At 42.3% G+C, this 72,089-nt stretch overlaps 3 protein-coding genes across 3 annotated transcripts; 2 read left to right on the forward strand and 1 right to left on the reverse strand.

Annotated features, from left to right (window-relative positions):
- The first annotated feature begins 3,208 nt into the window (after positions 1–3,208).
- LOC135530936 (C-type lectin domain family 4 member F-like) lies at positions 3,209–16,792 on the forward strand. The gene is made up of 6 exons (XM_064959102.1): positions 3,209–3,356; positions 3,642–3,983; positions 14,259–14,383; positions 14,621–14,770; positions 16,168–16,277; positions 16,786–16,792. Exons 1-6 carry the CDS (start codon positions 3,209–3,211, stop codon positions 16,790–16,792), a joined length of 882 nt encoding a protein of 293 aa, XP_064815174.1.
- Positions 16,793–22,176: 5,384 nt separating this feature from the next.
- On the forward strand, positions 22,177–37,614 carry LOC135530939 (C-type lectin domain family 4 member E-like). Its single transcript, XM_064959105.1, has 7 exons — positions 22,177–22,239; positions 22,606–22,713; positions 23,306–23,401; positions 32,868–32,990; positions 33,096–33,238; positions 33,369–33,469; positions 37,044–37,614. Exons 2-7 carry the CDS (start codon positions 22,611–22,613, stop codon positions 37,201–37,203), a joined length of 726 nt encoding a protein of 241 aa, XP_064815177.1. The 5' UTR covers positions 22,177–22,239; positions 22,606–22,610; the 3' UTR covers positions 37,204–37,614.
- A 9,553-nt stretch (positions 37,615–47,167) lies between these two features.
- LOC135530940 (C-type lectin domain family 4 member E-like) lies at positions 47,168–57,754 on the reverse strand. Its single transcript, XM_064959107.1, has 6 exons — positions 57,506–57,754; positions 55,514–55,609; positions 52,207–52,329; positions 51,944–52,089; positions 51,716–51,819; positions 47,168–47,723 (listed from the first exon to the last, which is right to left on the reverse strand). The coding sequence occupies exons 1-6, from the start codon at positions 57,606–57,608 to the stop codon at positions 47,564–47,566; spliced, it is 732 nt and encodes a 243-aa protein (XP_064815179.1). The 5' UTR covers positions 57,609–57,754; the 3' UTR covers positions 47,168–47,563.
- Between the last annotated feature and the right edge of the window lie 14,335 nt (positions 57,755–72,089).

The raw sequence follows: 72,089 nt of genomic DNA on the forward strand, positions 1-72,089 counted from the left end.
CTGGTAGGTTGACAGGATTCCATTCCTTTGTTGTGACTGAGATGTGAGAGGCCTGGTAGGTTGACAGGGTTCTATTCCTTTGTTGTGACTGAGATGTGAGAGACCTGGTAGGTTGACAGGATTCCATTCCTTTGTTATGACTGAGATGTGAGAGGCCTGGTAGGTTGACAGGGTTCTATTCCTTTGTTGTGACTGAGATGTGAGAGACCTGGTAGGTTGACAGGATTCCATTCCTTTGTTATGACTGAGATGTGAGAGACCTGGTAGGTTGACATGGTTCCATTCTTATGTTGTGACTGAGATGTGAGGTCTGCTTTGTTGATAGAGTTCCATCATGTTGCATTAATATGGTGAGGCATTTCAGATCTGTGGCAGTTACAAACTATAGGAGATAAGGAAAGGAAGGGGAGGAGATTGAGACTTTTTGTTAATGGCCTTTGTGTATAAATCAAATCAAAATTTATTTGTCACATACACATGGTTAGCAGATGTTAATGCAAGTGTAGCGAAATGCTTGTGCTTCTAGTTCCGACAATGCAGTAATAACCAACAAGTAATCTAACTAACAATTCCTAATCTACTGTCTTATACACAGTGTAAGGGGATAAAGAATATGTACATAAGGATATATGAGTGAGTGATGGTACAGAGCAGCATAGGCAAGATACAGTAGATGGTATCGAAAGTACAGTATATACATGTGAGATGAATATGTAAACAAAGTGGCATAGTTAAAGTGGCTAGTGATACATGTATTACATAAGGATGCAGTCGATGATATAGAGTACAGTATATAGGTATGTATATGAGATGAATAATGTAGGGTAAGTAACATTATATAAGGTAGCATTGTTTAAAGTGGCTAGTGATATATTTACAACATTTCCCATCAATTCCCATTATTAAAGTGGCTGGAGTTGAGTCAGTGTCAGTGTGTAGGCAGCAGCCACTCAATGTTAGTGGTGGCTGTTTAACAGTCTGATGGCCTTGAGATAGAAGCTGTTTTTCAGTCTCTCGGTCCCAGCTTTGATGCACCTGTACTGACCTCGCCTTCTGGATGATAGCGGGGGTGAACAGGCAGTGGCTCGGGTGGTAGATGTCCTTGATGATCTTTATGGCCTTCCTGTAACATCGGGTGGTGTAGGTGTCCTGGAGGGCAGGTAGTTTGCCCCGATGATGCGTTGTGCAGACCTCACTACCCTCTGGAGAGCCTTACGGTTGAGGGCGGAGCAGTTGCCGTACCAGGCGGTGATACAGCCCGCCAGGATGCTCTCGATTGTGCCTCTGTAGAAGTTTGTGAGTGCTTTTGGTGACAAGCCGAATTTCTTCAGCCTCCTGAGGTTGAAGAGGCGCTGCTGCGCCTTCTTCACGATGCTGTCTGTGTGAGTGGACCAATTCAGTTTGTCTGTGATGTGTATGCCGAGGAACTTAAAACTTGCTACTCTCTCCACTACTGTTCCATCGATGTGGATAGGGGGGTGTTCCCTCTGCTGTTTCCTGAAGTCCACAATCATCTCCTTAGTTTTGTTGACGTTGAGTGTGAGTTATTTTCCTGACACCACACTCCGAGGAGCCCTCACCTCCTCCCTGTAGGCCGTCTCGTCGTTGTTGGTAATCAAGCCTACCACTGTTGTGTCGTCCGCAAACTTGATGATTGAGTTGGAGCGTGCGTGGCCACGCAGTCGTGGGTGAACAGGGAGTACAGGAGAGGGCTCAAAACGCACCGTTGTGGGGCCCCAGTGTTGAGGATCAGCGGGGAGGAGATGTTGTTACCTACCCTCACCACCTGGGGGCGGCCCGTCAGGAAGTCTAGTACCCAGTTGCACAGGGCGGGGTCGAGACCCAGGGTCTCGAGCTTGATGACGAGCTTGGAGGGTACTATGGTGTTGAATGCCGAGCTGTAGTCGATGAACAGCATTCTCACATAGGTATTCCTCTTGTCCAGATGGGTTAGGGCAGTGTGCAGTGTGGTTGAGATTGCATCGTCTGTGGACCTATTTGAGCGGTAAGCAAATTGGAGTGGGTCTAGGGAGTCAGGTAGGGTGGAGGTGATATGGTCCTTGACTAGTCTCTCAAAGCACTTCATGATGACGGAAGTGAGTGCTACGGGGTGGTAGTCGTTTAGCTCAGTTACCTTAGCTTTCTTGGGAACAGGAACGATGGTGGCCCTCTTGAAGCATGTGGGAACAGCAGACTGGTATAGGGATTGATTGAATATGTCCGTAAACACACCAGCCAGCTGGTCTGCGCATGCTCTGAGGGCGCGGCTGGGGATGCCGTCTGGGCCTGCAGCCTTGCGAGGGTTAACACGTTTAAATGTTTTACAGGGTATGATTTATACACTATTCCAATATTCTAATAATGCTGGTTATGGTTGAAACCTTTTCTTTGTTATGACTGAGATATGAGAGGCCTGGTAGGTTTATAGAGTTATATTCCTTTGTTATGACTGAGATATGAGAGGCCTGGTAGGTTTATAGAGTTATATTCCTTTGTTATGACTGAGATTTGAGAGGCCTGGTAGGTTTATAGAGTTATATTCCTTTGTTATGACTGAGATATGAGAGGCCTGGTAAGGTGATAGGGTTCAATAATATTACGTTAATATGGTGAGGTCTTTCTGGTCTGTAATGGTTACAAATTATAGGAGATAAGGAAAGGGGACAAGGAAAGGAATGGAGAAGATTGAGACTATTGGGATGTGGCCTTGGTGTTTGGGAACATAGCTGCTGACTGTTCTATTTTATGTTGGAGTCCAGCCACTGTACAGAAACTGTAGCACCTAATTCAGCAGACGTATCTGTAGAGGGATGTGAGGTTGCACAGAGAAATGGAGGTCACATTCTAATACAGACACACGCGCACGCACACAAACACACACACACACACACACACACACACACACACACACACACGCACACAGACACACACACACGCACACAGACACACACACACACACGCTGAGACCCTTCCCAGTTTTTGCAGTGTGTCTGGGGCTGCTGTGTGTTTTAATGGCTGGGATCGTTGGTCCGTCTGTCTACTGTAAGTTGGTGTCCAAATTCATAGCTTATCACCTAGTTGTAAGAAGTGCTGGTGATTAGAACTATTCACCTGTTGTTTTACCTAGTAACTATGTTGCATCCTAGTAACTGGTTGCATCACTGCCTGATACGGCAACCGCTTGATCTCCGACCGCAAGGCACTACAGATGGTAGTGCATACGGCCCAGTACAGCACCGGGGCTAAGCTGCCTGCCATCCAGGACCTCTACACCAGGCGGTGTCAAAGGAAGGCCCTAAAACTTGTCAAAGACCCCGACCATCCAATTCAGAGACTGTTCTCTTTGCTACCGCATGGCAAGCAGTACCGGAGCAGCAAGTCTAGGACCAAAAGGCTTCTCACCAGCTTTTATCGCCAACATATAAGGCTCCTGAACAGGCAATCAAATGGCTGCCCAGACTATTTGCATTGAGTCCTGATACAGACCAGATACAAAAGCCTGACTAAAGCGAGAGACCAGCTACAGACCAGAAACAACACCCTGACTAAAGAGAGAGACCAGCAACCAACCAGTAGTAACACCTTAACTAAAGAGAGAGACCAGCTACATGCCAGTAGTAACACCCTGACAAAATAGAAAGACCAGCTACAGACCAGATACAACACACTGACTAAAGAGAGATTCCAACTACAGACCAGTTACAACACCCTAACTAAAGAGAGAGACCAGCTACAGACCAGTAGTAAGACCCTGACTAAAGAGAGAGACCAGCTACAGACCAGTTACAACAACCTGAATGAAGAGAGAGACCAGCTACAGACCAGTAGTAAGACCCTGACTAAAGAGAGAGACCAGCTACAGACCAGTTACAACAACCTGAATGAAGAGAGAGACCAGCTACAGACCAGTAGTAAGACCCTGACTAAAGAGAGAGACCAGCTACAGACCAGTTACAACAACCTGAATGAAGAGAGAGAACAAGGTGAGAAAGAGGGGAAGGGCTGATGGGAGTGAGATAATTTGATGATGGCACTGATATTTCATTTATAAATATCGTGTTTGAGAAGGCAAAACCCTTTTGATCAGTTACTTGTACAGCTGCCACTGCTATCTTGATTTCCTTGTTTCTCCCATCTGCCCCCCCCCCCCTCTTCTCTGAGCAGACAGGCCTGTAGCCCCACTAAATCCAAACTCCACACAGACATAGTGTGGATATGCTGCTGGAGAGCCAGTATTCATGTGTACAATGTCTCTCATTCACTTTCACTTGTAAATCTAAACTCACCAAAAAATGACATTTGCAAGCTCGAACCTATATACAGTGCCTTCGGAAAGTATTCAGACCCCTTGATTATTTTAAAGACGTTTAACCTCTTGAAGCTAGGGGGCACTATTTTTATGTTTGGAAAAATAACATTCCCAAAGTAAATGTCCTATTTCTCAGGACCAGATGCTAGAATATGCATATATTAGGATAGAAAACACTCCAAAGTTTCCAAAACTGTCAAAATATTGTCTGTGAGTATAACAGAACTGATATTGCAGGCGAAACCCTGTGGAAATTCCAATCAGGAAGTGTCTCTTATTTTGAAACCCTTCTGTTCCTATGCATGCCTATCCTCCATTTAAAGGGATTCCCTTTCTCTGGCTTCCCTACGGTGTAAACAGTCTTTAGACATAGTTTCAGGCTTTTATTTTGAAAAATGAGCGTGAAAGATCACATTGCGTAAGTGGATAGGTGGGGGCTCTCAGAGTGAGTTACTATACTACAGAGTAAAGCCGCCATTGTTCCTCCCGCTGTTATTGAAAAACCTACACAATCGGTTGATATATTATCAAACATATATTTTAAAAACTACCTGAGGAATGATTATAAAAAACGTTTGACATGTTTCTTTGGACATTTTGAAGACTATTTGGAATTTCCGTCTTTGAAAAACATGATTTCACTTTGTCACTGTGGGCTATTTTGTGGGTGAGAGAAAAATAAATTCAATCCATTTTCAATTCAGGCTGTAAGTATAAATACTTTCTCTGTCCTCACCTCCTTCTCAAAACACATTGGAGAATACAAGCCTTGAATACACCTTTACATACTGGGTCATAGTAGTTGGTAGGTCACACCATTCGGACACCACAGACGTTTTCATGGGAAGACCGATTTTCAGGATGTCTCCTGGTCTGACAAACAATGCTTTAGCTCTGCCACCTTCCACCACAGATGAGGAAGGGGCAGATGTGGTGGATTGAGACGCAGCCAATGCAAAAAGTGATGCATTTTGATGTTTTTTTATTATGTTACATAGATAGAAACACTGGTTCATAAATAGACTCTCAGGCCTAATGGACAGCCTAATGGTCGAGGAGTGGAGAACTGTGTGTTGTCAACTCACACATCATCAGGCCAAGCAACATGGCATGACTATCCGTGTTCATTTAACAGCTACTGGATCTGTGAGAAATAGTTTCTCTCTCTCTCTCTCTCTCTATCTCTCTCTGTCTCTCGTCGGAGTGCATGCTGGGAGTGAGTCGTCAAGCAGGAGTGATTGTGAGAGCGAATGGAATTTTTATATATATATATATATATATATATATATATTGATTAGTTTAGTTGTTTTAAGGGTATCTTGTTTAATTATCACTAAGCACGTATAGGGGTGGTGGGATCTTTGAGGTTGGTTTTTCGCGAGGGCACAACCAGCGGGTGGGGCTGGTTGTAATGGCCACTCGCAGAAGTGTAGAGTTTGAAAAACTTAGTCGGAGGCATGGAGTAAAGATTCCTGCTGCGGCCGGGTGTTCAGTGGAAGAATGTAGCTTGGCTGTGGGTGCTATCATTGGGTATGATAGCATCAAATCAGCCTCAAGGATGAATAGCGCTGTAGTGATATTCTTAGATTCAATTGAAAAGGTGAATAAGATAGTTGAGAGGGGTGTTGGGTTGCGGGAGACACAGATGCCGGTATTTCCGCTTATGAATCCGGCGAAGAAAGTTTTACTTTCTAACGTGCCACCATTTGTTAGAGATTAAATGTTGGAGCGAGAGTTCTCGCCATGGTCAAATTGTATCTACAATAAAGAAGGTTCTTTTTGGATGCAAATATCCGTTGTTGAAACATGTCGTGTCTCATAGGAGACAAGTGCATATGATTTTAAAAAGGACGGAGATGAACTGAATTTAGCGTTCAGTTTTAAGATTGATGGATTTGATTATGTCTTCTATGCATCTACTGAATCAATGACATGCTTTGGCTGTGGAAGAGAGGGCATTTGGTGCGTAGTTGTCCCGAGAATGAGCGCGCTGAGCCTGGTAATAGCTCTAGTGCTGGTGCAACTAACGCACCACCGCGAAGGGATGAACATGCGAAAGGTGCAGGGGAAGGGAGAAGGTGGGCAGATGTGGTTGGAAAAGTAGGAGAGGAAGGCATTGTGGATACGGGGGCAATTGTGGTAGATCAGAACAAAGAGGGAGGGAAACAGTAGGTGAGATTGCGACTGCAGTCGCTGAGGTGGTGCTGGAAAATGAAATTGGAGGTCAAGAGGAGATTGAAATAACGGAAAAGGAAGCGGATGTTTTCAAAATACCGAGGAGTAAAAGGAAGAATTTAGGGGGTGGTGAAGGGTCTAATTCTAAGAGACAGGTAGAGATGGATAAATCAGTTGAAGATGAACAAGTTGTAGAGATGGTGGAGTATTCTTCTGGGGAGGATAGCGAGAGTGAGTCATCTGAAGCGTCACAACAATATAGCGAGATAAATGGGGTGGAAGGGAGGTATGGGATTGAGAAGATACGTCAATTTCTGAAGTTGACAAAAGGGAAGAAATATATGCAGGATTATAATGTAACTGATTTTTTCCCTGGACGTGAATTGTTTATTGAATCAGCAAAGTTTCTGATGTCAAAAATTACAGGGGGAGGTTTGAAAAGCCCTGAAATTGCTAGACTCAAGAAAGTGGTCACGAGAGTGATAAGTGATGTAAATTCTAAAGAAACTGAAAGAGTTCAGTTGCAGTTTTAACTCTGTAAAGAGATGTGGTGGCTGTATCTTCCTCTGTATATTTTTTTCATCCATGAGCAGTTTTAAGATTTCTTCTTTAAACATAAATGGGGCAAGAGATGGTAAAAAAAGAGCCATGGCGTATGAGTTAATTAGGGGAAAGGGAAGTGACATACATTTTCTACAAGAAATGCATAGTAATATGTAAAATGAAGTTATGTGGCAACAGGAGTGGGGGGGACAGTGGTGTGTAGTCATAAAAACTCAAAAAGTGGGGGTGTGGCTATCTTGTTCTCAAAAGGGGTTTTGATTTGTCACATGAGGTTGAAGAGGTAGTTGAGGGGAGGTTGTTAAAAGTTAGAGCCAGGTATGAAAACATCACTATGTGCCTGATAAATGTATATGCCCCAGTGGTGACAGTTGAGAGGGGATGTTTTTAGAGACATTATCAAATACCATTGAGAAATGTAACAAAGAAGATTATTTATTTATTGCTGGGGATTTTAACTGCACAGTTAGCGATTTAGATAGAAATCACCAAGAACCTCATATAGCCTCAAAGACTTTTTTAAAACGCCTCATTGTAACAAATAAACTGTGTGATATTTGGCGGAGTCAACATGGAGGAACAAGGCAGTACACCTGGGCGCATGTGAGAGAGAACATCATCTCTATGGCCAGGTTAGATAGGTTTTATTGTTTTGAGCATCAATCTCAGGTCTGTAAATCGAGTGTGATAACCCCAGTGGGATTTTAATATAACTTTATTGAGTGATGCTCACTTCAGGAATTGTTTCAGTTTTTTCTGGGAGAGGTGGAGGTCTCAAAAGGCCAGTTTTGTATCCCTTCAACAGTGGTGGGACATAGGGAAAATCCAGATTCAACAATTCTGTAATCAATACACGATGAACGTCACCAGAGATATCACCAGATCAATGAAAGCCCTAGAGTTTGAAATAGTGGAACTCATGACGTTGGTTGAGACCACAGGAGATCGAGGCCATACTCAGGCCCTCAAGAGGAAAAAAGCTGCATTGGCAGACCTGCTGGGTATCAGAGCACAGGGGGCATTGGTGAGAAGTAAGTTTCAGGGAATATCTGAAATGGATGCCTCATCCAAATTTTTCTTTCGTTTAGAGAAAAAGAATGGACAAAGAAAAATTAATCATTGTCTCAAATCAGCTGTTGGACAAGAGCTCTCTAGCCCTAGTGAAATTAGAAAGAGGGCAGTAGAGTTCTATGCTGAGCTCTACAAGTGTGAGTACAAAGAGGATAAAACAGTGACACAGCAGTTCTTTGATGGGCTCCCAAAGGTGGCTGCAGAAGCTCAGGTTTAGCTTGAGCAACCATTGTCTTTGCAGGATTTATACACTGCATTAAAAGGCATGGAAAATGGAAGGGCGCCAGGCATTGATGGGCTTCCCATTGACTTTTTAAAGTCTTTGGGCTATGTTGGGAGAGGATTGGTTAGAAGTAGTTAATGATAGTTTAACCGGAGGGTTACTACCAATAAGCTTCAGAAGGGCTGTCCTCACCCTACTGCCCAAAAAGGGTGACCCGAGGGAGGTGAAGAACTGGAGGCCGGTGGCTTTATTGTGCACTGATTATAAGATATTGTCAAAGGCTTTGTCCAACAGGCTGAGGAAGGTGATGGGGCAAATCATACATACGGACCAGTCCTACTGTGTTCCTGGCAGGCAGATAGGGGATAACATTTCTCTGATTCGTGATTTTTTGGACGTCTCTAGGGCTATTGGGTTGGATGCTGGTCTAATTTCAATTGATCAGGAAAAGGCATTTGACCGAGTTGAACATCAATATTTATGGCACACGTTTGAGGCGTTTGGGTTCAGCTCTGGTTTTATTGCCATGATAAAGGTGATATATGGTGACATTGAAAGTGTATTGAAAGTTAACGGTGGTTTGAGTGCTCCTTTTAAAGTGTGTAGAGGTATTAGGCAGGGATGTTCTTTGTCAGGAATGTTATATGCCATTGCTATAGAGCCACTACTAAATAGCATTAGAAGTCGCATTGCAGGGGTGTGCCTTTCAGAGGATATTCCTCCTATTCGTCTCTCAGCCTATGCTGATGATGTAGTTGTGTTAGTGAAAAATCAAGCGGAGGTGGATAGTTTGAGTCTAATGGTTGATCGTTTTAGGGGAATATCCTCTGCAAAGGTAAATTGGGAAAAGAGTTGTGCTTTACAGATTGGAGAATGGTCTGGAGGGATCATGGATTTGCCAGGGGGGCTAGAATGGTGTAAGGGAGGTTTTAAGTATCTTGGAGTGTACCTAGGAGATGAGGGGACTATGGAAAAAAATTGGAGTGGGGTGGTTGAAATGGTGGAAGGGAGGATGAGGAGATGGCATTGGTTACTATCTCGTATGTCATATAGCGGGCTCACTATTATAGTTAACAATGGGATTGCCTCTGCACTGTGGCATCGGTTGTCAGTTTTAGAACCACCATCTGGCCTTCTGGCTAAGATACAGGCAATTATTGTGGATTTCTTTTGGGATACATATCACTGGGTTCCACAAAGTGTTTTGTATTTGTCAAAAGAGGAGGGGGGACAAGGTCTGGTACATCTGGCTAGTAGGGCTGCTGCTTTCCGGTTTCAGTTTATTCAAAGGTTGTTTATGGAACGGAGAATGTGGTGTGGAGAGGGTGGCAGGTTTTGTATTACAGCGGGTTGGAGGATTAGGTTTAAAGAAGGCTTTATTTCTGGTTGATAGATTTCTAGAGAGGGAGTACCTCCGTTCTACAGAGGCCTTCTCAGAGTGTGGAGCATAATGAAGGTGTCCAGACGAACTTCAGCGGAGTCAGTGCATTGGCTGTTGGAGGAACCTCTGGTGTATGGGGCAAGACTAGATTGTACAACTGCAGCTGTTCCACATTTCTCCAAGATTCTGGTGAAGGGGAAAATCATCACCTTAAAAGAGTTAATGGCCATGGCTGGGCCCGCCTTAATATCCGTGTTCATTTAACAGCTACTGGATCTGTGATGGATGTCCTTTTTGTAATATAAGAGAAACCATTTTTCACTGTTTTTTGGAGTGTGAGAGGATTAAACCTCTATTGGAAATGTTGGAATCTTTGTTTAAAGCTGTAGGGGAGTTTTTCAATAACACTGTTTTTATTTTGGGGTTTCAATATAGTAAACAACAGAAAAGAAAATGTCAAATGTTAAATTTTATTTTGGGACAAGCTAAGATGTCAATTTTTCTGAGTAGGAAACATAAGATAGAAACGGGATATGGGCAGGATGTAAGATGTGTTTTTAAAGGATTAGTGAAAGCAAGAATAAAAGTAGATTTTGAGTTCTTTTCAGCTGTAAAAGATCTCCTATTATTTGAGGTGAAGTGGGCCTACGAAGGAGCGCTTTGTTTTGTAGAGGAGGGGAAATTAGTTTTTGCTGATGAAATAAGTTGAATGTATATGTTATGTATTTATTTTTGTTTAGGAATTACATTTGTTGTTTCATTTCTAAAAAGGCAGTGTGTCATTATTTATGTTAACACTTGAGTAAAAAATAAAGGTTTTAAAAAATCTCTCCCTCTCCCTCTCCCTCTCCCTCTCCCTCTCCCTCTCTCCCTCTCTCCCTCTCTCCCTCTCTCCCTCTCTCCCTCTCTGGGTGATGTTGCCACCTAGTGGTTAAAGTGAGAGATTAACTCACCATAGAGGTATTACAGACATGCCCATGGGCTTTTCTCAACTCATCCTTCCTTGACTCCTCCTTGCATCCTCATGGTCTCTTCGCTTCCTTCTAAAAATGCATTGTATAATATTGGCCAATTTGAAGGAATGTGGACTTTTTCCTCTATTAGGGAGGGAGAAGATGGGAGTAGAAGAGAGGAGACAGGAGAAAAGGAGACAGGAGACTGGAGATGGGAGGAGAGGAGACGGGAGAAGAGGAGACGGGAGAAGAGGAGACGGGAGAAGAGGAGACGGGGAAGAGGAGACGGGGAAGAAGAGACGGGAGAAGAGGAGACGGGAGAAGAGGAGACGTGAGGAGACAGGAGATGCGAGAAGAGGAGACCGGAGAAGAGGAGACGGGAGAAGAGGAGACGGGTGAAGAGGAGACGGGAGAAGAGGAGACGGGAGAAGAGGAGACGGGAGAAGAGGAGACTGGAGGAGACAGGAGATGGGAGAAGAGGAGATGGGAGAAGAGGAGACTGGAGAAGACAGGAGATGGGAGAAGAGTAGATGGGAGAAGAGGAGACCGGAGAAGAGGAGACGGGAGAAGAGGAGACGGGTGAAGAGGAGACGGGAGAAGAGGAGACGGGAGGAGACAGGAGATGGGAGAAGAGGAGATGGGAGAAGAGGAGATGGGAGAAGAGGAGATGGGAGAAGAGGAGACGGGAGAAGAGGAGATGGGAGAAGAGGAGACGGGAGAAGAGGAGACGGGAGAAGAGGAGACGGGAGAAGAGGAGACGGGAGAAGAGGAGACGGGAGGAGACAGGAGACGGGAGGAGACAGGAGACGGGAGAAGAGGAGACGGGAGGAGACAGGAGACGGGAGAAGAGGAGACGGGAGGAGACAGGAGACGGGAGAAGAGGAGACGGGAGAAGAGGAGATGGGAGGAGACAGGAGATGGGAGAAGAGGAGACGGGAGAAGAGGAGATGGGAGAAGAGGAGACGGGAGAAGAGGAGATGGGAGAAGAGGAGACGGGAGAAGAGGAGATGGGAGAAGAGGAGACGGGAGAAGAGGAGACGGGAGAAGAGGAGACGGGAGGAGACAGGAGACGGGAGAAGAGGAGACGGCAGAAGAGGAGATGGGAGGAGATGAGAAAGGAGCCTTAGTGTCAGAGAGAGACAGAGGAGGAATATAAAATAAAATTAAGAGAATATCAGAAGAGAGAAAAAACAAGACACATGATTGTTCTGTTTAGATTTAGAGGAGAGTATGTAGACAAACTGTACTCTGGAAAATGATTCTTCATTCTTTTTTAGCAACATGTCATGTGATTTATCATAGGCTTATGCTTGGTAAAAAAAAGAAAAGGTGGGAGCAGTTATTAACCTATGCTTATTTATCACTTCAATAAGAATAACAAAGTCACAGATTAATAAATAAAGGAACAAAGTCCTTCAACAAGGTCTTCCAGCTTACTGATTGAACGTGATTAGATAGTTAAAATTGTGTCACCTGCAGTTGGACACAGAAAGGGCAAAACAGAATTGAGAGGACATATGCATGCAGCACACACACACACGCACGCGCACGCGCACACGTAACGTTCCCCTTTTAAAGATGTAGACATGGATTTCCCCCACCACCTCTGAATACCTCTTCACACTGATGTCACAGACAGACTACATAGACAGAAAGAAAGCACCTTACATGGCCATCGATGACCGGTGACAGAGTACAAGCCATAATGTGACTTCCTTATGAATGACAGCCCAAAGTGATAGGCTGAAAGGCTGCACTCGTCACCACTTGTTGTCATGCAACTACCCTGTTATATCGCTGTTTAGATTATCCTGTCAGGTCTACCAACTTCCTGCTTAAAGGTGATTGGATACTTAAAACCTTCTATCAACTGCAGTGGATATCAGAGAGGTACCTGGTGGAGACGCATATCAGACCAACTACCAACTACTTGTCAGAGAAGTTTGAAATATAGTAGATATTACCTTTAGGAGTCATTTGGAAAGGTAACTATACAGTTAGTTAAGATGGATGACTACGTCAATGAAGAGGTTATTGAAGAAAAACAAGTTACTTTGCAAAACAAGAACAGAGCAAAGAAAAGAACAAAGACTGAAACACATTGCTCAGGTAAAAACTAGGGAAGCTCTCTATCTCACACATAACGTACACAGACAAAGACTTGACACATGAACAAAAGCACAAGAAAAATGCTAACTGATAGCAACTTATAGTATTAACTGTGTTTTGAGGCTTTACATGCAGTTTTTTTACAATATTGTTTAGAAACAAGTAATTTAAAAGGTTATATGTTGGGTTATGATGGGGAATGACTGTTGGGTTATGATGGGGAATGACTGTTGGGTTATGATGGGGAATGACTGTTGGGTTATGATGGGGAATGACTGTTGGGTTATGATGGGAAATGACTGTTGGGTTATGATGGGGAATGACTGTTGGGTTATGATGGGGAATGACTGTTGGGTTATGATGGGGAATGACTGTTGGGTTATGATGGGGAATGACTGTTGGGTTATGATGGGGAATGACTGTTGGGTTATGATGGGGAATGACTGTTGGGTTATGATGGGGAATGACTGTTGAAATAGGATCATGAGGCTTTCATAAGTTACCATTTTTAAGACTGGATTGTTAGACTTTATGTCATAAAACAGCTGTGAGAAACAATCATATTGTGACTGATTATGCAACACCCCTACCCTCTTATACGTGTGTGTGTGTGTGTGTGTGTGTGTGTGTGTGTGTGTGTGTGTGTGTGTGTGTGTGTGTGTGTGTGTGTGTGTGTGTGTGTGTGTGTGTGTGTGTGTGTGTGTGTGTGTGTGTGTGTGTGTGTGTGTGTGTGTGTGTTCTCACATCAGTGTGTATCTCCTCAGGACCTGGGGATTCAGAGAGAAGACTCTACAGGATGGTTGCTGTGAGCTTTGGGATGCTGTGTGTTCTACAAGTCACTCTCAACATCTCCCTGAGACTAGTCTGTGAGTGTATTCTTGTCTAATCATCACACTATATCAGACTTTCACAAGGTCACAACTTCCCTAAGTTCATCCTCTGTTAAACATGTTTAAGGAACTTGCAATCCACAACCAAGATATTGATATCTTTTTCAGCAGGCTATAAAGACCAGTGTTTCTCAATACTGGTCCAGGGGAACCAAAGGGGGCACATTTTTATTTTTGTCATAGCAGCACACAGCTGATTCAAGCTATCAACTCATCATCATGTTTTGAGGATTTGAATTAGGTGTGTAATGCTAAGGTCAAAAAACAAAAATGTGCACCGCTTCTCGAATGCGACCCCCAGCTGTTCCATGTGTATTTCAGGGCTAGCACCTGATTCCAATTGTCAAGTAGTCATAAAGCCTTTGAATAGGTGAAATTACCTAGTTTAGAGCTACAACAACATGTTGATATGCCTGGTGGTCCCCGAGGACTGTGTGTTTTTAATGCCTGTCACTTATAGTAGCCGTAACAAATGATGTTTTCACTAGTAGCTATATGTATCAATCCTTTCCAGATGACATGAGTATCGGAGACTCTAAAAATAAGCATATCTCTCTTCATAAAATGAATATGACTAAAGAGAGAGACCAGCTGCAGATGAGTTACAACGGGTTGACTAAAGAGAGAGACCAGCTGCAGATGAGTTACAACGGGCTGACGAAAGAGAGAGACCAGCTACAGATGAGTTACAAAGGGCTGACTAAAGAGAGAGACGAGTTAGAAAGGGAAAGAGACAACTTTCAGAAGAAGTTTGAAGGCAAGTGAACTGAACTGGAATTCCTTTTGATGTCAATCCTCATCAAAATGGCAAACCTAAAGCCTTGAGAAACTGAAATGGGTTTTCTTCAATCATGTCAACAGTATACAACCTTTAGGTAACACTTTTTGGAAAGCCCCAAGTAATTGTATTTATTTATTTTGTTGTATTTTTCAACAGAGCAAACCTGTTGCTCTAATGGATGGATGAGGTTTGAAGGCAGCTGTTACTACATCTCTACTTTCTACATCTCCACTGTGAAGAACACCTGGGATTATGCCAGACAGGACTGTCTGAGCAGAGGAGCAGACCTGGTTATCATAGAGAGCAAAGATGAACAGGTAAAACAGAGAGATAGAGACTTTTGACTCGTTGTCAAAATGTCCTGTACTGCAGTACATGTTCCATACTCACCTTGCCCTCTAAGGCACAATACAAAAACAACATCACACATCACAATAACCAAAACCTCCCCACTTCTACAACCGTATATCCAACCGATCTTCCCCAGCTATACAGACAGCACCCCCAACACACCATATCTTCTGAAACATCTCCACACTTTGTCCACACTTTTCTCCACACTTTGTATCATTTTATAGAACTCAAATTCCACCCTAAGGGCGCAGAGACCATCCCATTAAATAATAGTAAAGAGTCTGTTATCCCCACCTTTAACCCTGTTCCTCCTTGTTAGGCAAATAGCCAACTTTGCCTGAGCAAACAGTTCAATTCAACAACACACATTTGGCCTTCTCTTTATTTAAATAACTGTACCCCATTATAAACATCCCAACAGTAAAACCCACCCACAACCTCTCACACAGACATTCCAACAGAGATCCCTGCAGTCTCCTGCATAGCAGGCCCAAAAAAGGCTCCATGGCTAGTGTATATAACTTCCCAGGTAGAGGCCATCCTTGTCTAATGCCCCAGCTCACCCAGACTGGCCTACTGAGCCCTCCTCCCACCTTGACCATACATTATGCTCCAGCTTACAACATCCTCACACAGGCCGAAAACATTGACCCAAACCCAAACCCAAACACAGACATCACATTAAACAGATACTCATGGCCCACTCTATCAAAAACCTTCTCTTGATCTCGATAGACCAATTCAAAGTTCACATCAGAACCTCTCGATAAGTCCAACAAGGCCACAGTTTTGTTCATTCTGGAAAAATAATGTATAATTTCTGCTCCTACCTTTTCGCTGACCTCAAGCAGAACTTCCTCCACCTTAATTCCATTCTCAGGAACACAGCTGAACCGATGCCGTAATGACAGCGTCCCCTCCGCGCTCGGCAGTGAAGCCATCGCTCACACCACACCGTTCAAACCCCAGGAAAATAAAACTCTGTCCTATGCCACCCAAACTTTAAGAGAAAAAAAACTGTGGGTAACGCTAAAACAAACAGTGCATTAACCTTCCACCATAGAAAAGAAAAATTCAAAGAAAAGACTAAGGAAATAATCAAGAAAAAGTTGGGACAGAGCCCTCCACACACACAAAATTGCCAGCATGCACTGAGAGAGAGAGAGAGAGAGAGAGAGAGAGAGAGAGAGAGAGAGAGAGAGAGAGAGAGAGAGAGAGAGAGAGAGAGAGAGAGAGAGAGAGAGAGAGAGAGAGAGAGAGAGAGAGAGAGAGAGAGAGAGAGAGAGAGAGAGAGAGAGAGAGAGAGAATATAGTGGTGGAGATATTGTATTAACAATGTTGTTTTCTGTCACAATAATAGGCGTTCATCAATGGGCTTAAATCAGTCAGTCATGTCTGGATTGGTCTGACTGACTCTGTTACTGAGGGGACCTGGAAATGGGTGAACGGCACCCCACTAACCACCCCAAGGTAAGAGACTACTGCTCTATAATAACACTGACCAACCCAAGGTAAGAGATTACTGCTCTTATAACACTGACCACCCCAAGGTAAGAGATTACTGCTCTAATAACACTGACCACCCCAAGGTAAGAGAATACTGCTCTAATAACACTGACCACCCCAAGGTAAGAGAATACTGCTCTAATAACACTGACCACCCCAAGGTAAGAGATTACTGCTCTAGTAACACTGACCACCCCAAGGTAAGAGATTACTGCTCTAATAACACTGTACACACCAAGGTAAGAGAATACTGCTCTATTAACACTGACCACCCCAAGGTAAGAGACTACTGCTCTAATAACACTGATCACGCCAAGGTAAGAGACTACTACTCTAATAACACTGACCACCCCAAGGTAAGAGAATACTGCTCTAATAACACTGATCACGCCAAGGTAAGAGACTCCTGCTCTAATAACACTGATCACAGTGGAAGAAGTAGGACTGATTCTCTGTGTTGTTCATACTCTAGGTTCTGAGAGAGAGGTCAGTCTAACTCTGTGTTGTTCATACTCTGGGTTCTGAGAGAGTGGCCAGTATATTGTTGTTGTTTCTAAAGCAGGTATTGGAGGAGTGGAGAGCCTAATGGTGGTGGCGTGGAGAACTGTGTGGTGGTACCTTACTGGTCATCAGGCCAAGGAGATTGGTGGGACTATCAGTGTTCCAATCGAGAGTACTGGATCTGTGAAAAAGGCCTTTTGTAGGTACTGCTGTTTAAGGAACTCTGAAGACTGATTATATATTTTGGGAAAATAGCACTATGAACGAGACGTTGGAGAGAGAGAGGCACGTACACACGTACACACACACACACACACACACACACACACACACACACACAGAGAAGCATTCACACACAGAAAACAAATGAGGTATTTACACTACCAGTCAAACTTTTGGACACACCTAATCATTCCAGGTTTTTTTTTTCTACATTGTAGAATAATAGTGAAGACATCAAAACTATGAAATAACACATATGGAATCATGTAGCAACCAAATAAGTGTTAAACAAATCGAAATATATTTAATATTTCAGATTTTTCCAAGTAGCCACCTTTCGCCTTGATGACAGCTTTGCACACCCTTGACATTCTCTCAACCAGCTTCATGAGGTAGTCACCTGGAATGCATTTGATAAAAGTGAATTTGTGGAATTTCTTTCCTTCTTAATGCTTTTAGCCAATAGTTTTGTTGTGACAAAGTTGGGGTGGTATGAAGAAGATAGTCTTTTACCAAATAGGGTTAAGTCCATATTATGGCAAGAACAGCTCAAACAAGCAAAGAAAAACGTCAGACCATCATTTCTTTAATACATGAAGGTCAGTCAATCCGGAACATTTCAAGAACTTTGAAAGTTTCTTCAAGTGCAGTCACAAAAACCATCAAGCGCTATGATGAAACTGGCTCTCATGAGGACTGCCACAGGAAAGGAAGACCCAAAGTTACCTCTGCTGCAGTTGAAAAGTTCATTAGAGTTAACTACACCTCAGATTGGAGCCTAAATAAATGCTTCCTAAATAAATGAGTTCAAGTAACAGACACATCCCAACATCAACTGTTCAGAGGAGACTGTGTGAATTAGGCCTTCGTGGTCGAATTTCTGCAAAAAAAACACTACTAAATGACACCAATAATAAGAAGAGACTTGCTTGGGCCAAGAAATACGAGCAATTAATATTAGAATGTGGAAATCTGTCCTTTGGTCTGATGAGTCCAAATTTGAGATTTCTGGTTCCAACCGCAGAGTCTTTGTGAGATGCAGAACAGGTGAACGGATGATCTCTACATGTGTGGTTCCCATCGTGAAGCATGGAGGAGGAGGTGTGATGGTGTGGGGGTGCTTTGTTGGTGACACGGTCAGTGATTTATTTAGAATTCAAGGCACACTTAACCAGCATGGCTACCACAGCATTCTGCAGCGATACACTATCCCATATGGTTTATGCCTAGTGGGACGATAATTTATTTTTATTTTTTAATGTATGTTTTTTAAGGGGTGGATCAGCCTAATTGCGGAAAGATTGTTGCTTCCATCAATGTAATTGTCTGCATCATTTCCAATCCCCCATATATTTTTGGGGTAATTATATATACCACTGCTCAAAAATATAAAGGGAACACTAAAATAACACATCCTAGAACTGAATGAATGAAAAATTCTTATTAAATACTTTTTTCTTTACATAGTTGAATGTGCTGACAACAAAATCACACAAAAATTATCAATGGAAATCAAATTTATCAACCCATGGAGGTCTGGATTTGGAGTCACACTCAAAATCAAAGTGGAAAACCACACTACAGGCTGATCCAACTTTGATGTAATGTCCTTAAAACAAGTCAAAATGAGGCTCAGTAGTGTGTGTGGCCTCCACATGCCAGTATGACCTCCCTACAACATCTGGGCATGCTCCTGATGAGGTGGCGGATGGTCTCCTGAGGGATCTCCTCTCAGACCTGGACTAAAGCATTCGCCAACTCCTGGACAGTCAGTGGTGCAACGTGGCGTTGGTGGATGGAGCGAGACATGATGTCCCAGATGTGCTCAATTGGATTCAGGTCTGGGGAACGGGCGGGCCAGTCCAAAGCATCAATGCCTTCCTCTTGCAGGAACTGCTGACACACTCCAGCCACATGAGGTCTAGCATTGTCTTGCAGTAGGAGGAACCCTGGGCCAACCACACCAGCATATGGTCTCACAAGGGGTCTGAGGATCTCATCTCGGTACCTAATGGCAGTCAGGGGGCTGTGCGGGCCCCCAAAGAAATGCCACCCCACACCATGACTGACCCACTGCCAAACAGGTCATGCTGGAGGATGTTGCAGTTAGCAGAACGTTCTCCACGGCGTCTCCAGACTGTCACGTCCGTCACATGTGCTCAGTGTGAACCAACTTTCATCTGTGAAGAGCACAGGGCGCCAGTGGCGAATTTGCCAATCTTGGTGTTCTCTGGCAAATGCCAAACATCCTGCACGGTGTGGGGCTGTAAGCACAACCCCCACCTGTGGACGTCGGACCCTCATACCACCCTCATGGAGTCTATTTCTGACCGTTTGAGCAGACACATGCACATTTGTGGCCTGCTGGAGGTCATTTTGCAGGGCTCTGGCAGTGCTCCTCCTTGCACAAATGCGGAGGTAGCGGTCCTGCTGCTGGGTTGTTGCCCTCCTACGGCCTCCTCCACGTCTCCTGATGTATTGGCCTGTCTCCTGGTAGTGCCTCCTTGCTCTGGACACTACGCTGACAGACACAGCAAACCTTCTTTCCACATCTCGCATTGATGTGCCATCCTGGATGAGCTGCACTACCTGAGCCACTTGTGTGGGTTGTAGACTCCATCTCATGCTACCACTAGAGTGAAAGCACCGCCAGCATTCAAAAGTGACCAAAACATCAGTCAGAAAGCATAGAAACTGAGAAGTGGTCTGTGGTCCCCACCTGCAGAACCACTCCTTTGTTGGGGTGTCTTGCTAAATGCCTATAATTTCCACCTGTTGTCTATTCCATTTGCACAACAGCATGTGAAATGTATTTTCCATCAGTGTTGCTTCCTCAGTGGACAGTTTGGTTTCACAGAAGTGTGATTGACTTGGAGTTACATTGTGTTGTTTAGGTGTTCCCTTTATTTTTTTGAGCAGTGTATATGTACCTACACATGCCTATATAGATAAACACTTAGGCTTCTATCTTTAGTTTATACATCTTATACACCTTTTACAGACACAATCTATCTTACCATTGTTATATTTTGTTTGTTTTTAGTCCTTCCTCTATTTCTGATGTCCATCCAGTTTGATTTCTATTTGTAACTGTGCTATTTCACAAAATGTCTGAACCTAAACACATTTTGTTTTAGTCTGTATGTCAATTAAGGCTACTCTCAGAACGGTGTTCTCCTTTTTAAGTTCATTCACTTTGGTTTCAATCTTATTGACTGTCCCTTTTAACTTGTGTGTCTCCTTCTCCAATGCCGCAGCTTTTTCATCACTCATCTCGAGGCTTGCCTTCAACTATTTTATATCCTTAATGACTAATTCAAGTATACCCAGTTTGTCATTTATTGATTTGAACGGATCGGTTTCGACCTTTACCATTCCCGGTGGTGAAAATATTAAATCGTCTGTGTCTGTAGAAGAGTCACCTTTCCGTTTTGGAATCGGTTCCCCTGTCTTACTCTTCGTCATGTTTGTTGTTGCTTGTTTTCCTAATATTTGTCGATAAATGTCTCTAGTCTTAAGATTTGTATAGTATTATTATCCAGATTGAAGGTTATCACCCACCAGATTGAGTAGTGCTAATATTTAGTCTAACTTGTAATATTCAATATGACGTTTTTATCTTGAGGTGCTCTACATAACTACGTTCAGTCCGTCATTACATTATTATTATTCTCAGTCCCGCCTTCCTATCATTTGTTTAGGACAATGATCCAACACACCTCCGGGCTGTAAGGGCTATTTGATCAAGAAGGAGAGTCATGGAGTGCTGCATCAGATGACCTGGCCTCCACAGTCACTTGACCTCAACCCAGTTGAGATGGTTTTGGATGAGTTGGACCACAGAGTGAAGGAAAAGCAGTCAACAAGTGCTCAGCCTATGTGGGAACTCATTCAAGTAGGTTGGAAAAGCATTCCAGGTGAATCTGGTTGAGAGAATACCAAGAGTGTGCAAAGCTGTCATCAATGCAATGGTTGGCTGCTTTGAAGAATATAAATATATTTTGATTTGTTTAACACTTTTTTGGTTACTACATGATTCCATATATGTTATTTCATAGTTTTGATATCTTCACTATTATTCTAAAATGTAGAAAATAGTAAAAATAAAGAAAAACCCTTGAATGAGTAGGTGTGTCCAAACTTTGACTGGTACTGTATATCACGTAATAGCTGTTGTCAATGTTAAGATTTATAGTTCATTATATAGCATTGCATGTAGGCTCTACACAAATATCTCTCTCTCTACCTCTAACTCTCCATTGATGGCTGGATCCATGAATGGTTAAGTGATGATCCCACCTAGTGGTTAAAGTGAGAGATGAACTCACCATGAACAACATAGAGGTGAAACTTTGGTATTACACACTTGTCTATGGGTTTTTTCTCAATTCATCCTTCCTTGGTTTATCCTCACATCCTCTCTACTCCTTCTCAAAACACATTGGATAATTACAATCCTCGGGGAGGGACCTTGGACCTTCTCCTCTAATAGGGTTGAGCAGAAGGAGAGAAGAGGAATCAAGGAAAGACTATTGAGATAGAGCCTTGACAGAGAGAGCCTTAGAGGAAGAAGAACACTTTAATTAGTGATGGACAGAGAAAAACAATGTTATGTTGAGATTTAGATGAGTGTGTAGACATACTGTGCTCCATAATGCTTGTATTCTGCTAAATGTATTCATCATTTTTCTAGATTTATTTTCATTATCAATTATTACCATCAATCACTTTTATAATAAGAAGAACAAATGCACCGATGATTAAATAAAGGAACAGTGTCCTCTGAGGTCAACCAGCTTCCTGATTGAATGTGATTGGATTGTTAAAAAGTGTGACCTGCAGTTGGACACAGACAGAAGGCAGCACAGACCTTAGGACACACACACATTCACAAAGACACACATGTCTGTGAAGTTCCCCTTTAAAACCGCTGACAAAGACGCAGACAGAGATATCCTACACACACTTCTGAATATTTCCTCGCTCTGATGTCACACACAGACGGCATAGACAGGAAAGAAGGTCCCTATATGGCCATCGATGGCCAGTCACGGAGGGCAAGCCATAACGGGACTTCCTTATCAACAATGTTACGAACAGGCCTTGCGAAATATGACTTCCTGCTTGAATCTGATTGGATTCTATCAACTGCAGTCGACCACAGACAGACTTCAGAGAGGTACCAGTGGAGACGCATATCAGAGTAACTACTCAACTACTAGTAATCATACAGTAGATATTACCATTAGGAGACAGTTAGAAAGGTAATCATACAGTAGATATTACCATTCGGAGTCAGTTAGAAAGGTAATCATACAGTAGATATTACCATTAGGAGACAGTTAGAAAGGTAATCATACAGTAGATATTACCATTCGGAGTCAGTTAGAAAGGTAATCATACAGTAGATATTACCATTAGGAGTCAGTTAGAAAGGTAATCATACAGTAAGTTAATACTGTAAGTACAAGTAAGTTAGAATCATAGATATTACAATATCAGGTCAGTCAGACTGAATTAGTTCATTCATTGATTGATTGGGGTAATCATTGATATCCGGTATAGTTAGTTAAGATGGCCGACTACGTCAACAAACAGGTGATTGAATTAAAAGAAGTTAATGAAGAAAACCGGAACAGAGCAACGAGGAGCGTGAAGACTGAGACCCATCTCTCAGGTAAGGACGAATAATTAGCAATTTTTCTCCCTCTCATAGATGGTCAGTCCTTGCATACATAGTTCTGTCTATGCATTTTAGAGTGGTTACATTTCTCCAGTCACAGTGTAGTTTGGGTCCTGATAGGGTTAGAAAGTTAAACTAAGCTCATCAGGCATTAATAAGTTACATTCATGAAGAATGAATGGATAAATATTATACATTTCAAAGTCCCCAAAAATTTAGGCAGCAATAAAAGATAGCCCTTTTAAATCATTATTCAGCTATATTGTGCAATTTTGGCAATTTCTTCATTCAATAGCTTCCTGTTTTTCTGATGTGAGGTTACCGCAAGTTTGAGTTAAGTGTTGCTGCCAACCCTAAATCAGAGGAAAACAAATGACGCAATGGAAATGTTTGGTTCTCAGAATTCTGATCATAATCATTAGTGATGTAGGATGATGGTGTTTCTGTGTGTGTTTCTTTGTGTGTGTGTGTGTGTGTGTGTGTGTGTGTGTGTGTGTGTGTGTGTGTGTGTGTGTGTGTGTGTGTGTGTGTGTGTGTGCGTGCGTTGTGTGCGTGCTTGTGTGAGTGTGTGTGTGTTTCTCTGCAGATGGAAGACTAAGACTCTACAGGCTGGCTGCTGTGTGTTTTGGAGTGCTGTGTCTTCTACAAGTCACCCTCAACATCTCCCTGAGGCTGGCTTTCTGTGAGTGAGGTTGTGTCTCAAATGACACCCTAGTAGCTCTGTTCTTTTGATAGTGCACTATGTAGGGAATAGCGTGCCATTTTGGGACCTTTTTCCAGTTGGGTCTCTTTTCCATTTTATTAACGGACTACATTTGAACAGGGTCGATGGGGCAGATACGTATTTTATCATCACACTAGTTCTGTACTTAAAATCAACGATCACAATTCTTGTAGTTTGTCAATGTTTTTGACGCACAAAAATCAACACACCTGTTGTAATGATGCAGTACAACGAAATGTGTGCTCTATTTACAGTAGTCTGTTCCTAGACTCCGCATGAGTTTCAAGTTTGAGAAAGTTTACAATTTATCATTCCATTTCTACCAATCCGCGTGTCAGTTATGATTTTCATAAACACGTTTTAGTGGAACATTTTCATTTAGTCTCATTTTTGTTTTTCAAAATAATTGTGACATGGTTAATAATACCAAACCGGAATTACATCATTTAGGAGACGTTCTTATCCAGAACAAATTACAGGAGCAACTAGGAGTAAGTCCCTTAGTCAAGGGCACATTGACAGATTGTTCAGCTAGTATACTGCCCCAATGCTCTAAACCGCTATGCAACCTGCCGCTTCAAACCAGAATTAAAATAATAAACATTTAAATTCATAGAAATTCCATGAATGGGAGAGCACCAGCCTCTGTCATATGGACACATTTATACACTGTGATTCATAGGCGTCTAAAGAAATGAGTGCACGAAGAGACATCCTAAGGCAATGTAGCAGTAGGCCAAGAACTTCCATTGTCAACTAGAACAAATAAAATCAGAAAATATCCTGATGAAAATATAGATTCTTTCAATCTCATTCATCTCTTTGCTTTTTCTAAGGAGGACTGGTGATTATCGAGGGGGAGAGTTTTGTAAAGATTTTTAAAATACTGTGAGGAACTAACATTCACAATGGATGTAAAGGTGAAGAAAAACTGACTTAGAAGCTCAGCTAATTAGTGGTGTTGAGTGAACACGATCAGAAATCAGACATCCCCAAATGGTTACTTCCCTACATTTACGCAGCAGGCCAGTGAGACTACCTCTATATGCGTGCTGTGGCTCCGTCAACATTAAGAGGACAGAGAAACCAGATACATGCTGGACAAACTCGGCCATCAGGCTCTCCTCCAACAGCGTCATGTTGGCAGTGAACTCATCAGGGAGGAACAGAAACATACTGACATCACCCTGCATCTGAAAATCAGAGGGAAGGAGAAAGAGGCAAGGAAATGTACAATGGGGAAGAAGAGAGATCAGATCAATTGGAAAATAAGTTTATGAACAATAAAAAGTATTTGAAACATTTTATGCAAATTAATTAACTGTGTCGTTACTTGGGGTGGCAGGTAGACAAGAGGTTAGAGTGTTGGGTCCAATAACCGAAAGGTTGCTCGGTCGAATCCCTGAGCTGACAAGGTAAAGGTCTGTCATTCTGCCCCTGAACAAGGCATTTAACCCACTGTTCCTAGGCTGTCATTGTTTCTCCACTTATCGCGCCGACAGAAACAAACATCTTTCTGGTAAGAAGAGGGGCGGGGTGTATGCCTTATGGCTAACGAGACGTGGTGTGAACACAAAAACATACAGGAACGAAAATGCTTCTGTTCACCTGATTTAGAATTCCTCCCCATCAAATGTCGACCGCGTTATCTACCAAGGGAATTCTCTTCGATTATAATCACAGCCGTATATATTCCCCCCAAGCAGACACATCGATGGCTCTGAACAAACTTTATTTGACTCTTTGCAAACTGGAATCCATACATCCTGAGGCTGCATTCATTGTACCTGGGGATTTTAACAAGGCTAATCTGAAAACAAGACTCCCTAAATTGTATCAGCATATCGATTGCGCAACCAGGGCTGGCAAACCCTTGGATCATTGCTATTCTAACTTCCGGGACGCATATAAGGCCCAGCCCCGCACATCCTTTTGTAAAAGCTGACCACGACTCCATTTTGGTGCTCCCTGCCTACAGACAGAAGCTAAAACAAGAAGCTCCCACGCTGAGGTCTGTCCAACGCTGGTCCGACCAATCTGATTCCACACTCCAAGACTGCTTCCATCACGTGGACTGGGATATGTTTCGTATTGCGTCAGACAACAACATTGACGAATACGCTGATTTGGTGTGCGAGTTCATCAGAACGTGCGTTGAAGATGTCGTTCCCATAGCAACGATTAAAACATTCCCAAACCAGAAACCATGTATTTATGGCAGCATTCGCGTGAAACTGAAAGCGTGAACCACTGCTTTTAATCAGGGCAAGGTGACCGGAAACATGACCGAATACAAACAGTGCAGCTATTCCCTCCGCAAGGCAATCAAACAAGCTAAGCGTCAGTATAGAGACAAAGTAGAATCTCAATTCAACGGCTCAGACACAAGAGGTATGTGGCAGGGTCTACAGTCAATCATGGATTACGAAAAGAAAACCAGCCCGTCACGGACCAGGATGTCTTAAATAACTAAATAACTTTTTTGCCCGCTTTGAGGACAATACAGTGCCACTGACATGGCCTGCAACGAAAACATGCGGACTCTCCTTCACTGCAGCCGACGTGGGGAAAACATTTAAACGTGTTAACCCTCGCAAGGCTGCAGGCCCAGACGGCATCCCCAGCCGCGCCCTCAGAGCATGCGCAGACCAGCTGGCTGGTGTGTTTACGGACATATTCAATCAATCCCTATCCCAGTCTGCTGTTCCCACATGCTTCAAGAGGGCCACCATTGTTCCTGTTCCCAAGAAAGCTAAGGTAACTGAGCTAAACGACTAGACTAGTCAAGGACCATATCACTTCCACCCTACCTGACACTCTAGACCCACTCCAATTTTGCTTACCGCCCAAATAGGTCCACAGACGATGCAATCTCAACCACACTGCTCACTGCCCTAACCCATCTGGACAAGAGGAATACCTATGTGAGAATGATGTTCATCGACTACTGCTCAGCATTTAACACCATAGTACTGTCGCGATACGAAACCTTCAGCCCCGCCCCTTGGCCGGCAGCGGGGTGCTAGAGGTGGTTAGCGTCCCGTTCCCTGGATTGGACAGGGCACTATAGGTACTTCCGGTTATCTCGGTATAACCAGGACCGCTCGCGTAGCCCTGCCTCTCTTTCTATATCGAAGCGTTGTCTGCGTAGAGAGGTCTTTTGCCTTGTCACTCTCAACGGTCTACCTCTAGCTGGGATGTGTGAACCCCACATTTATCCTCTAGACTCTTTGTTTCACCACTAATTGGTCCTTGAGTTATTATTAAGCACTAGTCCTACCAGTCTCTATATCATTTCCCTGTGGTTGAGTGTTTCCCCTCTGTGATGTATCTAGTTTAAAGTGTGAAGACCTTTAGTCAACTTAGTCTCACTACTCTGCCCTTCGGCTATGTATCGCTTGGAAAATAAAACTTAGATAGATCGATAAGACAATTAAATGAATCACTACTGGACACACCTTCCTCCTTGTCTTTTAATGGTAACTCATTCTGTCATCGAACACTGATCTCCGTTTCCAGTGTCCCGGTAGCGGGGAGTGTCAGAGTTGTTATCTCCCGTGCCGTTAACTGTCTTTGAGAGAACCGTTTACTCGAGACAAAATAAGACTACCGTTTATTTTTGAAAACACTCTGTTTTTTGTCTTTTACAATCAAACACACTCCAAAATACACAATTGTTACTCGGTCACACACAGCGTTAGTCAAAAACATGCAATTGACTTAATGCTCTTATAAGATGCCTGGTACAATGATAACACTTATCTTTATATTAAATTCATATAATAGTTATTTAATTACCTTTGAGAGATGACGAGGAGACCCACAAGATCAGGAGCAGAGTTTCAATCGGTCAGAGTTTTTTTAGAATTTAGTTAGTAGCGACTCCCCTCTACTGGCTGAGAGGTTGACTTGGAGTCGGTGCTTTACTAAATTGAGAGATTCAAGTTTGGACTGGATAAGAGAACCCGCTGGTGATTCCCTGCCCCAAATGGAATATCAAAAAAGTCTGTGTCCGCAACGAGGTCGCGATACTGAGCTCAATCGAGAGGCTACAGAGAACTCTCTGGATATATTTGCATCAGCACCCACGTACCTGGCGCAAAGCGACAAAACAACTGTTCAATAGTTAAACCCGTTGAACTACCGCAGTGTCAGCGGCTCGCAATGAGGTCGAGATGCTGAGCTCAATCGAGAGGCTACAGAGAACTCTCTGGATATATTTGCATCAGCACCCACGTACCTGGCGCAAAGCGACAAAACAGCTGATCGATAGTTAAACGGTATATCGGAGAGTCACTGCTCAGATCCAACAAGTTAGAATCTTTTAAGTAATTTGAGTCAGGTGTCAATTTACCCGAAGTCAAATGGTTGCCTAAATGAATTCAGAATTCAAGAAGTCAGCGCCAAAGTAATGGCAAATGTCTCTTTATATACCTTTTGATTCTCTGCACCCGATCTGCTGCTCCTCCCATTCCCTCAGAGCAGAGAGGGTGATGACGTATCTTACAACAGGAAATACTTTTCTTACAGTGCATATATGGGCCTCTGGTTATGACAGTGCCCTTACTCTATCAGCAATGAGTCTATCAGCTGTTCCCATTCAGAGGTGTCACTTGAGGCAGAGGGTGATTCTTCCTGACACCAGTCAGGTTCAATAGTTGGTTGGCTTGAGTCGTCTTCTGGTGGCTTTGCCCAATCCGGTATTTCAGTAGGCGAGGTCATCTCTGTCTCTACCCTTGGTGGGTGAGACAGAGGAAGAGGACCAGGAGGTAGATCCATTTGGCGTTTTACTACAGTACCCTCCAAGCTCGTCATCAAGCTCGAGACCCTGGGTCTCGACTCCGCCCTGTGCAACTGGGTACTGGACTTCCTATCGGGCCGCCCCCAGGTGGTGAGGGTAGGCAACAACATCTCCACCCTGCTGATCCTCAACACTGGGGCCCCACAAGGGTGCGTTCTGAGCCCTCTCCTGTACTCCCTGTTCACCCACGACTGCGTGGCCACACACACCTCCAACTCAATCATCAAGTTTGCGGACGACACAACAGTGGTAGGCTTGATTACCAACAACGACAAGACGGCCTACAGGGAGGAGGTGAGGGCCCTCGGAGTGTGGCGTCAAGAAAATAACCTCACACTCAACGTCAACAAAACTAAGGAGATGATTGTGGACTTCAGGAAACAGCAGAGGGAACACCCCCCCTATCCACATCGATGGAACAGTAGTGGAGTTCCTTGGCATACACATCACAGACAAACTGAAATGGTCCACCCACACAGACAGCATGGTGAAGAAGGCACAGCAGCGCCTCTTAAACCTCAGGAGGCTGAAGAAATTCATCTTGTCACCAAAAACACTCACAAACATTTACAGATGCACAATCAAGAGCATCCTGTCGGGTTGTATCACCGCCTTGTATGGCAACTGCTCTGCCCACAACCGTAAGGCTCTCCAGAGAGTAGTGAGGTCTGCACAACGCATTAGCGGAGGCAAACTACCTGCCCTCCAGGTAACCTACACCACCCGATGTCACAGGAAGGCCAAAAATATCATCAAGGACAACAACCACCCAAGCCACTGCCTGTACAGCTTGCTATCATCCAGAAAGTGAGGTCAGTACAGGTGCATCAAAGCTGGGACTGAGAGACTGAAAAAATGCTTCAATATCAAGTCCATCAGACTGTTTAAGAGCCATCACTAACATTGAGTGGCTGCTGCCAACATACTGACTCGAATCTCTAGTCTCTTTAATAATAAAACATTGGATGTAATAAATGTATGTCACTTTATTTAATGTTTACATACCCTACATTACTCATCTCATATGTATATACTCTACTCTATACCATCTACTGCATCTTTCCTATGCTGTTCATCCATTGCTCATCAATATGTTAGATATTACTGTATGTTCGGAACTAGAAGCACAAGAATTTTGCAACATTCGCTTTAACATATGCTAACCAAGTATATACAGTGCCTTGCAAAAGTATTCAGCCCCATTGAACTTTGCGACCTTTTGCCACATTTCAGGCTTCAAACATAAAGATATAAAACTGTATTTTTTTGTGAAGAATCAACAACAAGTGGGACACAATCATGAAGTGGAACAACATTTATTGGATATTTCAAACTTTTTTAACAAATCAAAAACTGAAAAATCGGGTGTGCAAAATTATTCAGCCCCCTTAAGTTAATACTTTGTAGCGCCACCTTTTGCTGCGATTACAGCTGTAAGTCGCTTGGGGTATGTCTCTATCAGTTTTGCACATCGAGAGACTGAATTTTTTTCCCATTCCTCCTTGCAAAACAGCTCGAGCTCAGTGAGGTTGGATGGGGAGCATTTGTGAACAGCAGTTTTCAGTTCTTTCCACAGATTCTCGATTGGATTCAGGTCTGGACTTTGACTTGGCCATTCTAACACCTGGATATGTTTATTTTTGAACCATTCCATTGTAGATTTTGCTTTATGTTTTGGATCATTGTCTTGTTGGAAGACAAATCTCCGTCCCACTCTCAGGTCTTTTCCAAGACTCCATCAGGTTTTCTTCCAGAATGGTCCTGTATTTGGCTCCATCCATCTTCCCATCAATTTTAACCATCTTCCCTGTCCCTGCTGAAGAAAAGCAGGCCCAAACCATGATGCTGCAACCACCATGTTTGACAGTGGGTATGGTGTGTTCAGGGTGATGAGCTGTGTTGCTTTTTTTTGGTGTGTCTCCCAGGTGGCTTGTGGCAAACTTTAAACGACACTTTTTATGGCTTTCTTCTTGCCACTCTTCCATAAAGGCCAGATTTGTGCAATATACGACTGATTGTTGTCCTATGGACAGAGTCTCCCACCTCAGCTGTAGATCTCTGCAGTTCATCCAGAGTGATCATGGGCCTCTTGGCTGCATCTCTGATCATTCTTCTCCTTGTATGAGCTGAAGGTTTAGAGGGACGGCCAGGTCTTGGTAGATTTGCAGTGGTCTGATACTCCTTCCATTTCAATATTATCACTTGCACAGTGCTCCTTGGGATGTTTAAAGCTTGGGAAATCGTTTTGTATCCAAATCCGGCTTTAAACTTCTTCACAACAGTATCTCGGACCTGCCTGGTGTGTTCCTTGTTCTTCATGATGCTCTCTGCGCTTTTAACGGACCTCTGAGACTACCACAGTGCAGGTGCATTTATACGGAGACTTGATTACACACAGGTGGATTGTATTTATCATAATTAGTCATTTAGGTCAACATTGGATCATTCAGAGATCCTCACTGAACTTCTGGAGAGAGTTTGCTCCACTGAAAGTAAAGGGGCTGAATAATTTTGCACGCCCAATTTTTCAGTTTTTGAAATTGTTAAAAAAGTTTGAAATATCCAATAAATGTCGTTCCACTTCATGATTGTGTCCCACTTGTTGTTCATTCTTCACAAAAAAATACAGTTTTATATCTTTATGTATGAAGCCTGAAATGTGGCAAAAGGTTGCAAAGTTCAAGGGGGCCAAATACTTTCGCAAGGCACTGTATGACAAATAAAATTTGATTTGATTATGGCTATGCACATTTCCACAATTTCTATTCTTAAAACGTGCTTTTAGATCTAAACCCTAAATCTAAGTGTGATGCGTTGGTCTACCAAACCTTCCGAGCAATTGGGCGGAAGTGTCTGGGAACGAGATTAGGTGTAATCGAAAATAACTTAACTTTAGAGCTTCATCCTTCAGCACAGCTTGTTACCATTTATACGTTTATATCATATTCAACATTGTGGGTCATGTCACATTTGACATGTGTGATTATGTTTTTAGTTAATACTATTTCACCTTTATTTAACCAGGTAAGCTAGTTGAGAACAAGTTCTCATTTGCAACTGCGACTTGGCCAAGATAAAGCAAAGCAGTGCGACAGAAACAACAACACAGAGTTACATGGAATAAACAAGCGTGCAGTCCATAACACAATAGAAAAAAAATAAAGTCTATATACAGTGTGTGCAAATGGCATCAGGAGACTGCCAGAGGTCCGGACAACAGGCCCTCCGATTTGACACACTGAACTGCGAAGTAGTATGTGAACCAGGCGATGCAGTCATGTGAGAAACCAAGGCTATTGAGTCTGCCAATAAGAATACGGTGATTGACAGAGTCAAAAGCCTTGGCCAGGTCGATGAGGACATCTGCACAGTACTGTCTTTTATCGATGGCGGTTATGATATTGTTTAGTACCTGAGGTGTGGCTGAGGTGCACCCGTGACCAACTCGGAAACCGGATAGCACAGAGGAGAAGGTACGGTGGGATTCGAAATGGTCAGTGATCTGTTTATTATCTTGGCTTTCAAAGACTTTAGAAAGGCAGGGCAGGATGGATATAGGTCTGTAACAGGTTGGGTCTAGAGTGTCACCCCCTTTGAAGAGGGGGATGACCGTGGCAGCTTTCCAATCTTTAGGGATCTCAGACGAAATGAAAGAGAGACTGGTAATAGGGGTTGTAACAATGGCGGTGGATAATTTTAGAAAAAGATGGTCTAGATTGTTTAGCCCAGCTGATTTGTACGGGTCCAGGTTTTGCAGCTCTTTCAGAACATCTGCAATCTGGATTTGGGTGAAGGAGAAGCTGGAGAGGCTTGGGCGAGTAGCTGCGAGGGGTGCGGAGCTGATGGCCGGGGTTGGGGTAGCCAGGAGGAAAGCATGGCCAGCCGTAGAGAAATGCTAATTGAAATGTTCGATTATCATGGATTTATCGGTGGTGACCATGTCGCCTAGCCTCAGTGCAGTGGGCAGCTGGGAGGAGGTGCTCTTGTTCTCCATGGACTTCACAGTTATGACACGTTTATGAACCCTTTATAAAGCATGACATACACTTATAGATGCTTAAAAACACATTCATGTAGAGCTTATGAATGCATTATGAAGGCTTTATGAACCCTTTGATAAGACCATTGACGGTGAAATCACAATCAGTGAAAACATTATTGATCTAGCTAACTAGCAGATTTAGATCAATCATCAACATTAATGATCAGCTGATAGTCTGTCCTCTTTCCCCAATGTCAGTCATGTCTTTTGATAGGCACTGTAACCAGTAGTGTAGTGATATTTGTCATCATTTCTCATTCAATGTTTGTACTGACAGATGACACCTTTTGAATACCTTTATAGAATATACATCAAATGCATCCTCAGATTACAACGTCTGACTATATCCACATCGTCTCGGAGAAAATGTTCTATGTCCTTCACCAAGTCAGGAACAGCTTATTTCAAAACTAAATATCCATGTCAATCTTGAATGATAATTCATCACGTTTTACTGGTGAAATGTCCACACTGCATGCCAATCATCTCAATCATTATCATGAGAATATGCATTTAGGTATTATTGAATTACTGTTACGTGAGTGAATTAACCAGGAGCTATATGTATCAATCCTTTCCAGATAACAGAGGCAATGAGACTGTGGAGAGAGACCCACTACAGACCAGTTACAACACACTGACTGAAGAGAGAGACCAGCTTCAGAAGGAAAGAGATGATCTCATGAGAAAGTTCTCTAATCTGAGTGAGTTATTTAACCTGATAAATAATCATAACATCACATATCTAATATGCAGTTTCAATAATAGGTGCAGAATAACAAGATGGAAATTCATGTTTTGTCATGTAGAACAAACCTGTCCTGATGGCTGGCAGAAGTTCAACTCCAGTTGGTACTTCCTGTCTACTGAGACTAAAACCTGGAATGAGAGCAGAGAGGACTGTCTGGAGAGAGGAGCCGACCTGGTGATCGTAAACAGTGATATGGAACAGGTGTGTGTCTGTGTGTGAGAGAATGGGAGAGAGAGAGAATCAAGCATCTCTTTGTCAGTAATGTGTCTTCCAGTATTTAACACATGTAGTCTATAGTAGGGTACAATATCAGTATCTTTCTCACCAACAGCAGATTCTCTTAGACCTCAATAAGGGAGCCTGGATTGGTCTGACTGACTCTGTTACTGAGGGGACCTGGAGATGGGTGGACGGCACCCCACTGAACATAAGGTGTGATAGAGACTTTTTAACAAATGACATATTGCTTCAAATCATTATCATGAAAAGTTTGTTTTCACTCATAGATGTCATTCCACAAACACTAATATATATATCTATGAAACGAAGTACTATTAAATATGAAAATGCAATACAACTAAAGTTATCTTGGACCCCTTTTTAATTTGTATGTTTTATGTCATTTGCACTGGTTCTATGGACACTCACTAGACTCTACCCACACACTCCCTAGACTCTACCCACACACTCACTAGACTCTACCCACACACTCACGAGACTCTACCCACACACTCACGACACTCTACCCACACACTCACGACACTCTACCCAAAAACTCACTAGACTCTACCCTCACACTCACTAGACTCTACCCACACACTCACTAGACTCTACCCACACACTCACTAGACTCTACCCACACACTCACTAGACTCTACCCACACACTCACTAAACTCTACCCCCACACACTCACTAGACTCTACCCACACACTCACTAGACTCTACCCCCACACACTCACTAGACTCTACACCCACACACTCACTAGACTCTACCCAAAAACTCACTAGACTCTACCCAAAAACTCACTAGACTCTACCCACACACTCACTAGACACTACCCACACACTCACGAGACTCTACCCACACACTCAGTAGACTCTACCCACACACTCAGTAGACTCTACCCACACACTCACTAGACTCTACCCCCACACACTCACTAGACTCTACCCTCACACCCACTAGACTCTACCCACACACTCACTTGACTCTACCCACACACTCATTAGACTCTACCCACACACTCACTAGACTCTACCCACACACTCACTAGACTCTACCCACACACTCACTAGACTCTACCCACACACTCACTAGACTCCACCCTCGCACTCACTAGACTCTACCCACACACTCACTAGACTCCACCCTCGCACTCACTAGACTCTACCCACACACTCACTAGACTCTACCCCCACACACTCACTAGAATCTACCCCCACACACTCACTAGACTCTACCCACACACTCACTAGACTCTACCCCCACACACTCACTAGACTCTCCCCCCACACACTCACTAGACTCTGCCCACACACTCACTAGACTCTACCCACACACTCACTAGACTCTACCCACACACTCACTAGACACTACCCACACACTCACGAGACTCTACCCACACACTCAGTAGACTCTACCCACACACTCACTTGACTCTACCCACACACTCACTAGACTCTACCCACACACTCACTAGACTCCACCCTCGCACTCACTAGACTCTACCCACACACTCACTAGACTCTACCCCCACACACTCACTAGAATCTACCCCCACACACTCACTAGACTCTACCCACACACTCACTAGACTCTACCCCCACACACTCACTAGACTCTCCCCCCACACACTCACTAGACTCTGCCCACACACTCACTAGACTCTACCCACACACTCACTAGACTCTACCCACACACTCACTAGACTATCCACACACTCACTAGACTCTACCCACACATTCACTAGACTATACCCACACACTCACACATATTACACTGATACTCCAACACACACACACAAAACACACACACGCATATTGTCGCCAACACAACACAACAATACAAGTATGTGTGGTCTTGTACAGCTAACCCTGTGGGGACACACAATTCAGTCCCATTCAAAATCCTATTTTCCCTAATCCCTACTCTTACCCTAAACAAAACCCTAACCCCAGCTTGTAACCCTTACTTTAATTCTAACCCCAACACTAATTCTATCCTTAACCCTAGACCCCTTAGAAATACACACACACACACACACACACACACACACACAGCTGCTATTCTGTTAATTATCTATCCTGATTGCCTACTCACTTTTATCCCTACCTACATCAGAAAGTATTCACTCCCCTTGACTTTTCCAAATTTTATTGTGTTACAGCTTGAATTTAAAACGTTTTAAATACCGACATTGAATATCACTTTGAGCATGTTTAAGTTAATAATTACACTTTGAATTGTGTACCAATACACCCAGTCACTACAAAAATACAAGCATCTTTCCTAACTAAGTTACTGGGGGGGAAGGAAACCGCTCAGGGATATAACACGAGGCCAATGGTGACTTTAAAACAGAGTTGAATGGCTGTGACAGGAGAAAACTGAGGAATTCTGTTTGCAACAAGGCACTAGAGCAAAGAAATGCTCAAACGGTTTGGACGCAACAGACAGAAGTTGGGAGATCAGGTTTAACGACTTCAGATGAGTCCCATGACAGTTGTGAGGGTCGTAGAGTAAAATAGAGAAAACCATCGTGTTTGTGAGAGTCTCGCCTTTCCAGAGATTGGTTTGTACAGATGTTTTTTATTGAGACAGCTGAATTTCAGGATGTCTCATGGTCTGGCAAACAACACTGTAGCTCGGCCACCTTCCCATGCAAAAAAAACCCGGATATCTCTAGCTTAAATTGACTGATTGTTTTGGAGATGTTTTTATTACATTATTTAGATTGACGCACAGGTGTGTCAATGGACTCTTAATGATTTAAGGATGGAATGGAGATAAGCACAGGCAAAATCCTAGAAGAAAACCTGTTTTCCACCAGACATTGGCAAATGAAATCACCTTTCAGCAATAACCTAAAACACAAGACCAAACCGACACTGGAGTTCCTAACCAAGTGTAACGGTTCTCCTCTTCATCTGAGGAAGAGTATTCAAGATCGGACCAATGCGCAGCGTGGTATGTGTCCATGTTAATATTTAATAAATCAACTGAACACTGAATAACAAAACAACAGAGAGTGAACGAAACAGTCCTGTAAGGTGCAACAACACAAAACAGAAAACAACTACTCACAACTCAAATGGGAAAAACAGGCTGCCTAAGTATGGTTCTCAATCTGAGTTAACGATTAACAGCTGCCTCTGATTGAGAACCATACCAGGCCAAACACATAGAAAAACCAAACTAGAACAACAAATAGAATGCCCACCCCAACGCACGCCCTGGCTAACCTAAACAAGAAACATAACAAAGGAACTAAGGTAAGGACATGACACCAAGAAGGCAGTGAATGTTTCAAGTTTTGAAAATGTTGATTTAAATCTGCTTCCACAATCCAGGTGTGGAAAGCTCTTTAAAAAAATTACCCAAAAAGACAAAGGGTGATTCTAACATTTACTGGTTGAATACTTACGCAAATGTTCGAACAAATTTTAGTATTTTCTGTAAATTATTGCCAAAAAATACTATTTAAGTCAATATTGATCCCACTTTGTAACATAACTCTATTTGAAATAGTCAATTTGTGTGAATATTTTCCATATTAACTCAATTACCTCAACTACATACCTCGTACCCCTGCACATTGACTCGGCATTGGTACTCGTATATAGACTCGTTACTTTTTATTTGTTGTGTTACTTTTTTTTTTAAATTGTTTGCACATTTTTGATTAATTTCTTAATTACTTAATTACTTTAACTTTGCATTGTTGGAAAAGGACCCGTAACTAAGCATGTGTTATTATTATTTTCTCTGTCTTGTTTACCCTGTAGTTACTGGCACTCACAGCAACCTGATAATGGCCGTGACGACCCAAAAAATGGGGAGGAGGACTGTGTTGAGCTGAACACAGAAACATGGCGTCCTGCAAAGGCATGGAATGACCAGTCATGTTTAGACAATCGTCACTGGATTTGTGAGAAAAGTGTTTAACATCACCATGACAACAGAGGAGGCTGGTGGGAGGACGCGTGGTGGGAGGACATACTGGACACACCTTACAGTCCACACAAATTCATTCTCTCTCTCTATAAGACACACACACACCAACACACTGCTGGTACTGTACTGAGTGGCAAACAACCTGATAATGGTTGTGAACCAGGATATACTGTAACAAGGACTGTGCTGATGGTAATATTGGGTATTCTGAGTCTGTATATAAATATTCTGACATATCATTTACCTCTCAACATAACTGGATTTGTGAAGAGTTATACAGTAGCTCATTATATAGTAGTGCTACAGTGCTAATGCATCTCTCTCTAGTTAAACAGTGTGTAGACATATTGTCATCTGTAAAATGCTTGTATTCATTGTTTTAAATAGAAACATGTTATGTGATTTGCCATAGACTTGTGCTTTTTTCATAATCAATTATTAGTATAAATCTCTTTAGTAAAAGATGAGGCTCAGAAAAGAAAGGCTCAGTAAGAAAGGAACCTAGCAATTTACCAGCTTCCTGATTGAATGTGATTGGATTGTTAAAACAATGTGACTTGCAGTTGGACACAGACGGTCGGCAGAACAGTACTGAGAGGATATCTGCTGCACGCAGGCAAACACACACACAGACACACACACAAACAGACACACAGACACACACACAGACAAACACACAGACACACACACACAAACACACGTGTGAAGTTCCCCTTTTCTGATAAAGATGCAGACAGAAGACCCACACACACCTCTGAATAACTCTTCACACTGACGTCACACACAGACAGCATAGATACAATTACAGGGCCTCTATATGTCCATCGGTGGCATAGAGAAAGATAGAGTCACAATGTAAACTCCATTTGAAGGCTGGAGCCACAAACAGAACAGTCAAAGTGATAGGATGAAAGGCTGCACTCATCACTACTTGTTGTCATGCAGCTTTCATGTTATATCACTCTGTTTAGAATATCCTGTCATGTTTAACTTCCTGAGTGAAGGTGATTGGATACTTCTATATATCAATGTTAGTGGACAACAGACAGAGATCCGAGAGGAACCTGGTGGAGATGCACATCAGAGCAACTACTCAACTACTAGTCACTGAAGTTAGAATCATACAGTAGATATTACCATTAGGAGACAGTTAGAAAGGTAATCATACAGTAGATATTACCATTAGGAGTCAGTTAGAAAGGTAATCATACAGTAGATATTACAGTTAGGAGTCAGTTAGAAAGGTAATCATACAGTAGATATTACCATTAGGAGACAGTTAGAAAGGTAATCATACAGTAGATATTACCATTAGGAGACAGTTAGAAAGGTAATCATACAGTAGATATTACCATTAGGAGACAGTTAGAAAGGTAATCATACAGTAGATATTACCATTAGGAGTCAGTTAGAAAGGTAATCATACAGTAGATATTACCATTAGGAGTCAGTTAGAAAGGTAATCATACAGTAGATATTACCATTAGAAGTCAGTTAGAAAGGTAATCATACAGTAGATATTACCATTAGGAGACAGTTAGAAAGGTAATCATACAGTAGATATTACCATTAGGAGACAGTTAGAAAGGTAATCATACAGTAGATATTACCATTAGGAGTCAGTTAGAAAGGTAATCATACAGTAGATATTACCATTAGGAGACAGTTAGAAAGGTAATCATACAGTAGATATTACCATTAGAAGTCAGTTAGAAAGGTAATCATACAGTAGATATTACCATTAGGAGTCAGTTAGAAAGGTAATCATACAGTAGATATTACCATTAGGAGACAGTTAGAAAGGTAATCATACAGTAGATATTACCATTAGGAGTCAGTTAGAAAGGTAATCACATAGTTAGTTCAGATGTATGACTACTTTAACAAACAGGTTATTGAAGAACATGAGAAGAGCAACCAGGAGAGTAAATACTGTGACCCGTCGCTCAGGTAAGAACTAAGAAAACTATCTATCACACACATACACGCACATGTGCACACCTTGAATTTCGTGATTTTAGGCGCAAGGCTATTTGTCCTTCAAGAGGTCCCCAATCTGCCAGGGCACCAAGGCCATCTGCTAGGGCACCCTGTCCATGATCCACAATAACCAGTTAAATTGATTTGAAAAACACTAGCCATTCTGTTAAGAAAAACATTAGTCTACGTAAAGGTCATACATAATTAGCATATTGGAACAATAGCGCTTTTAGCTTACTGCTGTGTGCATTGCTGTTGTTGTAATGTCAAGAAATAGCCTAATAGTTAATTAACATTTTAAGCTAAATGTTCTGATCTGTTGCATCAGCCTCTTTGCTTTTAAACGTTTTTTTGATGTACAGTGGTTGTATGAACTTGGGATCTAACGTCCCACAACTGTCCCAGAATCTAGAAATATTTATTTCTCACACCGAACGATAAGTGTAGATCCACTTTTGTACTATACTAGATTGAAATAGGCAGGTGATTTTGCTATTCGTTACTCATCTTGGTGCCAGGTTTCCTCCAGACATGATGCTTGGCATTCAGGCCAAAAAGTTAAATAGTGGTTTTATCAGACAAGATAATCTTGTTTCTCATGGTCTGAGTCCTTCAGTTGCCTTTTGGTAAGCTCCAAGCGGTCTGTCAAGTGCCTTTTACTGATGAGTGGCTTCTGTCTGGCCGCTCTGCCATAAAGGACTTATTGGTGGAGTGCTGCAGAGATGATTGTCCTTCTGGAAGCTTCTCTCCGATCTCAACAGAGGAACTATGTTCCAGAGTCACCATTGGGTCCTTGGTCAACTCTCTGAGAAAGGCCCTTTTCCCCGATTGCTCAGTTTGGCCAGGCGGCCAGCTCTAAGAAGAGTCTTGGTGGTTCAAACTTGTTCTTGGGGACCTTCAATGCTGCAGAAATGTTTGGTAACCTGTACCTCGACACAATGCTGTCTCAGAGCTCTAATTATTCCTTCCACCTCATGGCTTGGTTTTTGCTCTGACATGCACTGTCAACTGTTGAACCGTATGTAGCCAGGTGTGTGCCTCCCAAATCATATCCAATCAATTGCATTTCCCAAAAGACTCCAATGAAGTTGTAGAAACATCTCAACAATGAACAATGGAAACAGGATGCACCAGAGCTCAATTTTGAGTCTCATAGCAAAGGGTCTGAATACTTTTGTAAATAAGGTGTCTGTGTTCTAATTTTTAATAAATTTACAAACATTTCTAAAAACTTGTTTCCGCTTTGTCATTATGGGGGTATTGTGTGTAGATTGATGAGGAAAACATTAAATCAATCAATTATAGAATAAGGCTGTAACATAACAAAAATGTGGAAAAGGGGTCTGAATACTTTCCGAATGCACCGTGATGCATTACATTTGACCAGAGCCCATAGCACAGATATGCATTTCATTATCACACAATTGTTCTGTACTCACAAAGCAAGGATGACAATTCAAACTTACAGATGTTATATGGCTTGTGGGATCAGTAGTTTGTCAAGAAAGAATGTCGATGTAACGACGTTCTTCTGTTGAAGGAGGAGCGGACCAAAATGCAGCGTGGTGGTTACTTATATTTATTGTTGAAAAATGACTAGACATGAAAATACTGAAATGTACAAAAATAAAACAGACGGAAACGTGAAAAAACTATCCAGCCTATCTAGTGAAACTAAACACAGAGACAGGAACAATCACCCACAAAACACTCAAAGAATATGGCTGGCTAAATATGGTTCCCAATCAGAGACAACGATAATCACCTGACTGATTGAGAACCGCCTCAGGCAGCCATAGACTACGCTAGACACCCCACAAAACAAAAACAAGACAAAAACACACCACAATAACCCATGTCACACCCTGGCCTGACCAAATAAATGAAGATAAACATAATAAATGTTGACCAGGGCGTGACAGTCGACATCCTTCACAGAGAATTGAGATACAACTGTAACTGGTTCACTTGATCTTGTATAAGTCACTGAACATGGCGACAATGTACACACCACAACCAGGACTGTGCCCCAAATAGCACCGTATCCTCTTTAAAGGGCACTACTTTTGACCAGGGTACATAGGCCATTGGTCCATTGTACTGAACTACAGAAGGAATAGGGTGTCATTTGGGATGCTTCCCATGCAGGAACATCTTTGTTTTTAAGCACCGCTCTAACGAAGAGAGAAACCAGTTAAAGGCTTGTTACAACACCACTGAACTGGAGCAAGACAGAGACCAGCCAGATACCAGTAGTGGTATCATTGAACTGTGTACTGTTGCATCCCTCGTTAAAGGAAGCAGGTTCTTTTTAGTTATTGCAAAGAGAATCTCGACAGTATAAAGCATTTACATCATGAAGACTGTTCATTTCAAACACGACAGCAGATACAACATAACCTGTTCCAAGCTGAGTCCATCTGCACCCACTCACAGGTAGCACCCTTGAATACCTTGGCCAACAACCAATGAGGGTCTGCCAATAAAGCCATGCACATCCAATCAGATACATATTTCCAATAGCCAGCACTGAACACGTACATACCATTTTAACCAGCTGTGAATAATAACTTCTCTCTCAAATACTACATGTACAGATAGAGACCACTTGCAGAAGGAGAAAGAAGAACTTGAACCAGCTAGAGAGAGAGAGAGAGGCCAGTCAGAGAATTCAAAGGACAAAAAACAGTTACAAGAGCGTTACAATGCCCTGACTAAAGACACACGTTGAGAGACAGGGTCAGTGTCCCGACCAATGAGAAGGTGGCGCTGGAGAAGAGGCTCTCTGAGTGTGCTAAGTAGTCAAGTCAGTCACTAGGGCTGCATCCCTCTTCTCTACCCTTCATTCTCCTGAAGGGTGAACTTGCAGCCTGACCTCAAAGACTAGACGCAACATAGTAAATGTAAATCTGTGACACTTTGTGATTAGTATGATGTTACGTTTGATGTGGTTAAATTACACAGAAGTTTACTTAATACCAAAACAAAAGGAGGGAGGAGGGGGGATGAGTGGCCAATCTTTCATAAGGTCACAACATGAAACAAAACGGACCGGGTCGTAGGGGGCTACTCCACCGACCGTTTACACATTCTCCAAGTATGGATATTGTTCAATTCTCAAGTTCTGTGATGTAGAAGTTCCTTTATTAAATGCATGGCCATAAGGAGAGAGTCTCCTCTGGGAATTTACGACCTGAGTTAAAACCTGTTTGGGCTAGGGGGCAGCATTTTCACTTTTGGAGAGCAAACTGCCTGCTACTCAGTCCAACATGCTAATATATACATATTATTCTTAGTATTGGATAGAAAACACTCTGAAGTTTCTAAAACTGTTTGAATTATATCTGTGAGTATAACAGAACTCACATGGCAGGTGAAAACCTGAGAAAAATCCAACCAGGAAGTGGGAAATCTGAGGTTTGGAGTTTTTCAACTCTTTTCCTATCGGATACACAGTGTCTATGGGGTCATCTTGCACTTCCTATGGCGTCCACTAGATGTCAACAGTCTTTAGAACTTTGTTTGAGGCTTCTACTATGAAGGGGGCTGAATGAGAGGGGATTGAGCCAGGTTTCTGGCAGAGTGCCTTGAGCTTGTGACGCGCGTTCATGTGAAAGATAGCGCACGTACCATTGCTTTTCTACAGACAAAGGAATTCTCCGGTTGGAACATCATTCAAGATTTATGATAAAAAAACATCCTAAAGATTGATTCTATACTTCGTTTGACATGTTTCTACGACCTGTCATTTTCTATTTTACCTTTAAATATAACTTTAATATAACCTTTTGGACTTTTCGTCCGACGTTCAGCTGGACCCGCACGAGCGTTTAGAGATGTTTACCAAGCGCTCTAACAAAAGGAGGTATTTGGACATAAATGGTTAACTTAATCGAACAAATCAAACATTTATTATGGAAATGGGATTCCTGGGAGTGCATTCATATGAAGATCATCAAAGGTGTGTGAATATTTATAATGCTATTTCTGACTTCTGTTGACCACACAAAATGGCGGATATTTGTTTGGCTGTTTTGGTCCCCTGAGCGCTGTACTCAGATTATTGCATGGTATGCTTTTTCCGTAAAGTTTTGAAAAATTTGACACAGTGTTTGCATTAAGGAGAAGATATATCTATATTTCCATGCATAATGGTTTCATCTTTTATCAATGTTTATTATGAGTATTTCTGAAAATTGATGTGACTCTGCAAAATCACTGCATGTTTTGGAACTACTGAACATAACACGCCAATGTAAAATTAGATTTTTGCATATAAATATGCATTTTATCGAACAAAACATACATATATTGTGTAACACGAAGTTCTATGAGTGACATCTGATGAAGATCATCACAGGTTAGTGATACATTTTTTATCTATTTCTGATTTTTGTGACCTCTCTTTGGCTGGAAAAATGGCTGTTTTTCTGTTACTTGACCTAATATAATCGTTTGGTGTGCTTTCACTGTAAAGCCTTTTTGAAATCGGACACTGTGGTTGGATTAAGGAGAATTCTGTCTTTAAAATGGTGCCCAATACTTGTATGTTTGAGAAATTTGAATTATGAGATTTCTGTTGTTTGAATTTGGCACCTTGCAATTTCACAGGCTGTTGGCGAGGGGTACCCCGTTCCCCGACTGGATAACTGAATGTGGGTGTAGGAGGGAGGGAGAGAGAGGGGGGTGGTACTCGCTATACCCAAAGAGGGCCACATCATGACATAAGGCAGGTTCTCAACAGACGTCACTGGCAACAACGTCGCCTATGGGCACAAACCCACCATCGCTTGACCAGATTGTACGTTCCTGAGACACTCCTTTGGTTATCTTTGGTCTCTTTGTTGCCTCTCTGATTAATGCTCTCCTTACCTGGTCCAGAGGGGTGGCCCTCTCTTGGCAGGTCTGTTGTGGTGTCATATTCTTTCCATTGTTTAATAATGGATTTAATGGTGCTCCGTGGGATGTTCAAAGTTTCAGGTACAATTTTTTTGTTGATATGTACTTCTCCACAACTTCCTGAACTGTTTGGAGAGGTCCTTGGTCTTCATGGTGCATCTTGCTTTGTGTTGCCCTTTGCTTAGTGGTGTTGCAGACTCTGGGGCCTTTCAGAACAGATGTGTATATAAATTGAGATCATGTGACAGATCATGTGGCACAAAGATTGCACACAGGGAGACTGCAGTACATAATGCATGCACCACTGTTCTGTTTTCACCTGCCCTGAATGACGGGTCGCCGCTGCCTGTCCTTGAATCCTTCTGAAAACACATTGGAGGAGAACTTCTGAGGGGAGGGACCTTGAATATTCTCTCCAAATGCGTTTTGAGAATGAGGCAAGCGGTGGTTTCCAATACTCAACATTTTCTCCAGAAGTGTGCGCTTGTTCACTTCCCTTTATGGATTTGATAGGAAACCACCAGTATATGTGATTTCCCTCTAGCCCACATGCCTTCACCGACCCAAGGCTTTTAGATTCATGGGAAATAGTAGATGAGCGTACACTTCAGCAGAAAGAAGAGATTATTGGAACGCAACCCAGAATCTGAATATCTGAAAACCAATATGGTGGACGCTGTGTGTGTGTTGTCTCTTGGTACTGAAAGAGTGGTCGGCGTTTTGGCGATGCACTGTGCAACCACATGATGCGCTGGATTTGTGAGAAATTACAGAAATATCTACATATAGGTCACATCCACATCTTGTTTAAATGTGTTAATTATATTATCATCTACAGCTGTTTGTTGAACATTAACATCTTCCCTAAAATTGGGTAATTAACTGTGAGTACATGCATTTACATGCTACATGGTATTATCATTTTGTTGTAATTCATTTTTGCCAATAGATTATAAGCAGCCTTTTGGATCGGTCACAAAACTGTATCGGTTTCAGCTTTGTCCAATTCCCTCTAAACAGTCTATTCATGTTAGGGATAGGCCTCCCGCTTGCGGGACAACTTCCGGTTAAACTGGAGGGCGAGTAATTCAAATAAATTCTAAGAGTTAATATTGATTTTAAACGTTTAGGTACATATAAGTGTATTATATTAGCTGAAAGCTTAATTAATGTGGTCAGTGTGAAAACGCTGATTGATATCAGACCAGAAATATTGTTAGTAAGACTAGCTAAGCATTGGCACCGAGTGTAGAGTTTGCACATGTTTTATCAGATTAGGGGTTAAGAGTCTGAAAGCAAAGCTAAAACGTCTACATATTACCTTAATGTTTTCTTCTTTCTGTCAACCTAAGTTTAAATGTTAATGTGTTATAGTCTCTATGGCCACTGCACAGAACACAACACAGAACATAGCATCCTCACAATGTAGATTTTATAGAAGCAATGCCATGTCATAGTTTAGAAACAAACTGTATGATTACCTTTCTACCTGACTCCTAATGGTAATATCTACTGTATGATTACCTTTCTAACTGACTCCTAATGGTAATATCTACTGTATGATTACCTTTCTATCTGACTCCTAATGGTAATATCTACTGTATGATTACCTTTCTAACTGACTCCTAATGGTAATATCTACTGTATGATTACCTTTCTATCTGACTCCTAATGGTAATATCTACTGTATGATTACCTTTCTAACTGTCTCCTAATGGTAATATCTACTGTATGATTACCTTTCTAACTGACTCCTAATGGTAATATCTACTGTATGATTACCTTTCTACCTGACTCCTAATGGTAATATCTACTGTATGATTACCTTTCTATCTGACTCCTAATGGTAATATCTACTGTATGATTACCTTTCTAACTGTCTCCTAATGGTAATATCTACTGTATGATTACCTTTCTAACTGACTCCTAATGGTAATATCTACTGTATTATTACCTTTCTAACTGACTCCTAATGGTAATATCTACTGTATGATTACCTTTCTAACTGACTCCTAATGGTAATATCTACTGTATGATTACCTTTCTAACTGACTCCTAATGGTAATATCTACTGTATGATTACCTTTCTAACTGTCTCCTAATGGTAATATCTACTGTATGATTACCTTTCTAACTGACTCCTAATGGTAATATCTACTGTATGATTACCTTTCTAACTGACTCCTAATAGTAATATCTACTGTATGATTACCTTTCTAACTGACTCCTAATGGTAATATCTACTGTATGATTACCTTTCTGACTGACTCCTAATGGTAATATCTACTGTATGATTACCTTTCTACCTGACTCCTAATGGTAATATCTACTGTATGATTACCTTTCTAACTGTCTCCTAATGGTAATATCTACTGTATGATTACCTTTCTAACTGACTCCTAATGGTAATATCTACTGTATGATTACCTTTCTAACTGACTCCTAATGGTAATATCTACTGTATGATTACCTTTCTAACTGTCTCCTAATGGTAATATCTACTGTATGATTACCTTTCTAACTGACTCCTAATGGTAATATCTACTGTATGATTACCTTTCTAACTGACTCCTAATGGTAATATTTACTGTATGATTACCTTTCTAACTGACTCCTAATGGTAATATCTACTGTATGATTCTAACTTCAGTGACTAGTAGTTGAGTAGTTGCTCTGATGTGGATCTCCACCAGATTCCTCTCGGATCTCTGTCTGTTGTCCACTACGGTTGATATCATTTTTTAAGTATCCAATCACCTTCAAGCAGGAAGTTATACATTACAGGATGTTCTAAACACAGTGATATAACATGATAGCTGTCTGCATCTTTATCAGAAAAAGGGAACTTCACAGGTGTGTGTGTGTGTGTGTGTGTGTTTGCCTGCGTGCAGCATGTATCCTCTCAGCACTGTTCTGCCTTCTGTCTGTGTCCAACTGCAAGTCACATTGTTTTAACAATCCAATCACATTCAATCAGGAAGCTGGTAAACCTGATAGATTCCTTTCTTACTTCATCTGAGCCTGAGTTCATCTTCTTACTGAAGTGATTTATGCTAATAATTGATTATGAAAAAAATCACATAACATGTTTCTATTTAAAACAATGAATACAATAATTTTACAGATGACAGTATGTCTACACACTGTTTAACTAGAGAGAGATGCATTAGCACTGTAGCACTACTATATAATGAGCTACTGTATAACTCTTCACAAATCCAGTTATGTTGAGAGGTAAATGATATGCCATAATATTTATATACAGGCTCAGAATACCCAATAATACCATCAGCACAGTCCTAGTTATATCTTGGTACTCCACCATTATCAGGTTGTTTCGCCCCTCAGTGCAGTACCAGCAGTGTGTTGGTGTGTCTGTGTCTTAGAGAGAGAGAGAATGAAGTTGTGTGCACTGTAAGGTGCTGTGTGTGTGCGCGTCCTCCCACCAGCCTCCTCTGTTGTCATGGTGATGTTAAACCACTTTCTCACAAATCCAGTAACGATTGAGTAAACATGACTGGTCATTCCATGCCTTTACAGGACGCCAGGTTTCTGTGTTCAGCTCAACACAGTCCTCCTCCCCATATTTTGGGTTGTCACCACCATTATCAGGTTGCTGTGAGTACCAGTAACTACAGGGTAAACAAGACAGAGAAAATAAAATAATAAAAATGGTATTTTATCACATGCGCGAAATACAACAGGTGTACACTTTACCATGAAATGCTAAGTTACGGGTCCTTCCCAAAAAAATGCAGAGTTAAGCAGTAAAAAATATATTAATTAAACATTTACTGTATAAAAAAAGGAAAATATTACCACAAAATAAAAAATGACTTGGCAATCAGGAATAAACAGAGTTGCACAGTGAGTGTGAATAATGTGAAAGAGTGTAAAAAACTGTGAAAGTGTGTGTGGAAGTGTTAAATGCTATTTCTATGGAGTTTAGGGTTAAGGTTAGTGGTAGGATTAGAATTACATTAAGGGTTAGGAGCTATGGTTAGTTATATAGTTATGTTTAGGGTTAGTTTTAGGGTTATGGTTAGGGTTAGGGTAAGGTGCTAGGGTTAGGTTTAGGAGCTCGGATTAGTTTTAGGGTTATGGTTAGGGTTAGGGTAAGGCGCTAGGCTTAGGTTTAGGAGCTCGGGTGAGTTTTAGGGTAAGGGTAAGGAGCTAGGGTTAGGTTTAGGAGCTAGACTTAGTTTTAGGGTTAATGTTAGGGTTAGGTTAAGAGTAAGAGTACGGGTTAGGGTTAGGGAAAATAAGATTTTGAATGGGACTGAATTGTTGCGTCAATATACGTGTGTTGTGTGTACGTGTGTTGTGTGAGTCTAGTGAATGTGTGGGTAGAGTCTAGTGAGTGTGTGGGTAGAGTCTAGTGAGTGGGTGGGTAGAGTCTAGTGAGTGTGTAGGTAGAGTCTAGTGAGTGTGTGGGTAGAGTCTAGTGAGTGTGTGGATAGAGTCTAGTGAGTGTGTGGGTAGTCTAATGAGTGTGTGGGTAGAGTCTAGTGAGTGTGTGGGTAGAGTCTAGTGAGTGTGTGGATAGAGTCTAGTGAGTGTGTGGGTAGAGTCTAGTGAGTGTGTGGATAGAGTCTAGTGAGTGTGTGGGTAGAGTCTAGTGAGTGTGTGGATAGAGTCTAGTGAGTGTGTGGGTAGAGTCTAGTGAGTGTGTGGGTAGAGTCTAGTGAGTGTGTGGGTAGAGTCTAGTGAGTGTGTGGATAGAGTCTAGTGAGTGTGTGGGTAGAGTCTAGTGAGTGTGTGGGTAGAGTCTAGTGAGTGTGTGGGTAGAGTCTAGTGAGTGTGTGGGTAGAGTCTAGTGAGTGTGTTGGTAGAGTCTAGTGAGTGTGTGGGTAGAGTCTAGTGAGTGTGTGGATAGAGTCTAGTGAGTGTGTGGGTAGAGTCTAGTGAGTGTGTGGGTAGAGTCTAGTGAGTGTGTGGGTAGAGTCTAGTGAGTGTGTGGGTAGAGTCTAGTGAGTGTGTGGATAGAGTCTAGTTAGTGTGTGGGTAGAGTCTAGTGAGTGTGTGGGTAGAGTCTAGTGAGTGTGTGGGTAGAGTCTAGTGAGTGTGTGGGTAGAGTCTAGTGAGTGTGTGGGTAGAGTCTAGTGAGTGTGTGGGTAGAGTCTAGTGAGTGTGTGGGTAGAGTCTAGTGAGTGTGTTGGTAGAGTCTAGTGAGTGTGTGGGTAGAGTCTAGTGAGTGTGTGGATAGAGTCTAGTGAGTGTGTGGGTAGAGTCTAGTGAGTGTGTGGGTAGAGTCTAGTGAGTGTGTGGGTAGAGTCTAGTGAGTGTGTGGATAGAGTCTAGTTAGTGTGTGGGTAGAGTCTAGTGAGTGTGTGGGTAGAGTCTAGTGAGTGTGTGGGTAGAGTCTAGTGAGTGTGTGGATAGAGTCTAGTGAGTGTGTGGGTAGAGTCTAGTGAGTGTGTGGGTAGAGTCTAGTGAGTGTGTGGGTAGAGTCTAGTGAGTGTGTGGGTAGAGTCTAGTGAGTGTGTGGGTAGAGTCTAGTGAGTGTGTGGATAGAGTCTAGTGAGTGTGTGGGTAGAGTCTAGTGAGTGTGTGGGTAGAGTCTAGTGAGTGTGTGGGTAGAGTCTAGTGAGTGTGTGGGTAAAGTCTAGTGAGTGTGTGGGTAGAGTCTAGTGAGTGTGTTGGTAGAGTCTAGTGAGTGTGTGGGTAGAGTCTAGTGAGTGTGTTGGTAGAGTCTAGTGAGTGTGTGGGTAGAGTCTAGTGAGTGTGTGGATAGAGTCTAGTGAGTGTGTGGGTAGAGTCTAGTGAGTGTGTGGGTAGAGTCTAGTGAGTGTGTGGGTAGAGTCTAGTGAGTGTGTTGGTAGAGTCTAGTGAGTGTGTGGGTAGAGTCTAGTGAGTGTGTGGATAGAGTCTAGTGAGTGTGTGGGTAGAGTCTAGTGAGTGTGTGGGTAGAGTCTAGTGAGTGTGTGGGTAGAGTCTAGTGAGTGTGTGGATAGAGTCTAGTTAGTGTGTGGGTAGAGTCTAGTGAGTGTGTGGGTAGAGTCTAGTGAGTGTGTGGGTAGAGTCTAGTGAGTGTGTGGATAGAGTCTAGTGAGTGTGTGGGTAGAGTCTAGTGAGTGTGTGGGTAGAGTCTAGTGAGTGTGTGGGTAGAGTCTAGTGAGTGTGTGGGTAGAGTCTAGTGAGTGTGTGGGTAGAGTCTAGTGAGTGTGTGGATAGAGTCTAGTGAGTGTGTGGGTAGAGTCTAGTGAGTGTGTGGGTAGAGTCTAGTGAGTGTGTGGGTAGAGTCTAGTGAGTGTGTGGATAGAGTCTAGTTAGTGTGTGGGTAGAGTCTAGTGAGTGTGTGGGTAGAGTCTAGTGAGTGTGTGGGTAGAGTCTAGTGAGTGTGTGGGTAGAGTCTAGTGAGTGTGTGGGTAGAGTCTAGTGAGTGTGTTGGTAGAGTCTAGTGAGTGTGTGGGTAGAGTCTAGTGAGTGTGTTGGTAGAGTCTAGTGAGTGTGTGGGTAGAGTCTAGTGAGTGTGTGGATAGAGTCTAGTGAGTGTGTGGGTAGAGTCTAGTGAGTGTGTGGGTAGAGTCTAGTGAGTGTGTGGGTAGAGTCTAGTGAGTGTGTGGATAGAGTCTAGTTAGTGTGTGGGTAGAGTCTAGTGAGTGTGTGGGTAGAGTCTAGTGAGTGTGTGGGTAGAGTCTAGTGAGTGTGTGGATAGAGTCTAGTGAGTGTGTGGGTAGAGTCTAGTGAGTGTGTGGGTAGAGTCTAGTGAGTGTGTGGGTAGAGTCTAGTGAGTGTGTGGGTAGAGTCTAGTGAGTGTGTGGGTAGAGTCTTGTGAGTGTGTGGATAGAGTCTAGTGAGTGTGTGGGTAGAGTCTAGTTAGTGTGTGGGTAGAGTCTAGTGAGTGTGTGGGTAGAGTCTAGTGAGTGTGTGGGTAGAGTCTAGTAAGTGTGTGGATAGAGTCTAGTGAGTGTGTGGGTAGAGTCTAGTGAGTGTGTGGGTAGAGTCTAGTGAGTGTGTGGGTAGAGTCTAGTGAGTGTGTGGGTAGAGTCTAGTGAGTGTGTGGGTAGAGTCTAGTGAGTGTGTGGATAGAGTCTAGTGAGTGTGTGGGTAGAGTCTAGTGAGTGTGTGGGTAGAGTCTAGTGAGTGTGTGGGTAGAGTCTAGTGAGTGTGTGGATAGAGTCTAGTGAGTGTGTGGGTAGAGTCTAGTGAGTGTGTGGGTAGAGTCTAGTGAGTGTGTGGGTAGAGTCTAGTGAGTGTGTGGATAGAGTCTAGTTAGTGTGCATAGAGTCAGTGTATTTTTTTTTAAAGGGATCAATGTAAAAACAGAGATGTTTTTTCAGCTTTAAATGGAGCACATACTTTTTTGGACTAAGATCCAACATTTTATTTGTATTTTTAAATGAAATTTTAAGATATATCTTTAGTGCTTGTGGAATGACATCTTTGAACATGAATTGAAGCAACATGTAATTTGTTAAAGGTCTCTATCACACCTGGATGGTCAAATCTCACCTTGTAGTCATTGGATTATGAACAACCCAGAGAATCAGTCCTACTCCTTACACTGAGGTGAGTGTTATTATAGAGCATTAGTCTCTTACCTTGGGGTGGTCAGTGATATTAGAGCAGGAGTCTGTCACCTTTGGGTGGTCAGTGTTATTATAGAGCAGTAGTCTCTTACCTTGGGGTGGTCAGTGGGGTGCCGTCCACCCATTTCCAGGCCCCCTCAGTAACAGAGTCAGTCAGACCAATCCAGGCTCTCTTATTGAAGCTGAAGAGAAACTCCTGTTGTTGAGAAAGATACTGATATTGTCAACTACTTTAGACAACATGTGTTACATACTGAACGATACATTACTGACCAAGGCATGTTTGATTCACTAACTCACTCACTCACTCACTCACTCACCTGTTCCAACACACTGTTTATGATCACCAGATCTGCTCCTCTCTTCAGACAGTCCTGTCTGCTCTCCTTCCAGGTTTTCGTCTCAGTAGACAGGAAGTACCAACTGGATTCCAACTTAATCTGCCAGCCTTCAGGACAGGTTTGTTCTACAACACAAAAACATATATTTCCATCTTGTTATTCTGCACCTATTATCGTAGAATATGAACACTGCATATTAGATACTGTATGTGATGTTATGATCATTTATCAGGTAAACTCACTCAGATTTGAGAACTTTGTAATGACATCATCTCTTTCCTTCTGTAGCTGGTCTCTCTCTTTAGTCAGGGTGTTGTAACTGGTCTGTAGCAGGTCTTTCTCTACAGTCACATTGCCTCTGTTATCTGGAAAGCATTGATACATTTCCAGTATATCACAAAAGTGAGTACACCCCTCACATTTTTGTAAATATTTGAGTATATCTTTTCATGTGACAACACTAAAGAAATTACACTTTGCTACAATGTAAAGTTGTGAGTGTACAGCTTGTGCAACAGTGTAAATTTGTTGTCCCCTCAAAATAACTCAACAAACAGCCATTAATGTCTAAACCGCTGGCAACAAAAGTGAGTACACCCCTAAGTGAAAATAGTTCTGCTGCTATTCTTGAGCAAGCTCTGTACTGGTGATGCCCTGATCCCGCAGCTGAATCAAATTTAGGAGACGGTCCCAGCGCTTGCTGGACTTAATTGGGTGTCCTGAAGCCTTCTTCACAACAGTTGAACCGCTCTTCTTGAAGTTATTGGTGATTCGATAAATGGTTGATTTAGGTGCAATCTTACTGGCAGCAATATCCTTGCCTGTGAAGCCCTTTTTTGTGCAAAGCAATGACGATGGCACATGTTTCCTTGCAGATAACCATAGTTGGCAGAGGAAGAACAATGATTCCAAGCACCACCCTCCTTTTGAAGCGTCCAGTCTGTTATTTGAACTCAATCAGCATGACAGACTGACATGTTGACATGATGTCAGCTGGTCCTTTTGTGGCAGGGATGAAATGCAGTGGAAATGTTTGCGGGGATTCAGTTCATTTACATGGCAAAGAGGGATTTTTCAAATAATTGCAATTCATCTGATCTCTCTTCATAACATTCTGGAGTATATTCAAATTGCCATCATACAAACTGAGGCAGCAGACTTTGTTAAAATTAATATTTGCGTCATTCTAATATTTGTGTCATGTGTTATATAGCATCTATAAATGTATGTCATTCTTTAAAAAGGGTTCATAAACGTGTCATAACTGTGTGACAATATCACCCATGTCAAATATGACATAACCGCACTATTTTAAATATGATATAAACACGTGCTTTATAAATAGTGACATGCTGTGCTGAAGTATGAAACACGCTCTAAAGTTAAGTTATTTTCGATTACACCTAATCTCGTTCCCAGACACTTCCGCCCAAATGCTCGGAAGGTTGGGTAGATCAACGCATCACACTTGGCCTTCATTAGTTAGGGTTTGGTTTAAAAGTACATTTTAAGAAGTGAAATTAGGGCTTAGCCATGATTTTGACTTTGTGGCTGTGTTAACTAGTGACGACCAGGGGGAAAGTATTTGCTGGCAAAGGACATGGCCTAATGGCAAATTGTTTACTCAGTAAGGTCACTTTCATAGAATTCTATGGTCACTCCCACTAAGGCCAACTTTGAATGGTTGATATCCCAGGCTTATACTGTGCATTCGGAAAGTATTCAGATCCTTTGACTTTCTTACAGCCTTATCCTAAAATGTATTAAATTATTTTCTTCCCTCATCAACCTACACACAATACCCCATAATAACAAAGCAAAAACAGTTTTTAGAAGTTTTGGAAACTTTATTAAAAATTAAAAACAGAAATATCACATTTACATAAGTATTCAGACCGTTTACTGGTTACTTTGTTGAAGCACCTTTGGCAGCGTTGAGACTTCTTGAGTATGATGCTACGAGCTTGGCACACCTGTATTTGGGGAGTTCTCCCATTTTTCTCTGTAGATCCTCTCAAACCCTGTCAGGTTGGATGGGGAGCATCACTGCACAGCTATTTTCAAGTCTCTCAAGAGGTGTTAGATCGGGTTCAAGTCCGGGCTTTGGCTGGGCCACTGAAGGACATTCGGAGACTTGTCCCGAAGCCATTCCTGCGTTGTCTGTCATGTGCCTTTTACTGAGGAGTTGCTTTCGTCTCGCCATTCCACCATAAAGGCCTGATTGGTGAGTGCTGCCGAGATGGTTGTCCTTCTGGAAGGTTCTCCCATCTCCACAGAGGAAATCTGGAGCTCTGTCAGAGTGACCATCGGTTCTTGGTCACCTCTCTGACCAAGGCCCTTCTCCCCTGATTGCTCAGTTTGGCCAGGCGTCCAGCTCGAGGAAGAGTCTTGGTGTTTCCAAACTCCTTCCATTTAGGAATGATGGAGGCCACTGTGTTCTTGGGGACCTTCAATGCTGCAGAAATGTCCTTGTACCCTTGCGCAGATCTATGCCTCTACACAATCCTGTCTCAGAGCTCTATGGACAATTCCTTTGACCCCGTGGCTTGGTTTTTGCTCTGACATGCACTGTCTACTGTGGGTGTTTCGACTCCCGCCGAAGTTGGCTCCCCTGCCTGTTCGGGCGGTGCTCGGCGGTCGTCGTCACCGATCCCTTTTTCCTTTTTCTGTTTGTTTTGTCTTAATAGTTGCACCTGTGTCTAATTGTGTTTTCCTGATGTGCTTCCTTATTTAAGCCTAGTCTACCCGCCCTTGTTTTGTGCAGGATTATTTTTGTGTTATGTGTGGTGTCGTTGGGTGTGTTAGTGCTCCGGACCGTATACCCTGTGCTTTGGGTTGGTCAGTGTTTTTCGCGCCCTGTGTTTAGGGCATTGCATTTTGGTGCCAAATGAAAGTGCACTTCTTCCCTTGGAACTCTCTGCTCTCTGCGCCTGATTCTTACCTCACACACTCGGTCCCGCGTGAGAGTGGGACCTTATATTGACAGGTGTGTGCCTTTCCAAATCATGTCCAATCAATTGCATTTACCACAAGTGGACTCCAATCAAGTTGTAGAAACATCTCAATGATGATCAATGGAAACAGGTTCCACCTGAGCTCAATTTGGAGTCTCATAGCAAAGATCTGAATAGTGATGTAAATAAGGTATATATGTGTTTATATATATATATACAGTATATAGATTTGGAAAAAAAATATTAGCCTGTGTTCCCTTTGTCATTATGCGGTATAATGTGTAGATTGATTCAATATTTTCTTCTCCTCATCAATTTTAGAGAAATGCTGTAACATAACAAAATGTGGAAAAAGTGTAGTTGTCTGAATACCTCCAGAATGCACTGTCCTTCTATACTTCTAAACTTCCAGAATGCACTGTAGACATGGTTTGTGTCCTCAAGTAGAGCTGATGCAGTTCTTTTGTTTTTGTTGTCACATTATTGGCAGTGCTTGACTTTGACTGAAATAGGTTTCAGTACGCAGTCCCAAATGGCACCCTGTTCCCTACATAGTGCACTGTCAAAAGTAGAGTGCTATTTGGGCCTCACTCACAGAAAGCCAGTCTCAGGGAGATGTTGAGAGTGACTTGTAGAACACACAGCACTCCTAAACACCCAGCAGCCAGCCTGTAGAGTCTTAGTCTTCTATCTGCAGAGAAACAGACACAGACACACCATCCTACATTATGATTACAAACAGAACAAACATCAAACACCCCCCCCCACGATTTAGGGCTGGCAGCGACCGTTTGCTCAGGAGTGCTGTCATCTCAATTGTGATAAACAGGAAGCAACTTTATGAAGAAAATACCAAAATTACACAATATAGCTAAAGCATGACTTAAAGAGGCTATCTGCGATTGCTGCTTACATTTTTGGGACTTTGAAATGTATAATATTTACCTATTCATTCTTTATGAATGTAACTTTTAAGTGCCTCATGAGCTTAGTTTAACTATGTAACCCCATCAGGAACCAAAATATCAGCTTGTTCTACCATGGAATTGATAACAAATCCTGTGTAACCTCAGATGGGTAAAACGATCATTTTGATCTCATGGATGGTCCGTCCTTGAATACATACTGTAGCTATGAATTACATACAGTACCAGACATACATACTGTAGCTATGAATTACATACAGTACCAGACATACATACTGTAGCTATGACTTACATACAGTACCAGACATACATACTGTAGCTATGAATTACATACAGTACCAGACATACATACTGTAGCTATGACTTACATACAGTACCAGACATACATACTGTAGCTATGACTTACATACAGTACCAGACATACATACTGTAGCTATGAATTACATACAGTACCAGACATACATACTGTAGCTATGAATTACATACAGTACCAGACATACATACTGTAGCTATGAATTACATACAGTACCAGACATACATACTGTAGCTATGAATTACATACAGTACCAGACATACATACTGTAGCTAAGAATTACATACAGTACCAGACATACATACTGTAGCTATGAATTACATACAGTACCAGACATACATGGCTCTGTCTGTGAATTACATACAGTACCAATCATACATGCTGTAGCTATGAATTACATACAGTACCAGACATATATACTGTAGCTATGAATTACATACAGTACCAGTCTTACATACTGTAGCTTTTAATTACATACAGTACCAGTCATACATACTGTAGCTATGAATTGCATACAGTAGCAGTCTTACATACTGTAGCTCTGTCTATGAATTACAAACAGTACAAGTCATACATACTGTAGCTCTGTCTATGAATTACAAACAGTACAAGTCATACATACTGTAGCTCTGTCTATGAATTACATATAGTACCAGTCTTACATACTGTAGCTCTGTCTATGAATTACATACAGTACCAGACATACATACATAGTTATGTCTATGAATTACAAACAGTACAAGTCATACATAGCTCTGTCTATGAATTTGAGAGTGGTTACATTTCTGCAGCGTAATTGTTATCGAGAGTGGTTACGTTTCTTGAGGAACAAATGGGCAAGTCACCAGGTGCACAGAGCCTGTTTCAGGTTACTAGACCCTGAGCTGTTTACCAAAAACAGTGGTGGGGTATCAACTGTGTTGTTGTTTACATTTTTTATTTTCAATTGATCTTTTTAAATCGTTGTACATAGTTCCAATAGCTGAAGTGAAAAAAATATAGAATTGATGCATTTCAGTGTATGAGACCCCAGCAGGTTGTAAACCTCAGGCTCTGTACCAACTGAACCACACAGAAGACAGAACAATAAAACAGTACAAGCATTTTTCTATGATGTGCTATTATTGTGTTTGCACGTGCCAGAATACGTGTGTGCTTTCGGTTTGTGCGCTCATAACTGTCTGCATCTGTGTGTGTGTGTGTGTGTGTGTGTGTGTGTGTGTGTGTGTGTGTGTGTGTGTGTGTGTGTGTGTGTGTGTGTGTGTGTGTGTGTGTGTGTGTGTGTGTGTGTGTGTGTGTGTGTTTGTGTGTGTGTGTGTGTGTGAGAGATAAAGATCATTCTTTGTACCTGAGAGATGGGTCTCAGTCTTCACGCTCCTCGTTGCTCCGTTCCGGTTTTCTTCATTAACTTCTTTTAATACAATCACCTGTTTGTTGACGTAGTCGGCCATCTTAACTAACCGTACCAAATATCAATGAAGACCCCAATCAATCAATTCATCAACTAATTCAGACTGTCTGACCATGTATTGTAGTATATATAATTTTAACTTTTACTTATAGTATTAACTTACTTCTACTGTATGATTACCTTTCTAACGGTCTCCTAATGGTAATATCTACTGTATGATTACCTTTCTAACTGACTCCTAATGGTAATATCTACTGTATGATTACCTTTCTAACTGACTCCTAATGGTAATATCTACTGTATGATTACCTTTCTAACTGTCTCCTAATGGTAATATCTACTGTATGATTACCTTTCTAACTGTCTCCTAATGGTAATATCTACTGTATGATTACCTTTCTAACTGACTCCTAATGGTAATATCTACTGTATGATTCTAACTTCAGTGACTAGTAGTTGAGTAGTTGCTCTGATATGCGTCTCCATTGGTGTCTCTGTTGTCTGTCTGTGGTCGACTGCAGTTGAAAGAATGTTTTAAGTATCCAATCACTTTCAAGCAGGACGTCATATGTCACAATAACTATATGCGACATTATTCGTAAGGATGTGAAATTATGGCTCGCACTCCGTGACTCACATTCAATCAGGAAGCTGGAAAAACTCAGAGGACATTGTTCCTTTATTTATTAATCTGTGCCTTTGTTCTTCTTATTATAAAAGTTATTTATAATAATTGATAAGGAAAAAATGTCATGGGAAGTCACATGACATGTTTCTATTAAAAAGAGCAAGAGAGAGAGAGATTTGTGTACAGTTTACAAGAAATGATACATAATGAACTGTACATTTTAACATTGACAACAGCTATTCAGTGATATATTCCTAATTTATTTTGTGTGCGTGCATGATCCTATGTGTGTGTGTGTGTGTGTGTGTGTGTGTGTGTGTGTGTGTGTGTGTGTGTGTGTGTGTGTGTGTGTGTGTGTGTGTGTGTGTGTGTACAAACTTCTCGTTTGTACAGCCATTCTACCAACATATATGATCATTCAGATACAGTAAAGAGTTCAACAGCAACAGCAGTACCTATAAAGAGCCTTTTTCACAGATCCAGAACTGTGGAAATGAACACTGATATTCCCACCATTCTCCTTGGCCTGATGACCAGTAAGGTACCACCACACAGTTCTACACTGCACCACCATTAGGCTCTACACTCCTCCAATACCTGCAGTAGAAACAACAGAGTGATATTGGCTACTCTCTCAGTATGAACAACACAGTTCGACTGACCACTCTCTCAGAACCTAGTGTATGAACAACACAGAGTTAGACTGACCACTCTCTCAGAACATAGAGTATGAACAAGACAGAGTGAGACTGATCACTCTCTCAGAACCTAGAGTATGACCAGCACAGAGTTAGACTGATCACTCTCTCAGAACCTAGAATATGAACAACACAGAGTTAGACTGACCTCTCTCTCAGAACCTAGAGTATGAACAAACTGACAGACTGACCCTGTCACTAAACCGGTCCCTTTCTTTAGTCAGGGTAATGTAACGCTCCTCTAACTGGTCTCTCTCGTTTTGCAGCTGGTCACTGTTTCTCTGTAACTGGTCTCTCTCAGCTCAGTAACTGGTTTTGGTTCTTACGGGACTGGTATCTGTCTGTACACAGGTCAATGATACCTCTACTGGTATCTGTCTGTACACAGGTCAATGATACCTCTACTGGTATCTGTCTGTACACAGGTCAATGATACCTCTACTGGTATCTGTCTGTACACAGGTCAATGATACCTCTACTGGTATCTGTCTGTACACAGGTCAATGATACCTCTACTGGTATCTGCCTGCACACAGGTCAATGATACCTCTACTGGTATCTGTCTGTACACAGGTCAATGATACCTCTACTGGTATCTGTCTGTACACAGGTCAATGATACCTCTACTGGTATCTGTCTGTACACAGGTCAATGATACCTCTACTGGTATCTGTCTGTACACAGGTCAATGATACCTCTACTGGTATCTGTCTGTTCACAGGTCAATGATACCTCTACTGGTATCTGCCTGCACACAGGTCAATGATACCTCTACTGGTATCTGTCTGTACACAGGTCAATGATACCTCTACTGGTATCTGTCTGTACACAGGTCAATGATACCACTACTGGTATCTGTCTGTACACAGGTCAATGATACCTCTACTGGTATCTGTCTGTACACAGGTCAATGATACCACTACTGGTATCTGTCTGTACACAGGTCAATGATACCTCTACTGGTATCTGTCTGTACACAGGTCAATGATACCTCTACTGGTATCTGTCTGTACACAGGTCAATGATACCTCTACTGGTATCTGTCTGTACACAGGTCAATGATACCTCTACTGGTATCTGTCTGTACACAGGTCAATGATACCTCTACTGGTATCAGTCTGTACACAGGTCAATGATACCTCTACTGGTATCTGTTTGGTCTCTGTCCTGCTCCAGACCAGTGGTGTTGTAACAGGCCTCTAAATGTTTTCTCTCTTCATTAGAACGGGACAAAGAAAGAGAAGTTCCTGTGATGTGTTCCAAATGACACTATATTCCTTATATGGTGAGCTGCTTTTGACCAAAGCCTTAAGTGCCCTGGTCAAAGTAGTGTACTTTAAAGAGGATAGTATGATATTTGGGACACTGTGGTTGTGGTATTTTCATACATTTTTTGTGTGTCAGCAATTTTGAAACACTGCTGGTCCCACAAGCTCTGTAACATCTGTAAGTCCGAATTGTGATCCCTGCTTTGTGTGAACAGAACTATAGTGGGATAATAAAATACATATCTATCCTATAGGCCAGGGTTAAAGTAATGCACTATACATGGAAAAGGGTCCCAAATGACACCCTATATTCCCAAATGGCATGCTATCCCCTATATTAGTGCACTATGTTTGACCAGTGCACTAATGGAGTGTCATTTGGGACTAAAGGAGTGTCATTTGGGACTCACAAACAGAAAGCCAGTCTCAGGGAGATGTTGAGAGTTACTTGTCGAACACACAGCACTCCTTAACACCCAGCAGCCAGCCTGTAGAGTCTTAGTCTTCTATCTGCAGAGGAACAGACACACACACACACACACACACACACACACACACACACACACACACACACACACACACACACACACACACACACACACACAGTTACAGAAACACACACACCTACATCACTAATGATTATGATTAGAATTCTGAAAGCCAAACATTTCCATTGCGTCATTGGTTTTCTTTCGATTGAGGGTAGGCAGCAACAGTTTGCTCAAGCTTGTGGTCATCTCAAATCTGATAAACAGGAAGCTACTGTGTGAAGAAATTACCAACATTTCACAATAGAGCCGAAGCATGATTTAAAGGGTCTATCTGCGATTGCAACATCACATTTTATTTCCTACTTTTAAATGAATAATATTTCCCCATTGATTCTTGTATGTAGCTTATTCTGTAAATGCCTCATGAGATAAGTTTAACCTCTTTAAGCTAGCCCACCCTTCTTCTCAATTCAATTTCCGCCTGAAGACATACCCAAATCTAACTGCCTGTAGCTCAGGCTCAGAAGCAAGGATATGCATATTATTGATATCATTTGAAAGAAAACAGTCTGAAGTTTGTGAAAATATGAAAGCAATGTAGGAGAATATAACACAATAGATCTGGTTTAAATAATACAAGGAAAATAATGTAAATTTTTTGTTTTTATTGTTGTTGCCTCATCTTTAAAATGAACAAGACAAAACAAACTTTCAGATAGGATGATGGGGACAATTTCAGTGAAAACATGAGGGCAACAGTACTTGTGCAAAGTTTCAGAACGATAAATTCCAGAATGAGTGTGCTACATGACATTTAGCATGAAGTCACCCAGGTGTCCCACACAAGTTGCCCAAATGTACCCAAGTGGCCGAATTGGTGAAGTTACATATTTTGAAGCAAATAGCTATATACAAAATACCAAAATGGTATTCTAACACACCCCCCCCAAAAAAGAAAAAAAAGACTAAAACAATATTTAAATTTACAAAATAACAAGGGTAACTATTTACACACTTTCAATATTTGGAAGACCCTCAGTCCTCTTCACAATATTGTGCTGCTGATGCCATGTGCCATATCAATCTCTTTCTGCTGTAAAGCAGTGTCACCAAGCATGTGGTGCAGGTGATGGGGGACTTCATTTTGCAAAGAACACAACGACACCTCCAATGCTGTACCCTTTTGGCCCTGAGGCACATCCATGCCTGCAGAAATACATTTGGGCAGATGAACATCACTTGTGGCAGGAGCAGAAGGGACAGAGGAAGAGGGGCCAGAAGTGGTGCAGTGGTGCTGTAGCCAGCAAGCTCTTGATGAGCAGCTCTCTGTAGGCCAGCTGTGAGATGGGGGGCTTTACCCAGCTATTAGCCATTTCCTTGTGTAGGATGAATGCATTCACCACAGCAATGTCAATGAAATTATAGAAGAATGTCTTTCATCATCTTGTGGAGAACATTGTAATAGCCTATCAGTGCATCTGACAGGACCACACCTCCCATGCTCTTGTTGTAGTCCTTCACAGCAGCTGGAATAGGGAATTTTTTTGTGGTCCATGCCCCGCTACCGTCCTTCACACGCCTGACGATGTGATCTCCACTGAAGGACGTGTGGATTGTTGTGCACATCACCACCTCTCTGGTATCTAGCCACTTCACAAAGAGCAGGCCTTCTTCACAGATCCATCGCATGCTCCCCCGCTCAGCCCGCTTAGGCATGTCGTTCACCTTTGTCTTTGGAAAGCCCACCCTGTTGGTACGAATGGTGTCACAAGCCCACACATCCAGCTTCCTAAGGTCTGCAAACAGGGTAGGGCTTGTGTAGAAGTTATCCACAAACGGTTTGTAGCCCTTCCCCAGCAGTTAAAAATCCAATAACTGCATTACAGAGTCATAGCTAAGTCCCTTAACGGTAGAAAAACTGTTCTTCCCCTTATAGACAAAATAATTGCAAGTGTAGGCACACACAGATTCAGCCAAAACAAACAGCTTGTAACCCCACTTAGTTGGTTTGTTTCTCATCTATTGTTTGAGGCCAATTCTGGCCTTTGAGGCTACCATCCGCTCATCTATGGACAGGTTCTGGGCTGGCTGAAAATAGGTCTTGCAGGGCACAACAATGTTGGGGTAGAGAGGATTGATTTTGCAGAGTCTATCAAACATTGCTGTGCCTCTCTTCTTGTCATTTTCCTCATCAACTTCTGGGTCAATGATATGAAGCGCCTGTGAGAGAACCAGAAACCTTTAGCAAGACATGACAGTAGCCTAGTGGTTAGAGCATTGGACTAGTAACCGAAAGGTTGCAAGTTTAAATCCCCGAGCTGACAAGGTACAAAATCTGTCGTTCTGCCCTTGAACAGGCAGTTAAACCACTGTTCCTAGGCCGGCATTGAAAATAAGAATTTGTTCTTAATTTCTTGACTTGCCTAGTAAAATAAAGGTAAAGTGAAAATAAAACAGTGAGGGGGAAAGACAGTTGGTAGAGAGATGACATTTTCCAGTAGTCCCTCAGGATTTTCAGCTTCACCAGCCCCATGTAGATAACCAGTGAAAGGTAGCAGAAAAGGTCTGACATGGAAATGGGCATCAATGCTACTTTTTTGCCTGCTTGCTTCTTCGCCCAATACTTATTCGTGTTAGATATAAGCGAATCAACAACAGATGGGGTGAAAAACAGCTGAAAAGGCTGAAGAGGGCTGCAGTCCATTGCAGTCATGTTCAGCTGAGGTCCTGGCTTCCTTTCCGTCCTAAATGTTAGATTAGGGGGCTCCACATCATCGTCTAGGACAGTGTGCCAATGCCCGTCTGGCCCTTTGTTTGAGGTTGCACACTTCCCCTCCTCCTCCGCCTCTTTGTCAGTGCCTTCACACCTCAAGATGGCCCGGGAGGTGTGGAGCCGGAGACAGCAGGGGTTCGGCTGGATGAACCAGCTTCAGTGGGGGATGGACACCTTGGCACTGGGGGCTCCAATTCGGAGTCAGTGTCACTTTCACTGTGAAAGAGTTAGAATAGTTTCACGTGTGAGCTCTGTATCAACAGGTATAATAAACAGATATATATAGAGTACAGGGAACATAAGGTTGTAGTGCTGTTCCATTTCACTCTGGCCATTGTTGTGGGCCTGCCCTCCCCTCAACAGCCTCAAAAAGGCTATTTCATGTGGCGGTGGGGTGGAGCGGCAGACACACGCATCTCGGCCATGCTCCCTCTAATCCACAATATGTTGATTGAGTGAAGGAAGCATGGTCGCTGTTTTGAGATGTGTGGGTTTTCTGTTACATTCTACTCCATTTATATATATATACAGTGCCTTGCGAAAGTATTTGGCCCCCTTGAGCTTTGCGACCTTTTGCCACATTTCAGGCTTCAAACATAAAGATATAAAACTGTATATTTTTTGTGAAGAATCAACAACAAGTGGGACACAATCATGAAGTGGAATGACATTTATTGGATATTTCAAACTTTTTTAACAATTCAAAAACTGAACAATTGGGCGTGCAAAATTATTCAGCCCCTTTACTTTCAGTGCAGCAAACTCTCTCCAGACGTTCAGTGAGGATCTCTGAATGATCCAATGTTGACCTAAATGACTAATGATGATAAATACAATCCACCTGTGTGTATCAAGTCTCTGTATAAATGCACCTGCAATGTGATAGTCTCAGAGGTCCGTTAAAAGCGCAGAGAGCATCATGAAGAACAAGGCAGGTCAGAGATACTGTTGTGAAGAAGTTTAAAGCCGGATTTGGATACAAAAAGATTTCCCAAGCTTTAAACATCCCAAGGAGCACTGTGCAAGCGATAATATTGAAATGGAAGGAGTATCAGACCACTGCAAATCTACCAAGACCTGGCCGTCCCTCTAAACTTTCAGCTCATACAAGGAGAAGACTGATCAGAGATGCAGCCAAGAGGCCCATGATCACTCTGGATGAACTGCAGAGATCTACAGCTGAGGTGGGAGACTCTGTCCACAGGACAACAATCAGTCGTATATTGCACAAATCTGGCCTTTATGGAAGAGTGGCAAGAAGAAAGCATCACCCTGAACACACCATCCCCACTGTCAAACATGGTGGTGGCAGCATCATGGTTTGGGCCTGCTTTTCTTCAGCAGGGACAGGGAAGATGGTTAAAATTGATGGGAAGATGGATGGAGCCAAATACTGGACCATTCTGAAAGAAAACCTGATGGAGTCTTGGAAAAGACCTGAGAGTGGGACGGAGATTTGTCTTCCAACAAGACAATGATCCAAAACATAAAGCAAAATCTACAATGGAATGGTTCAAAAATAAACATATCCAGGTGTTAGAATGGCCAAGTCAAAGTCCAGACCTGAATCCAATCGAGAATCTGTGGAAAGAACTGAAAACTGCTGTTCACAAATGCTCTCCATCCAACCTCACTGAGCTCGAGCTGTTTTGCAAGGAGGAATGGGAAAGAATTTCAGTCTCTCGATGTGCAAAACTGATAGAGACATACCCCAAGCTACTTACAGCTGTCATCACAGCAAAAGGTGGCGCTACAAAGTATTAACTTAAGGGGGCTGAATAATTTTGCACGCCCAATTTTTCAGTTTTTGATTTGTTAAAAAAGTTTGAAATATCCAATAAATGTTGTTCCACTTCATGATTGTGTCCCACTTGTTGTTGATTCTTCACAAAAATTACAGTTTTATATCTTTATGTTTGAAGCCTGAAATGTGGCAAAAGGTCGCAAAGTTCAAGGGGGCCGAATACTTTCGCAAGGCACTGTATATATACAGTATATCACAAAAGTGAGTACACCCCTCACATTTTTGTAAATATTTGAGTATATCTTTTCATGTGACAACACTGAAGAAATGACACTTTGCTACAATGTAGTGAGTGTACAGCTTGTTTAACAGTGTAAATTTGCTGTCCCCTCAAAATAACTCAACACACAGCTCACCACACAGCTCAACTCACCACCACAATTGGTGTGTATTTACATCTAATGTTTTGTCAAAAGTTGAATGAGACGGAATTTACGACACAAGCGGTTCACAAAATGTTTCGTGTTAGGCTATAAAAATTGATTTTATCAAACAAAATACCATTCATTGTGAAACAATGAGCTTTGGGATTGCAAACAGAGGAAGATCGTCTAAGGTAAATTATTTGTTTTATTGCAATGTGTGATTTTGTTACGCCTGTGCTGGTTGAAATAGTATTTTGGTATGGGGCTCTGTCCTCAGAATATCGCATCGTATGCTTTCGCAGGAAAGCCATTTTGAAATCTGACAACTCAGTTGGATTACCAAGATTCTAGGCTTTTGATCCATGTGAGACATTTGTATTTTCAGGAATGTTTAATATTACTAATTATGTAGCGCTCTGTCATTTCACCGGATGATGTCGAATTTAATACCGCTAACGGGATATGTGCGCAGAGAAGTTAATGCAACCGCTGTGTCAGATTTCAAAAATACTTTACAGAAAAAGCAAACCATGCAATAATCTGATTGCCTCGTTCAGACAACAAAGCAGACAAAAAGATATCCGCCATATTGGGTAGTCAACATTAGTCAGAAATAGCATTATAAATATTCACTTACCTTTGATGATCTTCATCAGAATGCACTCCCAGGAATCCCAGTTCCACCATAAATGTTTGATTTGTTCGAAAATGTCCATAATTTATGTCCTAATACCTCCTTTTGTTAGGGCGTTTGGTAAACACATCCAAATGCGCGTTCAGGTCCAGCCGAACGTCGGACGAAAAGTTCAAAAAGTTATATTACAGGTTGTAGAAACATGCCAAACTAAGTATAGAAACAATCTTTAGGATGTTTGTAACATAAATCTTCAATAATGTTCCAACCAGAGAATTCCATTGCCTGTAGAAAGCATTGGAATGAGAGCTAACTCTCTCGTGACCGAGCGTCATGAGCCCAAGGCACTCTGCCAGACCACTGACTCCAACAGCTCCTATGAGCCCCTCCTTTATAGTAGAATCCTCAAACAAGTTTCTAAAGACGGTTGACATCTAGTGGAAGCCTTAGGAAGTGCAACATAACCAATCTCCCACTGTATCTACAATAGGGGCTGAGTAAAAAAAAACTACAAGCCTCAGGTTTCCCACTTCCTGATTGGATTTTTCAGAGGTTTGCGCCTGCCATATGAGTTCTGTTATACTCACAGACATCATTCAAACAGTTTTAGAAACTTCAGAGTATTTTCTATCCAATACTACTAATATGCAGTTTACTCTGGGCACATTATTCATCCAAGCTACTCAATACTGCCCCCATGTCACCAAGAAGTCAAACAGTCCAAAATCACATTACACAATTTCACAAACAGTATCATCCTCACTCATCCATCTTATAAAACTATTATATGTAGGCCTCATAATTGAGGCTATTATATAAACAACACTATGGTAATGTGGCTTTATTGTCTCCCTTGAATTTCCCAAAATTGTACCAATAGGACCAGTTCGTAGCTGGATTCTTCACCGATCTTTTATACCTTCTCCAGAAAATGAATGTTGTTCGGACCTCAAGTTCTGTGAGGTGGAATAAATCCCTTTGTTCTCTCTATGAAAACTCACTCTCTCTCTATACTTTTGCCATGAGGACATAATCTCCTCCAGGAATTTACGACCTGAGGTCGCAGCAGCCTGAGTGTAGGAGACAGAGAGAGGGGGATGGTGCTCGCTGTACCCAAAGAGGTTAACATCATGACACAGGCCCGGTTGTGGTGTGCACATTGTCGCCATGTTCAGTAACTTACACAAGCCCAAGGACACCAGTTACAGTAGTTACTCAATTCTCTGTGGACGATGTCAACATTCTTTGTTTTGTGTGTCAATAACATTGACAAACTACTGGTCCCATAAGCTATGCAACATCAAGTCTGAATTGTTATCCTTGCTTTGTGAGAACAGAACTATAGTGTGCTAATGAAATACACATCTGTCCTTTGGGCCCTGGTCAAAAGTAATGCAGTTCAGTACATTCAGAAAGTATTGAGAACCCTTTTCCACAATTTGTAACGTTACAGCCTTATTCTAAAATGGATTAAATTAATGTTTTTCCTCATCAATCTACACACAATACACCCATAATGACAAAGCTAAAACACATACCATATTTACATATTCAGACCCTTTGCTATGGGACTCGAAATTGAGCTCAGGTGCATCCTGTTTCTATTGCTCATCATTGAGATGTTTCTACAACTTGATTGGAGTCCACTTGTGGTAAATTCAATTGATTGACATGATTGGGAAAGGCACACACCTGGTTATATAAGGCCCCACAGTTGACAGTGCATGTCAGGGCAAAAACCAAGCCATCAGGTCGAAGGAAAAATTAGAGCGCCGAGACAGGATTTTGTCGGGGAACAGATCTGGGGAAGGGTACCAAAATATTTCTGCAGCATTGAAGGTCCCCAAGAACACAGGGGCCTCCATCATTCTTAAATTGAAGAAGTTTGGAACCACCAAGACTCCTCGTAGAGCTGGCCGCCTGGCAAAACTGAGAGATCGGGGGAGAAGGGGCTTGGTCAGGGAGGCGACCAAGGACCCAATGTTCACTCTGACAGAGCTCCAGATTTCCTCTGTGGAGATCAGAGAAGCTTCCAGAAGGACAATCATCTCTGCAGCACTCCACCAATCAGGCCTTTATGGTAGAGTAGCCAGACAGAAGCCACTCCTCAGTAAAAGGCACATGACAGACAACACAGGAATGGCTTCAGGACAAGTCTCTGAATGTCCTTCAGTGTCCCAGTCAAAGCCTTTACTTCAACCCAATCAAACACTTCTGGAGAGACTTGAAAATAGCACAGCCCACGTGAAGCTTGCCAAAAGGCAACTGAAGGAGTCTCAGACCATGAGAAACAAGATTATCTGGTCTGATAAAACTAAGGTTGAACTCTTTTGCCTGAATGTCAAGTGTCAAGTCTGGAGGAGACCTGGCACCAAGATGAGTAACGAACAGCAAAAGCATCTGCCTATATCAATCTACAATAGTACAAAAGTTGATCTATTCTTGTCGTTCTGTGTGGGAAATAAACATTCCAGATTCTGGGACGATATATCCCAAAATCATACATTAAACAACTTTTAAAGCAAGAAGGCTACAACATATCATAACTTTTATCTTAAAATGTTAATGAACTATTAGGATATTTCTTCACATTATAAGCACAGCACTGCACACAGCAGTAGGCTAAAAGCATGATTGTTACAATATGCAAATTATGTATGACATTTTCATAGAGGTATGTTTTTCTTAACAGAAGGGCTAGTGTTTTTCAAATTGATATAACTGATTATTTTGGTTCATGGACAGGGTGCCCTAGCAGATGGCCTTGGTGTGGGGGCTGTGCTTTGGCAAAGTGGGTGGGGTTATATCCTTCCTGTTTGGCCCTGTCCGGTGGTATCATCGGATGGGGCCAAAGTGTCTCCTGTCTCAGCCTTCAATATTTATGCTGCAGTAGTTTATGTGTCGGGGGACTAGGGTTAGTTTGTTATATCTGGAGTACTTCTCCTGCTTATCCGGTGTCTGTGTGAATTTAAGTATGCTCTCTCTAATTCTTTCTCTCTCTCGGAGGACCTGAGCCCTAGGACCATGCCTCAGGACTACCTGGCATGATGACTCCTTGCTGTCCCCAGTCCACCTGGCCGTGCTGCTGCTCCAGTTTGAACTGTTCTGCCTGCGGCTATGGAACCCTGACCTGTTCACCGGACGTGCTACCTGTCCCAGACCTGCTGTTTTCAACTCTCTGGAGAGAGCAGGAGTGGTAGAGATACTCTTAATGATCGGCTATGAAAAGCCAACTGACATTTACTCCTGAGGTGCTGACTTGCTGCACCCTCGACAACTACTGTGATTATTATTATTTGACCATGCTGGTCATTTATGAACATTTGAACATCTTGGCCATGTTCTGTTATAATATCCACCCGGCACAGCCAGAAGAGGACTGGCCACCCCTCATAGCCTGGTTCCTCTCTAGGTTTCTTCCTCGGTTTTGGCCTTTCTAGGGAGTTTTTCCTAGCCACCGTGCTTCAACACCTGCATTGCTTGCTGTTTGGGGTTTTAGGCTAGTTTTCTGTACAGCACTTTGAGATATCAGCAGATGTACGAAGGGCTATGTAAATACATTTTATTTGATTTAGATTTTTGTTGCCCTGCCAGAATCACAACATTCAAGGTTTGGTGTGCACATGTGTGTGTATGTGTGTTAAAGAGAGATGTATTAGATTTTCCTGAGCGATGGGTCTCAGTCTTCATTTTCCTCATTGCTCTTCTCGTTTTATTCAATAACCTGGTTGTTGGCGTAGTCATCCATCTTAAGTACAGCCCTCCTCCTGCTCTACATTTTACCAGATCCATGTGGCATGGTCAAAAGTAGTGAACTAAATAGTGATCATGGTGCTATTTGGGACACACTTTGGCCTCTCGCCAAGCCTGACAATAATCCTCAATTACTCACCCAGTCAATAAAATACATTGTTACCTGTTGGGGTAACTTGTTTGTGTTAATAATTAATTAACCATACTGGTCTATAGACACAGTTATATAAGCAGGAGGACAATGCTGTTGCACTGGCTACAAAATAAGTTGGTAGAGGCAGAGAAATACATATAACACAACAGAGACGTTACACGTTTCCAGATTGAGGCTGACGACCAGAGATATGCAGATCGATGGTGATTACCAGAGATCAAATCAAATCAAAGTTTATTTGTCACGTGCGCCGAATACAAGGTGTAAACCCTACAGTGAAATGCTTACTTACAGGTTCTAACCAATGGTGCCAAAAAAAGGTACAGTGGGGAGAACAAGTATTTGATACATGCCGATTTTGCAGGTTTTCCTACTTACAAAGCATGTAGAGGTCTGTAATTTTTATCATATATACACTTCAACTGTGAGAGATGGAATCTAAAACAAAAAAAAATCCAGAAAATCACATTGTATGATTTTTAAGTAATTAATTTGCATTTTATTGCATGACATAAGTATTTCATACATCAGAGAAGCAGAACTTAATATTTGGTACATAAACCTTTGTTTGCAATTAGAGAGATCATACGTTTCCTGTCGTTCTTGACCAGGTTTGCAGACACTGCAGCAGGGATTTTGGCCCACTCCTCCACACAGACCTTCTCCAGATCCTTCAGGTTTCGAGGCTGTCGCTGGGCAACACGGACTTTCAGCTCCCTCCAAAGATTTTCTATTGGGTTCAGGTCTGGAGACTGGCTAGGCCACTCCAGGACCTTGAGATGCTTCTTACAGAGCCACACCTTAGTTGGTCTGACTGTGTTTCGGGTCGTTGTCATGCTGGAAGACCCAGCCACGACCCATCTTCAATGCTCTTACTGAGGGAAGGAGGTTGTTGGCCAAGATCTCGCGATACATGGCCCCATCCATCCTCCCCTCAATACAGTACAGTCGTCCTGTCCCCTTTGCAGACAGGCATCCCCAAAGAATGATGTTTCCACCTCCATGCTTCACAGTTGGGATGGTGTTCTTGGGGTTGTACTCATCCTTCTTCTTCCTCCAAACACGGTGAGTGGAGTTTAGCCCAAAAAGCTCTATTTTTGTCTCATCAGAACACATGACTGTCTTCCATTCCTCATCTAGATCATCCAGATGGTCATTGGCAAACTTCAGACAGGCCTGGACATGCGCTGGCTTGAGCAGGGGGACCTTGTGTGCGCTGCAGGATTTAAATCCATGACGGCATAGTGTGTTACTAATGGTTTTCTTTGAGACTGTGGTCCCAGCTCACTTCAGGTCATTGACCAGGTCCGGGCTGATCCCTCACCTTCCTCATGATCATTGATGCCCCACGAGGTGAGATCTTGCATGGAGCCCCAGACCGTGGGTGACTGATCGTCATCTTGACCTTCTTCCCTTTTCTAATAATTGCGCCAACAGTTGTTGCCTTCTCACCAAGCTGCAAGCCCATCCCAGCCTTGTGCAGTTCTACAATTTTATCCCTGATGTCCTTACACAGCTCCCTGGTCTTGGCCATTGTGAAGAGGTGGGAGTCTGTTTGATTGAGTGTGTGGTCAGGTGTCTTTTATACAGGTAACAAGTTCAAACAGGTGCAGTTAATACAGGTAATGAATGGAGAACAGGAGGGCTTCTTAAAGAAAAACTAACAGGTCTGTGAGAGCCGGAATTCTTACTGGTTGGTAGGTGATTAAATACTTATGACATGCACTTAAAAATCATACAATGTGATTTTCTGGATTTTTGTTTTAGATTCCGTCTCTCACAGTTGAAGTGTACCTATGATACAAATTACAGTCCTCTACATGCTGTGTAAGTCAGAAAGCCTGCAAAATCGGCAGTGTATCAAAAACGTGTTCTCCCCACTGTATGTGTGTGCATGTGTGTGTGGGGGGGGGGGGGGGTAAGTATAAGAAATAAAACAACAGTAGAAAGACA

This window comes from Oncorhynchus masou, unplaced genomic scaffold (assembly GCF_036934945.1).
Source record: "Oncorhynchus masou masou isolate Uvic2021 unplaced genomic scaffold, UVic_Omas_1.1 unplaced_scaffold_1463, whole genome shotgun sequence".
Taxonomy (NCBI): Eukaryota; Metazoa; Chordata; class Actinopteri; order Salmoniformes; family Salmonidae; genus Oncorhynchus; species Oncorhynchus masou.

Coding starts and splice junctions, on each gene's coding strand:
- LOC135530936 (XM_064959102.1), top strand. CDS start 3,209: ATGGTAGTGCATACGGCCCAGTACAGCACCGGGGCTAAGCTGCCTGCC. Junction 3,357..3,641: donor GTTCTCTTTGCTACCGCATG/GCAAGCAGTACC, acceptor CAAAATAGAAAG/ACCAGCTACAGACCAGATAC. Junction 14,384..14,620: donor AAGGGCTGACTAAAGAGAGA/GACGAGTTAGAA, acceptor GAGCAAACCTGT/TGCTCTAATGGATGGATGAG.
- LOC135530939 (XM_064959105.1), top strand. CDS start 22,611: ATGGCCGACTACGTCAACAAACAGGTGATTGAATTAAAAGAAGTTAAT. Junction 33,239..33,368: donor TAAACAGTGATATGGAACAG/GTGTGTGTCTGT, acceptor TCTCACCAACAG/CAGATTCTCTTAGACCTCAA. Junction 33,470..37,043: donor GGCACCCCACTGAACATAAG/GTGTGATAGAGA, acceptor TTTACCCTGTAG/TTACTGGCACTCACAGCAAC.
- LOC135530940 (XM_064959107.1), bottom strand. CDS start 57,608: ATGGCCGACTACGTCAACAAACAGGTGATTGTATTAAAAGAAGTTAAT. Junction 52,090..52,206: donor TACAAAGTTCTCAAATCTGA/GTGAGTTTACCT, acceptor TTTGTGTTGTAG/AACAAACCTGTCCTGAAGGC. Junction 51,820..51,943: donor TAAACAGTGTGTTGGAACAG/GTGAGTGAGTGA, acceptor TCTCAACAACAG/GAGTTTCTCTTCAGCTTCAA.